Source organism: Cinclus cinclus, chromosome 3 (assembly GCF_963662255.1).
Source record: "Cinclus cinclus chromosome 3, bCinCin1.1, whole genome shotgun sequence".
Taxonomy (NCBI): Eukaryota; Metazoa; Chordata; class Aves; order Passeriformes; family Cinclidae; genus Cinclus; species Cinclus cinclus.
The window spans coordinates 13,800,617-13,872,705 of record NC_085048.1 but is presented as its reverse complement, the minus strand read 5'-3'; the positions used below and the strand labels follow the sequence as shown (position 1 = coordinate 13,872,705).

The window sequence follows — 72,089 nt, the reverse complement described above, 5'->3', positions numbered from 1 at the left end:
GAACAGTGATCTTAATTGCTTGGCAACACCAGTTCATTTTCTGCTTTGTAAATCTTCAGACGAGCATTCCTGAAACCAGGTTGGAGCAGACACACGTCCTGACTATTTGCTGGCCTTGTGGTAGAGGTGCAGCATGATCCTAACCTTGTCATACATGTCAAACAAACTTCAGCTCATCCTAGGCTGCCTACATTAACAATGATTGTTCCTTACTATATTAATAAAGTTGGTGTCAGAGAATGAATGACTGCCCAGACTTTTGAATGCTAAGATTTGGGAAAATTTCACTTAAATTAATGAAGATTTCACAAAAGAGACATCCTGACACAACCTTTTCATTTTGTCCCTGTACAGCATGTGACAAAAGTGAGCCCCAACTAAAACTTCAAAGCACTGCTAAAGGCCAACAAACAGCAGTGTAGAATATGAGTCTTGGTGCATCTTTTTTTTCATTATAAACCCTAGGATAATTTCTTTGTAAACTCTGGGATAATTTAATGCTGCAACAAAGGAAGTTCTTTTGACTGCTAAACTGATTTTCAGTGTGTATTTGCACTTGTTTTCACTTTCCTATTGACTATGAGAGCTTTGGTGAAGAGAAGCTGTCTTTGATGGAAGTAGTATGCTCTAGGAGAGATACAAATGCAGATCTATCCTGTGAGGAAAAATGATGGAATATTTAATGGGAAAAGAATAGAAGGCAGTTATGAAAATGACCTTTCCAAGACAGGTCAGAGGTACATTTAGAGAAACAAAGTTGTATTTAGACACTCTATGTCATGCCATGCTAAGGAATCTTAAATGGATCATGGTCTAACAGTACAACACTCTCTGTGGATTAGAAAGGGATTTCAGGTATAACCACCTTTCTTATGAATATTTAAGGCAAAAGGTGCTGCCCCAGGATCTAATCCCACTTTAAAAAGGTGGCCTTGAAGTTAAGGGGAACTATTCTCTCACCTTAATGCACCAGACAGGTACATCTGGGTTGAATACAGCAGGATTCTTACATTAAATGTCTTTAGATTGGTTATCATGGGGACTCCAAATCCAGCACTACCTCTCTAACACAAGCACTAACAATCCAGAACAGAGAAAGGATATCTTTCTGTTCAACTGATGCCACATAATGAAGACTGTGGCCTGGGTGAAAAAGACTCTGAAAAGGTAAAATCTTGTGTTGGCACCTCAAGTGAAATAAGAACAGCTGGACCTATGTGCTTGTCCTCTGCAGGAATCCCTTCACATAGGAATAATTACATTATGGGCATGGCATAATGAAGTGTAAACAAGGACAGCAGGAGACTGCTACAGTGAACAGATGATTTCTTGCCACCACCCTTCTTTTTGCTGACTACTTGATCTGTGAAGTTAGTTCAAAAATTAATCCCATCAGTCTGTAGTATCAGGAGGTGTTAATTTCTCACAGAACAGTTAACAATCCTTCATCCATTGAAGTCAGGAGTACCTTTAAAGTCCAAAGTAGTCAATAAAAGATTATTCACAAAATGGAGTTTTGAATGTTCCCTTGATTTAACTTCTGGGAAAATCATTCTGGTGTAGGTAACAGAAACAGCACCTGGGATCCTCCACTGACACAGCTAGAACTCTGATGGCCTTGGCTGTGTTGCTGGATGCTGGGGGAGGTTTGGAGGTGGAGGTCTTGTAACCTGCCTCTCTATATTGTTCTTAAACAATAAATGCAAAAAACACAGCCCCAAAGCATTCCTGAAAGAAGCTGGTTGTGCTCTATCAATCCAGCACTGCTTCACCACCAGCTTAGCTGCAGTGGCATCTTCAGGACTGTAAAGTAAACACTTGGGGTTGCTCTACTCTTGAGTCAGCCAGCCTTTTGCAGAGCATCCACTTATGACAAACTTCACTTTCTATAGCCAGGGATCTGTAAAGCTTCACCCATAGTACTGCCCTACCTGGAGAAAAACTATATGACATTTAACAAAGAAACTGATGGCTGCCAGGCCACTGAACCTTGTTTAGGAAAAATACTGAAGAAAGTAGGAGGAAAGGGAGAGAAAAGTGTGACATTGTGACATGGTGAAAGAATTTCAAAGCCAATGCGGTTATTTTAGTGTTAATTAAACCCCAGTTAAGCCTGAGGATTATTAACATTTAAAAAACATTTCTAAATACTTTTCAAACCTTCTGTGTGAACAAATACTAAACGTGCACCACAGAAAAAATGTTCCTGGCCCACTGCATTCTGAGATGCTTCTTTCCAAGAATTTTATTCAAAGGCTTCCTCTTGTTCTGTACATGCTGTTTTTCTTCTAGTCGGCAACGCAACATATATTGATTGGATTTTATGACTACCTTCTTCCTAGAAATAGTCCTGAACAATGTGTAGCATTAGTTAGAAAACAAATCCCTTGCAATGAAGAAGCACACTCCTCTCCTCTTTATTTTCTGCTTTTCTGGACAAGAGCCAGTAGGGAGCTGCTTCCAAAGTCTATTTCTGAGCATGTGTTTATTTTTGCAGGCACACCGTCTTTACTACATGTGAGCCCTGTGTACTGGCCCAATGAAGTCAGAAACTGTGAAAATTGAGAAATTTGCCTTCATAACAGTAGTCTGGGTTGATAATGTTTCTCCATTTTTTATTAAAAACAATCAGAGGGAGACTGAGGTTAGCTGTGTTGTGCAGGAGAGCATGGACAGCCTGCAATAGTGCCAGTTGCAGTGGAAGTTTCCAAACTTCCTGACCTACCCCTCAGACACAGGATTGTTTCTCCTCTTCTGTTTCTCCACTCTAGAAATCTGATCTTGGGACACAAAGTCTCTTCATATTACAAACATACCTATGTTCCACAAAATGACGTAAACTTACTCCCTAAAAAACTGTGGCTAGCAAATCCCTTATAAAAAACCCTATAAAAACTATACACAATACAATTTTTTCTGCTGTTAGTAATGTGCATGTAAGGCTTTAAGATTTGAATGCTTGAAGGGTTTCAAATAACTACAAACCTGCCTGTTTTGTTTTTTTTTTTCCCTAAGTGGACAAAGTGGAGAAAACCCCACGTATATTTTAATACACTCACACTTTAATGGAGGCTTGTTATGTTTCTATCAAGCCTGTCATGAAACCATATATTAAAACCTGTTTTGCTCATCACTGTTGGCCTCCATGATGACTCTGGACAGTGACTTACGTGCAAGTACTTACATATCAGTACTGACTTGATGGAACTTCCTTCTGTGGCAAAATTTAATATTCTTTGAATAAATTACATTCTGATGGAAGGCTTTCCACAAATCAATGGATAGGGGGATGGGAAGCATCACTGCCAGCCTAAAATAGCTATGATACCCATAGGGGAGACCTCTGAGTAAGTCTACAAGCAAACCAAGTAAATAAACAGAGAGAATAAAAAGCTCAGCTAGGTTTTAGAGGGCAGTCCCAGATGCGGCCATTTACCTCCCATTTGCCATGACCTTTATGCCTCTAGGAGGCAGCTGCAAATGGACAAAGGTTTCAATTCATAACATGAAAAGTTCGTGCAGCTTTTCAGTGTACAGCACCCTTTTTTTCCTGTCATCTTCCTAACACTATCCCAATCCTGAAATTCATGCCTAAATTTGCACAGAAAACAAATGGGATCAGGGAAATGCCCTTTTCTGAAGGCTCCCCACAAGTTTGAATGAAGTGTTTGTACAAGGTGTTTGCATGTGACCCATGGCAAAGTTTGCTAGCAAACAAAAACACAGCTTGTGCCCAGTATTATTTGAAGAGTAGGTGCAGCACAGCAGCAGCAGCAGCTTTGCTCTGTGTACTGCTGGGTGCTGGGGAACCTGGAGATCCAGTGTGTGGCACAAACCCAGTTTCTCAAATCTTTAAACAAGCCAGTTCTGCTCTGCTGCTGTACCTGTTTGACCAGCATCTGTCTGAACTAAATCAGGAACTTATTGACAGTTTCTTCCTTTTTCTCTTTGGAGAGTCCTCTGAGAACATATCTTGTGTCTCAGACTGAACATCAGTGGGCCAGATCAGTTTTGTTTGCCCTATATCATGAAAACCCAAAATTTACAGATTCTTTGTGGTTGCAGATCCTACAATCAACTAGATCTAGCTCTGAACTCCTTTGCCTTGTACTTAACAATGAAGGTCTGGATGACCCAAAGCCTCACCAAGCCTAAGATCATGCAAGGCACGAGCAGTGTCAACACCGCAGTCGTGAAGCTCGTGAAGCTCTAATACTCAACAGCTTTCTGTCCCTGTTGCGAGAGGCAGCCATTTTCACCTTTCTCTGGTGAAGGGCATATATTGCCCTCTTCAGTGGTCAGGGAAAGCTGTGGGTAGCAGCTGCCATGTCCAGGGCTGATGGAGAAGTTGCTCAGGGAAGCCTCTGGGTCTGGAAAGGCTGATGCCATGAGGGAGGGTGTGGTGAACATCAGGTGATGTGGATACATGACCTCATGAAACACCTTTTGGTAACCTGGGGTGGCTCCTAAGAGAAACATTCCCAGGTGCTGTGCTAACTGCAGCCCTTAAAACATCTGACAAAAGCAAGTGCTGGTGTGGTGGTGGGGCCACCACTTCTGCCAATGGTAGTGGCAGCCAAACACGCTCTGCCCTGCTGAACGGGCTGTGGGAGATGACTAAACAGCCTTTATCAGCATGTGTTGCAAGATGTTAGATAAACAGCTGATAATTCTCTCTGTGAGACTGGGGTGAGGTTAAGAAAAGGGAGTAGCTCAGCAGGAAGAATACAGTCCTGGCATGAGGCTCTTTCAGGGTGTAATTTAAAGAGCAGAGTCCCCTGTGCTAGCCCAGTCCTGGTGAGTTCTCATGGAGGTTTCTGGGTAAATGAGCAGCTTCACAGTGTATTACCTTCAGTCCTTAAGTTTTTCTTTATTTCAAACTCACTTCAAAACGTGGTGAGAAAGCCACCATGCCTGGACTCTGCTGCAGTTTTCAGAAGCTCCAGAACAGAAATGCCATGGATATTCTCATTTTTTAAATTTATTTATTTATAGGCTGGATTATTACAAATAATTCATCTTATATATGGATTTCAAAAACATTTAGAAACTTGTTGTAATACAGTGTGGGATGAACTCATTGAGAGCAGCCTGCAGAGGACTTGGGGGTTCTGGTGGATGAAGAGCTGGACAGGAACTGACAATGTGCACCCTTAGCCCAGAAAGCCAAAAGTATCCTGAGCTCCATCTAAAGAAGCACTGGTGAGACTCTGCCTGCAGTGCTGCATCCAGATCTGGGGTCCTCAGTGCAGGAAAGACATGGACTTGCTGGAGCAAGTCTATAGGAGGGACACAAAAATGCTGGAATACCTCTCCTATGAAGACAGGCTGAAAGAGTTGAGTCTGTTCAGCCTGGAGGTTCTGAGGAAACCTCAGATTTCCAGTACTTGAAAGGGACTATACAAAAAGAGGGAGAAAAACGTTTTCCATCAGCAGGCAGTGGTCAGATAAAAGGGAACAGTTTTAAACTAAAAGTGGAGAGATTTATATTATATTTTAGGGAAAAAAATCTATACTGTGAGGAGTGAGGTACTGGCACAGGTTCCCAGAGAAGTTATGGATGCTCTATCCTTGGAAGCATACAAGGCCAGGTGGATGGGAATTTGAGCTACCTGGTGTAGTGTATAACATCCCTCCCCATGGTGCTGGGGGGTTAGAACTAGATGGTCTTTAAGGTCCTTTCCAACCTGAGCCATTCTGTGATTTTGAAGCAGGTATCCATGTTTTCAGCAAGGAAGGGGCAGAGAGAACACTGCTCATGCTGCAAGAGCTGTCCTGACACCCATGCTGTCTCCAGAGAAATAGAGGCTGTGAGGGCTGGGTGAGCAAGAAGACTCCAAACTGCTGTGATCTTCTCACCCTACACCGGTTCCACTGTCTCCATGTGATGCTTTGGGTTCCTGGAGCTACCGGAGTGCTTGAGCATAATGGCCCCTTTGACTGTGGGCCAAGTTTGAGTGAGGTGATAAAACAGATCCAGTTTCTTGTTGTGCTTCCTCTGCTTCATATGATAAAACTTGACTCTGGCTTCCATGTTGCAAAATGCTTAAACTGTTCTGTGGTCATCTCCATGGGCAGCAGTTCTCATGTTGCCTCCTACAGACCAACAGCTTTATTTTGGTAGCTTTCTTATAGAAGATAAATAAGGGTTTTTTTTGTTTGTTGTTGTTTTTTTGTTTTTTTTTTTTTTTTTGGCACATTAGAACATCAAGCCATTTAACTGGGAACTCATTACTGAAGTTTCTGACAGAACTCCTGGTAGTAACATTTTTGTTCCACATTATTTACTGATGTCCCAATTTTTAACTGACTAGTAACAACCTCTCCAAGAAAAGTAAAGTTGTCAGTCAAACCTGACTTATTTGAGAAACTAGGAAATTGTTGTCTTTAGGTTACTTAGAAAGGTAACGTGGTCATGGGGCAATTGGACTGTCATCTTACCTTGAAAGAGGGTGCCCTCCTTCCTCTTTGTTGCTTAAAATTACTCTGTAATGGAGGTAGTATGTTCTCACAAAAGGTACCTACTCTGGTTCTCTGTGAAAGAACAGACCAGCTGCTTTGCACCAGGCACCCACACTACAAGGAAAATATAATTCACTCTGGGCATCAGATGCTCCTTAAAGGGAAGTAATAGGATGTTTCTATCTGGTATTAGCAGAAATGAAGCACTCAGTGTGTACTTAACTGCATTTAGAGGCATGATTACTGTAGGAACCTGATTTAGATTACTTGAGTAATTCACAAATGAATAACTTTGTTTACAACACCTGTTTCATCAGTGTGATGAGCTAAACACCAGTCAGGTGATATTGTGAGACTGAGTCAGAAGTTTGAGACAGAAGAGCTGCTTAGATTGCCCTGCCCATCCCTTGGCTACTCTGCTGTACTTCCCTATAACTTGTTTCTGCACTATTTTTTTTTTAATTCAAAGCATTTCATGTAACAGGTTTTCATCACCAGTTCCTGAATTTTTTTCCCTGTGAGATTTTTGTGTTAGGAAAGAACTCCTGAAAATGGACTCTCATTCTGCCGTGTCACTTTATCACAGACTAATAGAATATAAGGTTGGAAGAGACTCAGGGATTATCTGGTCCATCTCTATGCCTAGAGGCAAATTCAACTACATTTAAAAAATTTCTGTCAAATGCATGTTCAGCCTGCTTTGAAAGATCTTAGCCTCTTCCAGCAAGCCATACCAGTGTTTGGGTGTTCCTACTATTATAAAGTTTTCCTAATGCCTAAATATTTCTTCTTTCATTTCATGCTCACTGTATTTCCATATCTCTCCTAAGGGGGCATGGATTACAGTTACTACCACTATTTTTTGCTTGCAGTATCTTTATATATTTTCCCCTCTAAGTGATAGTATGAAATATAGACTAATCTGTTTTTCTGCAGATATCAGGCCATATCTGTTATCTCCGAGTCTTCCATTTTACTTCACCTTCTTTCAGCTAAAAGAAATATCTTAATTCTTAAACACTCCATATTTAGTTGGGAAAAGTACTGTTTGGCTTAATGGTAACAGACTGGGCAATATAGGGTCATAAAGACCCTCTTTAGGGGTCAAAGGGCAAATTTTGCTTTGCACCATGAATGAAAGTTTTCTTATAAATATCATTGAATTTCCCCTGACAGTTTAGGTGTATATTATTTATTTTAGACATCAGAAGATCTGTGCAATAATGCTTGTGATATGCCCACTCTTCTGGAAGTAGAAAAGCTCATGTAGCTCCAGAGGAAATCTGGATCTCTTTGTTACACTGGTGGTAGTAAACTAAACAGTGACAATGCCCATTCTCTGGCTTTGATGCTACCTGGTGTGATCCAGTCACCTCCTGCTATGGAGCTCCATCAGCACTCAAAACCAGTTGGCCTCCTTGAGAGGTGTGCTGGAAATGCTCTGTGCTCACTCCCAAGGTGGGAGCTGCCAGCTGGCTGTGGCAGCATGTGCCAAGTGCTGTTTTTCCAGCATCAGGGCTCAGGCCAGAGCGTCCCAGTGCCTCTGCCTGTGCCTTGACTCCGATTGTCTTGTCCAGGAATAGCACTTGTGTCCTATTTCACTAGCTTAAGTGCAAGGTCATCTTTTCCCCACATTAGCTTGTTCTCTAAGGTCAGCAGGGTGCCTGCTGAGGCTAGCAGAGCTAAGAGAAACATTTAATGCATTTTGGCTGCTTTAAAATAATTTTTGTTTCATGTCTGTTTGCATTTCCAAACCTACTAAATAGGAAAGGCAGACGGTTGGTTTACAACAGTCACTCAAATGGACAAAATATAATTCATTAAATACTAAATTTTTCCATTAATTGAAGGTCTGAATGAAAGCTCCTTAGGGCTGTTTTTCAAATTTGAGCATGAACAGAGATTAGACAACTCAAAAGATCAAATACTTAACTGCAACATTAACTGTACTTTCAAAATTTGGCAGGGATCCTGGAGAGTCGCGTGGTTGTTGCACAAGTACACAAAGAATGTTTTACAGGACTGTCTCTGATCACTGTTTTCAGAGGAACTGAATGCACAGACAGCAGCACTTTTGTAAAATTACCAACTCTGTTGCAGCACACTATTGACTTTTCTGCTAATGAAATATACTGTTTTCCTGTGGCTGTTCCTATTACGATGTTTCTAAGATTTATTTTTTGTATCATGGACTTTTGATTGTTTTGATTTCGATTGCTTGCAGCCCTGAAAGCCAGCTGTGTCCTGGGTTCCATCAAAAGCAATATGGGCAGCGGGGCGAGGGAGGTGATTCTGCCCCTCTTCTCCGCTGTGGTGAGACCTCACATGGAGTGCTCCATCCAGCTCTGGGGCCTTCAGCCCAGGAAAGATGTGGAACTGCTGAAGCAAGTGCAGAGGAAGCTACAAAAGTGATCAGAGGGCTGAAGCCCCCTGTTCTCTGCAGACAGGTGGAGAGAATTTGGGTTGTTCATCTTGGAGAAGGCTCTGGGGAGACTTTACCTTCCAGTAAGGTACCTTCCAGTACCAAAAGGGGCAACAGGAGAGCTGGAGAGGGAATTTTTATGAGGGTTTGTAGGACAAGGGTGGCCATCTTTTGCTGAAAGAAGGTAGGCTTATATTAGACATTAGGAAGAAATTCTTTACTGTGGGAATATTGAGGTACTGGAAGAGGTTGGCCAGAGAAGCTGCAGGTGCTTCATCCCTGGAAGTGTTCAAGGCCAGGTTGGATGGGGCTTTGGGCACATAAGTTTCATTAAAGATGTTCCTGCCCATGGCAGAGGGGTTGGAACCAGATGGTCTTTCAGGTTAATTCCAACACAAACCACTCTATGATACCTCTTAAACACAACCAGGCACATGAAACAGGAAAATGAAATTATATTGAATTCAGTATTTGCATACAACATGCATCTGTATTTCAATTATTAATTTAGCCTGCAAGAGTATTTCTGTCATTTAATTATTGGTGTAACAGTGCCAGTATTTCTATTCTGCTCCTGAGAATAGAAAAGATGTTAAAACAATAGGCCATGTGGAAAGAGGTCTATTCCTAATTCAGATGCTAGAATTCCTTTGTAATGCAGAATAAGTAGTTTAATCAGGATGTATTTAAATTTCTTAATTTTATTAATGGAATTTATAATATCTTCTGGTCCCTAAGGTTGTTAAGAGACTTGGTAAATTCTTTTTGAATGCTGTAGTGCAATCCTTAGTGGAATGTTCCAAGTGCAAGATATTGCCATGAATGGAGAAGGTCTGTGTGTCAAACCTTTCTGTCTTCCTCTGATTGTGTCACCTCAAAATTACTTGTCACATCCCCCACATGAAATGATATTCTAATTATACATGTAGCAGAGTGTGTGAGTGTAATTACAAGTGTAATTAACAGTAATGGAACCCTTAAGAACTGGACCTACCAGAACTAGGTGAATTTATTTCTGTAGTGCTTGTTTTGCTATTTTTGATTGCTCCCTATTTGTAATGGCTTCATGGTCTCTATTCAAATGGAAGAAAGTTCAAAAAAAGAATCATTTCATGCTTTTTGTGTTTGCCCAGAGAAATTCTGCAGAGTATTCTGGGTGTCACATAATTTCAGAATTATAAAGAGCAGAATGTTTTTTTCTTTTTTCCTGGTGAGCATTTGTGTTTGAAAAATATTGAGATTTGAATATGAGGGAATATGGGTGTTTTGAGAACACACCACCAGCAAATCTGGCCATAACTTTTCTAGGCAAGAAAAAGAAATCTTTCAAATTATTTGTTCATATCATCATCAATCATCAATCATCATCATCATCATCATCATCATCATATTTATTGATCCTACAGAGTTAGTCCTTTCCGTATGAAATTTCACCACGGAATAAGTATTATAAAATGCAGTTCAGAATTTCTTTTCAAGAACTTTTCCTTTTATTTATATGTGTCTCTTCATCTCCAGCAACACCGAAAGCTTATCCTACTTAGTGGGTATTAATGTCAATATGTCTTGCAACTGTGGCTTCTTTGAAAATGTAATCACCATTCACTCCTACTTCTGTGTGTTCATAAAGATGTTGTCACACTAATTGTCACCTCAGCTGTGGGATCTGTCTCTGGAAGTACAGTCACTCTGCTGAGGCTTCTGTGCTGCCTGTCTGCAGAGGAACTACTCATGGAATATATTCATTTCTCTGCTATGCAGTCCCTGAGCACCAGGTTGCTTCAAAGGGGCTGAAGTGTGCTCTTGTTCTACAGAACTGCTTTTCCTGTCCTACTGGGTACTGGAGATCTTCCTGTACCATGAACACATCTAGGGATGATGCAATATGAAAAGATCTTTGGCATCCTCCTCCTGCAAAAGGATAAACAGTGGCTCTTGTGGTCTATATTTCTTCAGAGCTCACAGAATTTGCTGGCTTCTAAGTGCTCTCCAGCTGATGATACAAATCCTACTAGGAGAGGACTGAATCCTTCTGCAAAACCCCTGAATACTGAGGTGGTGGAAAGAGAAAATTAAGAACATTTCTCAGTCTAGATAAAACATAAGGATGACACGAAGGCTGTGTGGTTTACAAAGGAATCTTAGGAGAGGTATTCACTGAAGCTGGGTTTCAAGTACCATGATTGAGGCCTGTATATATTAACTTCTGTATATGGTTAATTAACTACATTATTTTTCATTATGTTTTGTTTCTTTCAGATTCCATTGATGAAAGATCCTGGTTGGATTCGAAATGTCTGGACACGTAATCTCAATGTAGGAATTTAATTTTTCATTTGCTTTTTAACTCCAGTGCCTTAGAGCAGGCCCAGCTGGTCTTTGGTAAAGCAGGATGAGGAGTGGTTAATTCTTGCCCACTACCTGGTACCCAGTACAGAGTGCCCAAGTACCACTCTTTGGAAACTCTTGTTACTATGTCACCACTATAATGTGACAATATTCCTGTGAAAGGCTGAGTGGCTCTGTGAAACTGGTGGCCCTCATGTAGCCAGTACTAGCAGGATAAAGATGGAAACATCATAAAAATTTGGAAATTTGGCACTTCACCTGAACAATAAGCACAGAGTGAGCAAACCTGTGGCAAATGTGAGATTGCAAGACGTGTCCCAAGCCAGGGAAAACATGCCCAGACACCTCTGCTGCTGCTCTAATGGAAGGCAGAGAGCAAATCTGTGAGGTGGTGTTGAACACAGCCATGGATTGACAGAAGAACCGCTCAGGAGAAGGAATAAGAGAGGGAGAACAGCACTTCCCACCCCAGTTATAGAACTGCCACTGCTGAATGACTGGTGGGGGAGGCAAAAGAGGCAGATCCAGGGAACAGCCTGATGCTTGTCTGAGTGACTCAGGACTCTATTCCTCAGGGTGACCTACTCTTACAGTGATGGTGGGGCAGAGTATTTAGAGGCTGACTTGATTGAAATCACAGGTAAGTCCACAGCATTTCCACCCAGCACCAAGCAGAGGTGTGCAATCACATCCGCTTAGCTGAGCTGTTGGAGCCACTGTCCAGCTCTGTGTAGGCTTCACAGATATATTAGCCTGGGTGGAGTGTGATGTTAGCACAGCTACACTGCTATCTCAGGTAAATCCCACTCTGGGGGTTCCAGACAACCTACACAGTGCAGTGTAGGATATTCTCTATGGTTTCCAGAGGAACCTTCCAGACCCAGGAGCCTGTGGAGATTTGCTAGTAACTTGCTGGTGTGGGAGCTGGTTGGCAGAGCCAGGCAGCCTCTCAGGTGGGTCTGGCAGATATAGGAAGGTGTGTCAGCTTCAACAAATTGAGGATCCAGCCTTCATGCTGAGCTTGATATTAGCAATGTCATGTAAACTGGACAGCAAAAATAAGCCAAACAGGCAGTCTGAAATGAGGATGGAGTTGGTTGCTGTTGGCAGGGGTTGGGTTTGTTCAGGCCATTCAGTAGCTGTGCTTTGCAGACAGAAAGGTACCTGGGAATTCAAAATGCCAGTAAAATAAACAGGAAAAGGACTCCAATTAGCAAAGGACAGCATAAAATGTGAAAAATAAACACATGTGAAGCAATACTACAGATGTGATCTTTTCATTCCAAAGTTTGGGAACATTTAGATCTGCCTTCAGGTGAGATTCTGAAATTTAAAAGAACATCTGCTGGGTAACCAGAACATGCCATGTGAACTTGCAATGTAACTTTGAAAGAATGGAGAATAATACATACTTGCAGTAAGATTATACTTTAAAAGGTTCAGTTTATGGGTTATTTGGGCAAAATTTTGAATTTTTAAAAATGTATCAGTACTATGGTTTTTGTCCTAAATTTCACATAAGCTAGTACAGAAATACATGAAGAGGAGGAGGAAGATTTTTGTAATTTGGATGTGCTACATTTAAAATCTACTCTACAGAAAGAAGGTTGTAGGAAACTAGCTAACCACTAATGATAAAAAAATCTTAGAGACTATGCAAATAAAAGATATGGTTGCACTAAGCTGTGCCAAAATCTGCAGAGAGAAGTTAGCAGTGTGAAACAGAAAGTGAGGAAAACATATCAGGTTGAATCTGCTACAGGAAGCAGAATTACACACAGCAAATAATAACTGACCCGGACAAGGTAGATAAGCAATAAGCATGTTCCCAACCCCATGCAAGCAACATGAAAAACACACAGGGTGAATGAACTGGGCTGTCATCTGGGGCTGCAGGGGAGTGACATCTGATATCACTGGGATGACTACATAGGGAGGCTTTTTTGTTAGAGCCCAGATTGCAGTGAGGGGTTTGGAATGGGGAAAACAGTGTCGGAGGAGTTCACATCAGAAGCAGACATGTACCTTGACATGACTCTGAACTACCTGTGGGTATGACTTCGTTTTTTATTCTATTAAATAGGATTATTTGCTTTGTTTACTGACCAGTCCTTTGTCTCTTCTTGTACTACAGCAGAGCTTGATACAAAACACTGCTTTCCTGCTCCCAGTCTTGCATTTTTTTAAAAAAATCGTCACCTGTTTGAAACAATGAGCAAACCCTTTGCTTGTGTAACACACAGTTCACTGGCTTGAAAGGGACTATATTGCTCTGTGTTAACTGAACACCAGGCCTGCTACTTTCAGACACTAAACACACTGGGATGGGAATTCTCTTTGTGCAGGATATGACCAACACAATTTGGCTGACGTGTGAGCAATAGTAAAACAAGCTGATGTTGTTTTTGTGGGCAGAAGCTGCTGGCTTTGAGAGACTGTACATGGTATGCAGATTTGTCTGAAGCAGATATGGAATGAGGGTAGCAGGAATGAGGCAAAGTACCTGATGAATTCTCACATTTGCATAATGGAATATGGAAAGCATGCAGGCCGCCAGGATGAAGGCTTTCTGTTCTAGGTTGTGCTCGACCTAATGAAATGGATTTCCCTAATTTCAACAAAGTATATTATTTCCATAGATTTACACATAGCTCTTGTTTTGACACACACTTCTGCTGTGTTTATGGAACAAGGATAAATTATTTTCACTGTGTGTTAATTCTTGAATTCACCTATATTCTCAAAACAACTCCAAAAAATAATGTTTTCAAACAATTCTTATATGTATGCGCAAGTACTGGTAAGCTTTTTTCAAACAGTGTACAGGAATACATGGAAACAGAATTTACCCATTTATGTAAGGGCAGGATCTAAAGAGCTATATGTAGAGGAGGCAGGATTGATAATACATTAATTTATGGTATCTTCATACTGGACTAACTAAAATAGTTTCAACTTTCTCAGTTCAACATTGAATTACATTTCCTTCTGATGGATCATTGCCTCTTGAGAGCCACTGAAACACATCATACTTTGTGACCAGATTACATGGACATAATAAACCCCCCTTTAAGACAGGTGTGTTTGCCTTGCAAAAATTGTTGTACATTTTAGACTTCAAGACTAAAGTTTTCATTACAGTAAAATTTTAATTTTTGCTCAGCTTTCAGCAAAATGGCAGAAATCAGAGGAAAAAAATGCTTTCTTTCAAACCACAGACTACAGTTCCTCCATTGGTTAATATACCCTTTGTCACAGCAAATCTAAATTTAGTTTTCCAAAAAATTATTTTTAGACTGATGGAGATGAAATGCTGTTTAATTATAGTTCTAAAATAACATTCACTACTATGTTCAGAAGTTTTAGTGCTATAACACTTGAGGAGAGACTACACTCATTTTGACACTGAGAGTATTCTGAGGGAACGATTTACTGAATTACCTGAAGCACTTCTGCAACTCATAGAAATTTGAGCATGAAACTGACATAAAGCACCATTTTCATGATTTTGCAAACTCAATCACCTATTAATGTTATTAGCATTCCAGTGGTAGAAATCATAAAACTTAATCTAATTTCTCAGATAATATAATATAGATATGCACGTCCTTACAGAAGATGTAAAGAATGACAGTGGCTAAAAAACAAAATTAAATGACAATATTCCTTCTTTAACACAACTGACTTAGAGGTTCCAGTTGGAGTTTTATACAAATTCCCAGCCTAAATCAGGAGAATGAACTGCTTAGATAAGAGAATGAATGTATTCACTGATAGAAAGAATGTATTTACTGATAAGAGAAAGTATTCACTGATTAATTGCCCAGGCTTGATGAAAATAATTAAAGAGAATTTAGTGTCTTATGATATGCAGGATGTAATTCTGTGCCTTAGCTTGTTCTTAGGATTTTCACACAATTTTGATTATTAACTTTATCTATAAAAATATATTTTTAAGAACAAAAGAGCAGACAACAATAAGATTGTCAGCTTTTACAGCAACCAAGACTAAAAAGATGATTTATTTGCTTAAGCAAAGCATGTTTTTAAACATTGTCATTGTTCCATTTAGCTCAAATTTTGCCTGATAAAAATTTATCACAAGAATTCAAAGGGTGATTGTACTTTTAATTCAAAACAAGCACAGTCCTTGGCTCAAACTGTAATCACTAAAATCCCCAATAATGGAATTAAAAGGAAAACACTTCTAAAATAGATTATTCCAATTCAGTACCTCACCTCTTCCCCTGAATCACGAAATACAGAGCCTTGAGGTTAAAGATCAGAGAGATCTGAAATCTGTGCTGCCAGATTAAGGTGTCTTCAAGTTTGGCACAGAGGAAGGAATGAGAGGACAGTGTCAGAAGATCTTAGGGGGCCAGAGCTCCCCCATGCCTTGCTGTTACAGAAAGCTCTGAGAAGGGAAAGCAGGAGTCCTTCAGGTGGGGGCACAGGACCCACACCTGCTGCAGAGGCTGAACTAGGAAAAGTGCCCTTTTAAATGTTACACACAATTGTTAAAAAAACCCTGCTCTAACCAGTTATATTCTGTCACTTAAAATATTCAAGAAAATTGAGCGTTAGTAAGAGAGGAAAACACTAAGTAGTAAAGGGTTGTATTATCTCACTTTTCTTTTTACAGCAAAAGTAATAAACCATTCTTTACTTTGGAGGAAGGGATGAGGATGTGAACTTTTGGCCAGTACCTGCAGAAGTCTCCCCCATCAGTTCATAGAAGAGGGAGACAACAGCCAGAGTCTGCCTCTCCTCCTGACAGGCTGCTCACAATCCTCCATCTGCTTCTTTCTCAAGGGGAGATTAAAACCCTTTCCATCCAGTTTATATGGCACCCAGAGCTAATTACTTCATCTGGGAGAGTACAGAATTATCTCACTTCAAAGCCAAGCAAACCTGCTTCTTGTAATGCCAAGCCAGGGACAGTGCCCCTGCATTCACCAGGAGCCACACACAGCACAGCCCCCCCCCCTCTACCTTGGTCTGCACAGAAGTGAAGAATTTTTCTGTCACAGAGAGAAGCACCAAATAATGCTACTTGTCTTATAAAACACATTTTAGATACTTCACTCTTTCTGTGGAGATGTAGAATGAACTTCAAGCTGACCTATATTAACACTTAATTCTTAGCCCACCAGAAGGAAATGCTTTACACAGAATATCTATTAATAGTCTTATTATCATAAGTGCAGCTGTTACATCTTTGCTTCCTACAGTTTGCCTGGTAAGCTGGAAACAACACAGTGTACTAATCAAGATGTTCAGTTTAAAAATCCCCAAGCAATAACTTTCAGAACCTATTTGCAAGAATAATTTGATATTGGTAGGCACTCTGATCTGGAAATTTCAGACATGAGGCTGAGAGAAAAGCAACAAACCCTGACAGAAGGAGTTGGTTTCCAAATATCATTTTCCTCTTTGGGATTAAGATTCCCATTTTAGTTTCCAAGCATTGCAGGTATTGTGAAGAAAAGATTATACTCTGGGAAACAGACCAGCTTTGTTTCAAGTTCTCAAAGCATGTTTTGTTCTGAACTATTTTGTTCTGAACAAATAATGCCAATTATTTTGGTTTGCTGTGCTTTGAAAACAGTATTCTGGGCAGAAGCTTTGCTGGTCATGAACAGATGTATTGGACTGATGAAAAACTAGATTTTGGGCTGGAAAGCATTTCTGTCCATGACAGGATGGAAGAGCTGTGTATGATCTCTCATTTCTTGTATGTATGTGCGCTTAGACATCAGTATGTATTTTATCTGACAGGTCTGTGTTTGAACAAGCATATGCAGGAATTGCAGTCTTGGCTGAAGAAAAAACACATTGATGTTCACTGTTATATCCTTAATCTTGCATTGCTTTGCTTTATCAGGGCTCAAGCTTTTCTGAGCTTTTTAGGATTATATTTAGAGAGCTCAACTGTGGCTATTTACAGATTTGTAGCTAAATTGCTTTCTGATGAGATTGGACTGGTACAAGTGTACCTCCAGCAGGGTTGATATATTTAGATTTTCTTGTTCCTAATTTAAATACTACACTCTTCTGCTTTGATGGTATTTGGATCATAGGTGCCAATAGAAGTCTCTGTTTCTCAGTAGCCAAGTATTTTGTAGCAGAGAAATTACTTTTGACTGGGGAAAGAGCTGCTAGGGTATAGAGGAAGCTTTGAGGTTCACATGGGCTTGCATGGTTGGATGTGGATGTAGAGGAAAAACAAAGGCTCTTCTGAGGACCTTCATCATCATGACTTACTATATTCTGAGAAGCAAAAAATACTAATCTAGTGTTTCATTTGCTAGAGATCCCCTTTCCCCCCTTTTTTTCATTGAGGGGGAGGAAAGGGTGTACCTGTCACAGAACAAAGTCCAAAAGTACTTGGTTCAAAATCAAGTTTGTTTATGCAATGCACACACTGATGGCATGAGAGATGTTATCATTAAAGATGAATATTTTGGTACATGATCAGTGCTTCCTGCCATGCCTGTAATTCCAGCTACAGGAGTTCCTGGAAAATTGAAATCCCACATTTGATCATTTGACAAAATAATCCTCTCAGTTTTGCTTTTCACTGGTCACTGATGGGCCTCATTTTTGACTAAAACATCACAGTCCTGAGGATCATGTCATCATCATCTCACCTCCTAACACAGAGGTCAAAGACGAAAGATAAGAAATGATATCAGAAGTGTATTGGCTGGCATGTGCAACCATCAGCAAATGATCACAATGCTCAAGAACTGTGATGATACAGAAAGTAAAATCCCAAAGCTAAAGCTGTCAAACTGCAAGGATCTCAGGGGGACAAATACAAAGCAAAAGCAACAGCACAGTCAAAAGTGGCAACAAGTTAGGGTTTGGGGGAATGGGGGAGGGGTGGAGGGGGGGAGAAGGGGGGGAAGGGAGGGAATGTTTTAGAAATCTCTGCAACTAAATAACATCTACATATACTTTTTAAAAATGGTCTCCAATCAAACACTTACAGGCAGATTGAATATCAGTATTGACATGTTGCAATACCCTGCACTACTGTGCCTTCAAATGAAGGTCAAAATGAAGTACTAGATAATTGTACTTGAAGGAAAAAGGAAGAGAAAAAGAAAGGGGGAGAAAAAAAGGTGAACTAGATAGAGAATTTAGTAGATTAGCAGAGGCAGCTGTAGGTACTGTATAAAAATATCTGCTTATGATAGGAGAGAAATTCCTTTGTTAGGATGGTGGGATGTTTAATCAGTTAATTACAGAATCAGTCAAACTGCTTTTTGATGTTTACACTGGAATAGAACTAGATAAACTCTTAATTTATACTGTGTGAGCTACTCTGAGTTTACTACTTATATAAAAGATACTAGCACAACTCCAGAGCCATCTTTGCTTATGAGTTAATTATAAAATGAAAGTTAAAAGCTCATCCTTTCTATTTACTGAATAATTTTAACTGTGCATTGGGCATGCATTAACAATTGTAGTCATTCATAACCCAGGTCCTTTGTGCCTGAACATCAACCCTAGTTTTAGTGGGGGGAAAAGCCAGACATTACTGCTAATGCACGATGGTTTAAATGGTTATTTTGCTCAATGTCAACATCTTTGTTCAGAAAATCTAGTGTCCTAAGATATAATTGAAGGCTTTTTTTTCCCCCTTGCATGGACTTACGTAATTTTTTCTAGGAATCTCTTCTTGGATTTTATTAAATTTTTCTGTGCTTGTCAATTCTTTTCAAACCCAGTTTTATTAATTTACAAAAGACTACACAACTCAACTTTCTTAAGTGTATTTTCATAGTAACTGTGAGCCCAGATCATAGGCTAGAACTCCACTGTGCCAGAACTTTACAAACACAAAGTGAATACATAACTTATAAGGTCTTTGAAACAAGAATCAGAGTTACATAATAATGAATTAATATAATTGGCCATCAAAGGAGTGGAAAGAAAAACTTTCATGAGCAGGTCCTTCAAAATTTTTGTGGACAGTCTTAGATTAAACCTTGGTAAACCAACATCTGTTGACTAAGACAATGCCTCTGGAAATAAACCTGTTAAAGGAGAAACCTTTCAGGAAGAAAACAATAATACTTCAGAACTTCATAATTTCTGAGTGTGTTTTGGAAATGACGCTGTCATTCTTTCTTTCTTCTTGCTAGGGCCATACTTCCTCTACCAGCTAGTCTGTGGGTAACTCCAGATTATTTTTAGGAACAATTCCTGACTGTACTATCCTCCAAAACTCTGCACTGGATGGAGTCAAATCCACAGCCATGACCATGCTAAGGCTTGGACAATATCAAAGTAAAAGTCATGTACATTGGTCCTGTAGACAGAAATAATTGAGAACAGTTATGAGCTGAAGTACAGCACAAGTAAGGATTTCAGAATGAGTTGGCAGAAGTTGTTCCAGGGAAGTAACCTGAGGAACACCACTCCACACTGGTCACACTGGTCATCAATAAGAATAGAGTGAAAAAGCACAGAAGGATAGTGCCCTACTGTTAGGGGAAGCTCACTGTTATTCTGCAAGCATTTGGCACTTCCCACAGCATCTTGTGTATATTGGTCCTGTACTTGGCTCTGTAGGAAGAGAAAACATGACCTTGCACATGAATCAGTTTAAAATGTAGAGCATTATTCTGTGGACTATTTTACATCAAGCAGCAGATGGTTGGACATGATAAGTAGCTAAACGCAATGTAGTACTTCCGAAAATGAGAACCTAGCTTCTGAATTTTTGAAAGAAACATGGAAGGGTGGGTGTTGTTGAGACTGTAAGACAGTGTTTTTGATTCAGTATGTTGTTATGATCATGTTTTGACTTTAGCACAACAGTAGAAGACCATAGTGGACCAATATGTTAGAGGAGTCCTCCCACCCAACGTGGACGGTGATGGCTGGAGGTTAGCACTCTCTCAGAGGGAGCACAATACGGGATTGTATTCTGCACAAATGTGGTGGGCGGAGCACTGGTAGGATCCACAGACAGCACAGATAAAGCTTCTTGTATCAACAGGCATTGGATTATTTACCAACATTTCTCATTGCCTACTGACTGCCCACTGGCAAGAGATTAGATATGAAATTCCTGGGAAATGAAACTGCAGTTGTGTATTACTTTCTCATTGGGACGAAGTATACACTCTTGTTTGTCATGCCTGGGCAGAAACCGTCTTCACCGACTTTTCTGTTCTAAAACTGAAATGTACTCTTTAATGTAGCTATGTAACCAGGAATGCAGGAGAGAACAAGAGGTAGAGATCAGAGTCTGTGAGTTTGCACCGGGTCCTATCACTCAGTGCCTCTGTCTTGTGAGCTGTACAAAGACTGGCCAACGTGGAGAGACAACTAAGAGAGCTATAGGAGGAAGATGTGTTGCAGAAAAACAATGTGAAGGATTACAATCGGGTGATGACCTAGAGAAGATTCCACTAAGATTGTTTTGGAGTGGAACCAGAAATTTAAGAGAAATGGAAGGCTAAAGCGCTGGTTACTCAGCAAAATACTCTTCCCAGGCTTCAGCTGCATGTACATGCTGGGAACAACAAGGAGATGCATGAAATTCAGCTCTCAAAAACTTGTTTTCAGGCCTACAACTAGCAGAGTGCTTCAATAATGACCTCTGAACCTTTTTTTTTTTTTACAATACAATACAATCTTTGTTATCGTCCTCCCCCGTGTTATTATGTTTCCTCCTGTTCTTTTGTTTTGCACATAGCTCCACCCTCTCCTGAGTTCTGTAAACAAGACTTCAGAAAGGCCTGGGAGATTCCTTCATCAGCTCGTTTTTAACACGGACATCCACTTCCCTTTTTAGCTGTGTAAGGCACTCAGCACAAAGCGAGGTTACAATACGGTTTACATACGAGGAAACCACTATCAGTGCAAACCACTATTTATTTCATCGCATTTATTTAAAGCGATAAAGAGTCTGATGCTGAAAGACGTGTTCTCGAGGGTGATGAATGCTAGGCTCTGGCAGCCCAAGCGACGCCTATCACGGACCTGCCTCTGGTCAGCCTGGGCAGAGCGATTCCCTTTTCCACGCTCCGTTTTTCCCAGCTCGGAACCTGACCGGTCCTCGGCCGCGGGATCACCCCACACCACCGCGCCCGGGCCACGGCCCCGCCCCGGCCCGCGGCGGCTGCTGCAGCTCCGGGCCCGCTCTGTGCCCCCGCCCCGCCGCGCCTTCCCGGGCCCCGCGCCGCTCCTCGGGGCCTCCTCCGGGCCCTCCTCCGGGGCGGCACCGCCGGGCGGCCCCAGCGGCCCCGCAGCGTCCCCGCGGCCGCGGCGTGCACGGAGGCGGCGGCGAGCGGAGCGGCGGGAGCCGGCCCGTGGCAGAGGTGGGTGCCGGGGCTCTGGCGGCCGCTGCGGGAGGAGGGAGGCCCTTCCTCCTCCGGCTGCTCGCGGGCGGGGAAGACAAGGCCAGGAGCCGCTGAAGGCAGCGGATCCGTCGGGCCTGGGCATCCTGGCGGGGCTCCGGGCGGCTGCCCGCATCCCTGTCCTCATCCCTGCCCGCATGCCCTGCCCGCCTTTCCTTGCGGAGCCGCCTGGCTCTGGGCAGTGACAGCTGGGCGCATCGCGGCTGGACACTGCTTTGGGCACGGGATTAGAGGATAGGTGTGATGCTTTCCAGGTGTCCCCTCAGGGGGAGGCACCCTGCGTGGGGATCTCGGTTTGGGGTCCGTCCCCCACGAGCTCTGTGAGCTGCTGGTGGCCACTACGTGCTGCTGCTGCTTCCCCTTTGGCTTTGGGAAATTTGCTTCCCTTTGCCTGGCAGCTGCTGATGCAAATCGCTGCATTATGCCTCTGATTCACTAATGCTTTTTCTGAGCCTGAATAATGACAGCAATAACAGGACAGAGGGATTTAATGACAGAGCAGAGCCTGGCAAGCAGCAATGCAATGGCTACGCAGGAAACGAAACTTTCGGATATTTTGTATTTCTTTTATGTTACCCTTCCCAACAGTAAATTACTTTTCTACCGATTAGAAGTCTCCTATATGTTCAAGAAACAAAACCAAAAGCAAATGTGTCTTGTGGGAAGGAGACCAAACAGTGCAATATTGTTATTCCTGTCGAAGGGAGGAATTGCTAGTGGCAGTATCCCAGCCTTGATGTTGCAGACCATCTAGCCGATCATTTTTCTTTTCACATGTAAAGTCATAAGCCTTGATACATCTTTTGACCTCTATTTTGGCTCCTAGTCTGCCGGGTGTTTTGAAATGGTGTATTTTCTGGATAGCTTTATCTGTGTCCCTACCTCTGCTGTCTCAGGAAGCAAACAATGGTAAATGCTTGGTGTACATACACAAGGTTTTGTTGTCATCAGTGCATAGTTAGAAGTTAGATAAGTGAACTCCTATTACAGTAAAATGAGCCTTCGTCCATGAAGAAAACTGGAGAAAAGCTGGGGAGACAGTGAAGGAAATCAGATGGAAAACACTCAACATAAATATGATTTTAGGCATAAAGCCATGGAAACACTTCTAGTGGTTTTAGATACTTTCTGCTTTTCTTATAGCTCGAGGTCACTAACATAGGTATAGATTACCTGATAATATCTGCTTACCTGATGTAGTGGGGCCTGTTTGTAAGGGAGTTGGACAAGTTTTATTCTTTGACCCTTTTCCATACCTGAGCGTGTGCAGTTGTACAGATTTGTTTATCTGTGAACATATATACACACAGTAGTCATCAAAACCAGTTGAAATACAGTAAAAGCTTACTTTAAAAATGCAGAAAATACAGAGTCTAATAAGCAAATTTGTTTTTCGATCCCTCTGAGAGAAAGCATGCCAAGTCACGTGAGGTGTCTGTATGGAGTGGAACTACTGCTGTTTTTTTCACTCTGATTTATGTTCCCTCACTGACATCAGAACAGTAGCACAGGGCAGCACAGTACATGAGCTACCACAAATTCTTCAGCTACTGCAAAAATTCTTGGTTTCAGGCATCAGTTTGTACTTTTCAATTTGTTGTAAAGTTCAAACTCCTTTATGCAGGGTCTCTCTCCTTCTGTACATTCCCTCAAAATGTCTCCATGAGGAGGGGCGCACTGTACAGTTGGGAAATAAAGGTACAGTGAGACCAAGGGAATTGTGGAAGGTCTCCCAAGAAATCTCTGGGAAAGGAGTAGATAAGTCTTGAGATGTGATTTCAGGACTGTCTGGAATTTCAGCAGACGTGTCCCGTGTACTGTGCACTGTGACTCTTAGTTTCTCTCTTTCTTTGGTAGTAGCAATTGTATGGGTATGTGGTGAGTCAGATCATCCCATTGATCTAGCTGGAAATTATTTTTTCTGGCTTTAGTGTTGTTACTTTTCAGTGCTGACACAAAGACAAGATTTAGGAGAGTGGAGAATGTGCAGCTGGGAGGTTAATATGGGGACTGTGGTTGTACCCTTCAGCTGGCCTTGAAATAATTCTCCTGGACTCTTGGGTACCAGTTTGGTACCCTGACTGTGAGGCTATGGGCCAGTTCTCCCTTTGTTTGAACATGGGGATTCATTGCAGGCAAGTTTTGACTCTTCAGTTTGAAATTTTGATTTTAGCTGCTCTCAAGAAAATATTCTGTCCTTTACAGGGACTTCGTGAAGTATTGCACCAAGTGAAGTTTTAACTATTTGAAATACAATACAATGTCAGAACCAGAGGAATAGTCATCTCATATTCAAAGTCCATGACTGTGAGTGAGCGTGAGTGGGTGGGTGGGCTCTTGGAGGGACAGGCAGCTTGGAAGATGAGTTTGACATTTGATCCATTTGACTCTTGGCTGTTTTGACAGAAGTCACAATTTTTGGCACTGGCCTTGGGTAACTTGGAATAGAAGTCAAATAGTTCCTAATAGAATTAAGCCCAGAATAAACCCAACCCTGAAATATTCCTGGAGGTTTGACTGGCAGGAAGCACAATGCTCTCACTCTGGTATAGAGCTAGCCACAGGCTGAAATTTTCTTTCTGATGGGAGACATACAAGTGAACTGTACCTGTCTCCAAACTGTCCAGACATACTGCCAGATCACCTGCAGGAATGTGGTCTGTTCCATGCAGCTGTGACTATGGGGAAGTCTGGAACAAATGTGAGTATAATCAGACTTGGACAGTGTGCCCTCCTATTTACAGCACAAACAAAGTCACACTGCTCAGCAGAGTGTTCTGGACTTCTCCCTCAGCAACTTGTCCAAATTGGGGTCATGGATGCTTGTGGCTCCCTTTCAGGTCATGTGTCCAGGTTTCATTTCCCAGGAAAAAAGAATATGCAAGGAGAGTGCTTGTCTGTGTCTCACTTGGGTGAGCTTGGTGTGCTGCAATTGGGATATAGCCAGAGTGGTAGACCCTGCTTGAAACCAATGGGAATTACACCCTCTGAGATAAAAGCCTCAGTAACTTGCCCAAAATTATGTGGGGAATCTTATAGGAAAACAGAGCTCTAAACTGAAGTCTCCCAAAGTCCCATGCAGTGTCTTCATGGCTCCTTTAGAGAAAATAAATCCAGGCTCTTATTTTGCTCTGAAAAATGCACAACTTTGGGGTTCTGCCTGGGCTTCTACTCAAAAAATAGGGTGGGAATTTGTGGCAGTGACTTTAGGTTGGATTGATGTAGGAACCCACAAATAATTAAGAAAAAGACTTTTGAGGGTTCTTAATGATTTTCAGTTTCCTACTTGAAATGGCTTAAAATACTAAGGGATTTGAATGTGATGATCAAATAGCATTGGTAACTTTACAGTGTGTTGACAGCTTACTAATAAACAAAAGTAGATATTTTAAAAATAATAGATTGATAGTTATTAAGAGCTTTTATAGTTAAGAAGTCAACATTACTATGGTTGTTGCACAGACATGAAGGACGAAGCTTAATTTTGAAAATACTCATCTAGAGAATCTTCAACTTAAATATTTTCTTATCTCCCCTACATTTTTCTCATGAATCTTTTTTTAGAACATAACCTCTGAAGCTTTTTCATGGTAAAGAATATATCAATAGTAAAATTCCATTAGTTGCAGTAGAGGGGATTAAATGTTCAGTATCGCATACAAAACTGAATTGTTTCAGAGTCAAGAAAGGAAATATTTGATATGCAGTAAAACAGTGAATAAGCACTGACTTTGAAGTATTATAATTTACTTATTATTTTTGTAAATGAGGAATAATGTTCTGTAAGGGGCCACTGTCTGATTCCCAAATATAGTCTGGTCTCTCAAAAGCTTTAAATCTTCAAAACAGAAACCAAGGGCAGGTCAAGAGACCAGACTGACCAGGTTTGTAAAGTTGTCATAGTTTCAGTGTCAGCAGCAGAGCTGCAATGATGTATTTTAACTGAACACTGGCCCATCAATTTCTATCTTCCCCTTACTATTTCACTACTTATATGGAAGTTCTTAGGAGGAAAGTTGATTTGTTTTGTGCTTATGCACATCACTTCAGCCATGGATCAGGGTCTCATCATCATATCAGTTATTAAAACTATAACTGAAATACATGTCTGTGTTTTTGTGGGCTTTTGTTTGTTTGTTTGTTTGTTTGTTTGTTTTTTGTTTGTGTTATGTTTACCATCGCTGCAAATCTTCCTCTCCTGGCCTAAAAAAAACAGTGCACAATCATAATCATAGAGCCTTCTGGGGCTGAAAGAGACCTAAATGTTGCCAAAGCTCATTCTTGGTGACCAGACCAGCTAGTACCATCTATTCTATAAAGCTCTGTAAGGCTTTTAAAGAAGGTGACTGCTTCTAAACTGGCCATGCGAGTAGTGCCCAGTCTATATTTACTCCTTAGCTGTGCCTTGGAATTGCTGGGAGAGTGCTTATTGGCCTGTGCCTAAAAGAAGCGGACTTTGAAATTTAAATGGATTCAGTAGAGATGTCTAGATTGTACTGGTCAGGTCTGTGGTGGGATGTGGGTTGATTTACTGCCTTGGGCATAGGCACAGAAGCAATGTCTTTCCCAAAGGTTGCAGTTGCCTGTTCTTAAACTGTTCCAAACAAATGTTTGTCCCTTTTTCAAGATGTTCTGCATTGGAAATTTCATATCTTCCAGAGGAAATGTGTTTCACTTTTTAATTACCCTTACAACATGCCATCTAAATCAACTGTCTGTTTTCAGAGCATGTTGAATAGCACTTGCATCTGTTAGTAATATGGATGTGTGTGGATATCTAATCTATTATTCATTAATGTGGCTCCTGACAAGACACCAGGTACTGCAAAAGGAAAAAGGTCCTTGGTTCCTATGATTTTCAGTATTTTATTTTGAAAAATGCAGTAAAGAAAGATGAAATGGTAAGGGAAAGAGCTTAGCTGCAAAAAAATCCCCAGAAAAACAAACAACCGAAACCATGCCACAGAGGGTACAATTGCTGGCTTTTCCAGTGGAATTAGGGCATAGCCTGATGTACCTATATGAAAGAATTAGATTATCTAGATGACAGTGTGTTTGATCTTACTGTGGCATCCAGAAGAGTGGGACTTTAAAGAATTAATTTTGTTACATCAGTCTTTGCTAAGTGAATGAATCAGCTAAGTAATAAGGGAGATCACCTAGATATTTATTTTTTACTTATTTTTCCACATGATGATCAATTCTGAAAAACAGCTGCTGTCTTTAACAACCAAGACTTGGAAATTTTCTAGGTTTTCTGGAAGGTGATGCTAGTCAGATTTACATTAAAAATTATCCTAGAAAATACCTTTAATTTTATAATACATGCAAAATCTAGAGCTGTGAATGTTTTCCAACAAAGAAAATTTAAACCATTTGTGAATCGTGACAGAAGCAGTACAGATTGTTCTCACTTGCAAGCTTAGATCAAAGGATTCTGAATCTTCCCAGTACGGAAAAATATTCTGTGCTGTGTCCACTAGCATGGTATGAGAACAAGACTTTTACTAAACTGAGTATAATGAACAGGCAGGCCCTGGGGGTTTAACCCATGATGCAAACTCATGTTTACTGCTGAAGTTGCTGCTGCCTGGTCAGTAAGTGAAAGACTTCTTGGAGTGGCCAGAGTGAAGTGTTGCTCCAAAACTACATCCAATCCCTCTGGGGTTTGAGGAATGTTGGTTTCCTGGAGTGCTGACATGGCATGGACCAACTTTAGGTTCAGAGTATAAACCTCAGACTCCAAACAATTTCAGCTTTGGTTGGCGTGTATAAAAGGTAGGATAGAGGGCCTACAATAACCATCAGAATCTAACTTCTGAACTCTTCCCCATTTTAACTACAGCATTTTTTGTTCCCTACATTTGAAAAATAAGCCCATTTTTGTCAGTTTCTTAGGGAAGCGGAGTTTATGTGATCAGTCTCCCAGTCTGTCTTTTAATTCTGCGTTGACTTTGTTGCACATGCTAGATTCAGCCCAGCTTGAGAGGAGTGTCCATCACCAGCTCAGTTTGACTATGGCACTTTTTAAGGGATAAGAGATTTCCACTGTATGGAAGCAAGCTGTGCTGAGCTGTTTGGCCTCAGAGCTTGAGGATGGTGTCCAACTTTTAAATTTGTGGGTATAAAAATAATATTTTTTTGTCCAAAGACAGGGCAGGCAGAGTAGCTAAGATTTCTTGTTAGCAAGAATAGTTGCAAAATTCTCTGTTTAGGATTTTAGGAGCCCAGCTGGTGTAACTTGTAAAGAGTATGTGAGTCCTCATATTTGGGTTGTCTTTCCAGAACTCTCCCATACAGCGGGGGTTATATCCTGCCCCAGCAGCTCCTTCTCCACCAAGGAAGTCACAGCTGTTTTGCAACTAGAAATTTTGTTATTTCAGCAGACCAAGCATTAACTGGAGTGAACTATACTGTGCAATTTTGACCCTAACTGTAGCTGTCTTTACATTTAATTTAGCTCAATAAGAAATGTGTTTGTTTTTGTGCTTTAGGTTGGAAAAATCCCCAGTAAAAACTGAAGTATTTTTCCACAAAGGGTGGTTTTAAAAGTTTGTTTATATCTTCCACCCTGGAGGCTGATTTCTGAACTTAGATTTGTGCCTGTGTCTTGCCAACTTTTATAGGAGTTTAGATAGTGGTCCCCAAGATAATTAGGGGGCTAAGACTTTATGACTTAGAAGCAGAGGCCAAGAAAAGGAGCTTTATTTGCTCTTCAGAATACTCAGTTACTTTTTGGGAGATGTAGAGGAAACAGCTGGGATAATAGAAGTGCACAGTGGTAGGACAAGAGGCAGTGGCACAAGCTGCAACAAGGGAAACTCAGGTATCATGAATACAATTTCCTCTCTGAGGCCAGGGATACGTAGGATTAGGAGAGCAGAAAGGCTGAGAAAGCTCCATCCTGAAGACACTGAGGACTCTGCAGGACCAACATGGTGGGCAGCCTTGGGCGGATGTTTGGACCCTGTCACCTTTAGAGGTCCCTGTTGTTTGGTGACACAGCATAGGGTGTGGCATGAGTTTCAAGTGCTGTTCCCTATGAAACAGCTTGCCACGAGATTTGCATTCAGGAAGGTGATGTTTCTAGTGTGTAATGGGAGCCCAGAAGTGCTGATACCAGTTTAGTGCTGGAGAAAGGAATATAATTGCCATGAAGTTTTTGTGTGTTGGTTTTTCAGTAGGTGGCACTTTCTGGATGCCTGAATTGAGGGCTGTGCAGAAAGGCTTCTCCAAACACTATTTAGGGATTATTCTTCCATTCGTTAACATCTGGCCTGGTTTTGGCTGAGATAGAAGTTTCTTCCTAGTAGCTGGTATAGTGCTGTGTTTGGGATTTAGGATGAGAATAATGCTGGTAACACACTGCTGGTTTAGGTGTTTCTGAGCATTGCTTACATTATGTCAAGGATTTTTTGGTTTTTTATGCCCTGCCAGTGACAGGGCTGGAGGAGAAGTTGCGAGGACACACAGCCTGGGCAGCTGATCCCAACTGACCAAAATGATATTCCATGCCATAGATTATCATGCCTAGAATATAAACTGGGGGAGAAACTGGCTGGAATTCCTGGGAATTGATCACGGGGTGGTGAGCAATTGCATTGGGCACCACTTGTTTTGTATGTTGAAATTATTTTATTTGTATTATTATAATTTATTATTATAGTTATTATTTCTTTCTCCCCTTTCTGTCTCATTAAACTGTCTTTATTTCAGCCCATGAAGTTTATCACTTTCACTTTTCTGATTCCCTCCCCCATCCTGCTTAGGATGGGGAGTTGGTTGTGAGCGAGTGACTGTGCAGTGCTTTGTTGTTGGCTGGGGTTAAACTATGACAGCGTCTTCTACACTAAAAACTTTGACAATCAAACAGAATTTTTTTTAAGTTAGTGCCTAGTTTTAGTCTTAATCTTGTGATTCTGCTCCCCAGTTGTCAGATAGCGAAACTATGATTGCTTTTCAGTGACAATATAGTGATTAATACCATAAGTAATTCTTCCTTCAGAGCACAGTTTGTGTCCTGACCCATGTATTGCAACAGAAACAGAGAAGAAAGCGAAGCTTCAGTCCACACAATGTGGAGGGACTTTTGAAAAAACCACAGGTGAACATTAGTTAATTAGAACAGCAGTGCATGGACGAAAACTGCCTTCATTATAGCATTTCCTGACTTTCAGATTTTTTGACTCTAGTGCTTTCATGGTATTCTTTAAATAGTCTGTTGTTTATAACTGTAAATCACAGTTAAAATTTGGAGCCATTTTACATCATCTCATACATATTTTTGCTTATGAAAGAACACAGCTGAAAGAGTCTCTATTGTAGCAGATGCTGCTGCTGTGCAGTGACTGTCTCAGGCTCTGAGCTCAGTTCTGTTCTCATCACCATCAATGGGAGTTTCAGCATTGCCTACCCTGCAACTGTCTCTTTCATTGAAGTCCAGGTGGTGTAGTACAGCCTAGCAAAGAACTTGTATGTAGCAAAGAACTTATGCTCAATCCTGCATGTACAAGGACTTTGATGAAACCAATATCTTGGAATCTGCAAGAGGTGCTGGAAAAATAGTGAAAATGATAGACACTGGAAGTCTTTAAAATCTATACTGTTCAGGAAGGTATCTGCTTAAATTCACTTGTATTTTAAGAGCCATTGAAAGACTTTCTTATCTTTTAGGCATGTCTAAATATGCAGCTTAGCAATTTCTGGGGGATTAAATATATTAAACAGGATGTATATTAATAATGTGGAAACAACAAGCTAAATGCTAAATAATAAATGCAGGGGCAAGGGAAATAAAGCAAATCACTTCAACTGTCAACATAAGTGTAATTTGAAATAAAACTGCAAATACTGTTTGAAAAGGTTGTTTGTAACAAGAACAGTAAAGTTGCATTAGGAAACAATGTTTGAATACTCTGGGCTGAAGGTTGCTTGTCCAACTTCAATGCATATCTGTTGTCTGAATGCATTATAATAATCTTTTAGTGGGAGAAATCACTGTATGATGGGGAAACAGTCTCTGCCTTTAGTGAAGTGTAGAATTAGATCTGCTCAAAGCTATTCACTTGCCCTGCCTTTAAAAGCCTGTGAAAATACACAAGAAAAGTATTTCTGGTGTTGAGGGCACAATAAATGATAGGAGGAGGTGTTATTCTGGAAGTAATGCTTTTCTCTTCAGAGATAATGGGAGACATTTATGAGCTTCAGTCTCAAAATCTGACAGTGGTTTTGAATTCAACTCATTTTAGTGACTTTTTGAAAGTTGTTACAATTTTCTGACTTGCAAGGTTCCTTTTGTCTTTTAATAGTTCTCTACAAACATGCTGCAAATAAATTAGGTCAGAAATCATGATTTTGTGCAAAATTGTTAGTTTGTGAAATGGGAAACTACCCCACTGCAGGATTCTCCATGTCTCAAATGTCTCTGAAATACAAAGCAGGGATCAAAATCCAATTTGTTTCACCTTTTGTCTTTCAGGTCCAAACGATGAATTACGTTGGACAGTTAGCAGGGCAAGTGTTTGTAACTGTGAAGGAGCTCTATAAGGGTCTAAACCCAGCCACACTGTCAGGATGTATAGATATAATTGTTGTACGTCAGCCAGATGGAAATCTTCAGTGTTCCCCTTTCCATGTTCGCTTTGGGAAAATGGGAGTTCTGCGTTCCAGGGAGAAAGTGGTAAGAAAATGTGACAATTTTTATATGTCCTATCTGTGAGTCAACCGTAATAGCATGGAAGTTACTCAATGTTATTTGGTCTGCTAGTTGAGGTTTTCTTTAGACACCCTTTATAAAGAGACTGAATTAATACAAGCTTCAGTTAAAATGGCTGTAACTGACTCTTGCAGTTCAGAGCATAATTTGTAAGACATTGACTATAATAAAAAACAAAAATAGCCATGAAATTTGTAACATTTATGTTCAATAAAGCAAAATTTCAAATGTCCTAATTTGAACTATACTAAATATCATTAGTGACTCATTAAAATCCCTCTCTTTGACATGTTCAATGTTAGTTCCAAAAATGGAGATATAATATTGAAGTAATATTTTCAGATAATAGAACTGCGAGGTTAATTGAAGCTAGAAAAAATATTGAGGACCTTGAAATAAATGTAACTAGGCTGAGTGACCTGACAGAGTATCAGATGTGGAGTCACCAGAGTAACAGATTATTTTAGAAAGTAATTTGTAACTCCATATAGTCTAGGTTCTAAAGTAGCTAGAATTTTCAGCAGAAAGATCCTAAAGTCAGCACGGACATTGTTCAATTTTTACTTAGATCAGAAAGAAATTCCAATATTTAGAATCAGTAAAAGTTGAAAAATATTGCTGTTCCAATGGTGTACTGTGTCATTAAATATAACATAAATATAGACTTGTGCAAGTCTCTGAAAAATTCACAGTGGAAATGGAGTTGGTGGCAGGTATGGTTATAGTCAAAGAGAGGGAGTTCCTACTGAGAGAAAATGGAGTAGTTAGGGCTATGCAGTGGTATGATAAATGTGTGGAAGGAACAGACACAGGGATTGAATGCATTTTTTTTTTCTCATTTGTTCTTCTCACAGTGTAAAGAGAGGTCTCTAATGAATTTGAAAGACAACATATTAAGAATTTACATTTGGAAGTACTTCTAGCACAATTAGGAAGTAGGCTATGAGTTAAAGGGGCAAATAGATTTGTGTGGCAAGTGGAGCATTCAGAATTACACTTAGAAAGATTCAGAACTTTATGTAATGACTATAAACCTTTCTGAGTAGAGGAGCAAGGTATCAATGAGCTGAACAAGTTAGAAAAACATTTTTGTAACTGATTGCTTTGTGAAGGGATACTGAAAGAAACAGAGTAGGTCACTATTTCCTGTTTATTGTAAGGTTTCCTACCCTTCCCTGAGAAGCATTTGCCCAGTGCCAGCAGCAGGACTTTCTTTCCATATGAGAATATATTTATTTTCTTCCAGGTTGACATAGAAATTAATGGAGAGGCTGTAGATTTGCACATGAAACTAGGAGACAATGGGGAGGCCTTTTTTGTGCAGGAGATGGATAATGATCAGGTGAGAGTAAAAACTACTTTTAATGTAATTAATTTAAATTTAACTAATTTTATTTTGATTAATAATTAAATGCCTGCTCTTCTGAGTCAGTTTTGAGTTCAGGAATCTTGTTGAAATTATACCATTTATCCATTTTATAGTTTTGAAATTTCTGGACAATTTTCTGCTATGGAAATTTAATGCTGTGCTGTTATTTTGATGTTTTTGTTTTCTTTTGTTTTTTTTTCTTTTTTGAATTGCTGAGATTTGAAAAAGCTGAAGATAATCACATAAATGAAATGTCCATGCCTGTGTATGAACAGAAATGGCAATTACAGAGTTCACATGCTTCAAAGTTATGTGTAAGAGGTTAATGTCCAGGGACCTGTTTTTTTCAGAAATCTTTAATTTGAAGATATGCACCAGACTGCCAGCAAAAGTGCATGTGCTCTGTAAACATCTGCACATACATTAATTCTGGTGCTCCTCATAAACATGATCTCACAACTATTATTCACGTGGGGCTGTATTTAAATGTGAATGTCTGCTGTTCAGCTGTGATTAAATACTGATTCAAATAAATTATAGTCCCAGTAATTTTGAGTAGTCCACACATAATGTAATATAAGAAAATTTTTGCAGGCATTTTTCTTCATATATCCCTAATAAATTTGTCACTGTCCAGAGTAGGATGAGTGATCAAATTCCTTTATTGAGTATGATATTACCTGTTTCAGGTGAGAGCTTCGTGAACGTGCATCTCCATACCTTTATTTTTAAAATTATTGTGTGGTAACAGTTATTTGGTGGCTGAAAACTGCTGGAAATACGTCCATGTATGTCTAGAGATGTATATATAGGATTGAAGAGTGTTTGTGTGACCTAATTATAAACCATTGTCCTGACTGTCATCTGTGTTGTGAAGGGGAATTGTATTTTACAAAATGTTCAGGTTCTAAACTAAGATTTTGTTTCTGCTCTGTATCTTACATGAGGTGGACAGAGACTTATGCTGTAACCTGGCCAATACTAGGTGCTCAGAGGATGCTGTATTAAGAATATTGTCCCTGGTTTGTCTAAGAAGATGAAGCTATAGAAATACTACCATATGCCATAGGAGCATAATGAGCATCCAGCTGTCTAATCCTTGTTATTTTTCTGAGGAGTAAATAACTTAGATTTTGTGTCTTAAAATCAGTTGCATGACTGGTGAAAGAGCTAACGTGTTTTATGGTTTGAACTTTTTCTTTTTCAGGAGGTAATTCCTTATCATCTTTCCACCTCTCCCATTCTGTCTGAGGGGACTGCCTTAATGGAATCCCAGCTGAAGAGGAATTCCATAGACAGGATACGAAACCTGGACACCAGTGCATCCTCACAAGTCCCACCCCAAGCCCATGGATCCCAGCCTTCTACTGAAACATCTCCAGTCTGTGGCTCTGTGAAAAAAAGGAGGAAGAAGAGGAGGAAGTCAACTCATAAAATAGACAGCTTAAAAAGAGAAGACACACACGGAGACACATCAGAAGATGAAGACATGTTTCCCATAGAGATTAGCTCAGAGGAAGAAAAGGAGCCATTGGACAATTCAAGGTATCTTAGTGGGATTGAGATATGTAATGAAAACCAGGGTTAATGGTCCAGTCCATGGCTTCTAGGAGTAATTCTTAAGTCATTACATATGGCTGATGTTGTTACTTTAAAAATAAAGCTTTAGGCTAGAAAACTACTGGGAATGTTAGTAATTAAAGAATTGAAAATGACATTAAAAACATAAGAATCCTCTGTGGTGGTGTGAACTAGATGGCTTGAGTCAGATACCATCTCCTTTTATTTCAGGTTATACTAATTATTCTCTTGGATAGGGTTTGTTAGCTGAGGTATATCAAAATTTATTAATCAAGCATGTTTTTCAAATGTCACTTCTATCCCCCTATTTAGGATCCCTGTTCCAGATGTGTTTGTTGATGATGTACCTGACCTAAAGGCTCCTGCAGTTTCTGTGCTTTCTCAGTCTGCACCTTACCCACATTCAGATGGAAAATGGTCACCTCATCAAAGGTACTTTTTGTGATAGTACAGTTCTAGATAGCACCCTAATTTTATTTTTTCCATTAGTGTCTTCCTAAATGGTAATCCCTTTAAGAATTTCTGAGATAGGAGTTAATATAGAAAAACAAGATTTCTTAAAAACAAATATTAGCTTTTTCATGTCTCTTTTAATATAGATATATTTACTGTGTGAAAAGAACACATACAGTAATTCACTTTTTCCTGTATGTGTATTTGCGTGCATAAAACTAACACACGTGTGTGTACCTTTCATGTGAAAATAGAGCAGTTTGGACCTCCCTTTTTGTGTCTGTCAAAAAGGGACAATTTTTTGCTTAATGCATTGCACTGCAGTTCCATTTAGGTCTGTGTCCTAAGAAGTCTAATCTCAATGTCCTACCTCTGTAGCTGTGGGGCAGAGGAAGGGAACATGAGGAGATTATTTCAGGGCAATGGCTAAATTGAACTGTTTTGAATTGCAGCCTGGAAGAAACATTCTCCAGTGCCTGTAAAGCTTAATGTGATTGGCTTCCCCAGGCTACTGAGAGCATTTGTCAATACCCTGCCCTTTCAATGGCTTTTGGAACTGTTTGTTTCTTGATTGCAGTAGCCTAGATTTTGAAAACTCTCAATGTAAATTCAGTGTTTGTGTAACTAATGCACAAAGAGTTTATGCTAATCAGCACTTGTGAATATAATGATACCCTGTCTCTCTTTCTCCCAACATGCTCTGCTGGCCAGTAAGGCTATAAATTGCACAGGGCAAACCACTCTCCTCAGTGTTCCAGCAGATGGAGGCCTATCTAACTCTTGTCCTCACTTTTCTCTTCCAGACAGGTAGAACAGTTGTCCTCCCTCTTTTCTGGGCTGTTTTTTAATCCCTTTAATACTGTAATACACCTTTAACACATTAAGACTATGTGAACTGCTGTTGAATTTATAACAAATTGCTAACCCAGACACTTTGAAAGTGACATTAGAAACCACTTTCTCTCTTTGCTTCTTTGTATGCATCGAGTAGAAGTAAGTTACCTTGATGAATCATCCATTGAAAGAGGATGGCTGGTATAAAATCCTGCCACTGAAAGTCTGGGTTAAAAATCAAGTTTATTATGATGATAAAAACCCCCAAATGGAAGAACTTAACTGGATTCATTGTTCCGAAGACTGACATTTCCACACAGCTTTTTACAATCAGTGTATATTTTAACAGAATTTTTATCCCATGGTTTTCCCAAGTTGTTTCCTTGTGCATAGATTGCTAAAATAGAACCAAAACACAAACCTCAGAGATGGAGCAATAAAAAAATGCTGATCTTGTAAGGGGAGGAGCCCAGTGCCAAAAGAAAACATCTCTCCTTTGTTCCATGGTTTGGGAGGGGGAAAGACTTTCTGTATGTCAAATTGCAACAAGGAGGAAAACTTTGAAGAGTAAGATGACATGTAGATAAAGCTTCTTGGTTAAGGTTCAGGAGACTGAGGCTAAGCCTTCACAGTAGTGTAGGATTCCTCTTTTCCACAGAGCTTAAAGCAGATACAGACACTTTTTTGTGTGATTCAAGAAGTCTCAAGATTCTGCAGTCAAGCTCTCTCACTCCATTAAGTCAGCAGAGAAAGGTCACAGTAATGTTAAAAAATTTAAAGTAGTAGAGTATGACCTCTACAATTCTCCATTAATGCTGGGAAAGCTTTGAATAATACACCAGGCTATATTACTCATTGTTTATATTAACATAGCTGCCAAAGTAGGTACCTAAAGCCCTATCAAAACTGATAATCTTGATGTTTTCCCAACTTTTAGGTCTTCCCTCTTGAACCTGACCATGTTGTGACACCAAGTCAAAGTGAGATCCTGGGATATTCAAAACTATTCTCCTTAGCATGTTTTCATAGCAAGGAAGGGCAGGAGCACAGGTTGGGATGGAACAGTGATGTGCTCTTGGGAGGCTCCATGAACTTTGCTCTGGAGTTCACCTATTTTACAGGCTAGATAGACATTTAAAGTGCTATAGCACTTTAAATTTTCCACACAAGTCTCTATGTCTGCAGCTGTTAAAATAAGAAATGCTTAGTGGGGCCTTCAGCAATTTTTTTTTTGCTCTGTATGAAATAAGGAATGCTATTATGGCCACCTAAGAGGAGGTCCAGAGGCTCTCAGTCATTGCTGTGACATGTACATGGTGTAGGCCTCTTTCATTTTGATCCTCTTTATCACAGGTGTTTTTCTGTTGCAGTTGTCAAATGGACACAACTAGTAACATCACTAGTCTTTTATTAAAAGCTTTTAATACCTTCTCTCAGGCAACCCCACACTGCACTAGCTCCTTTCCTCCTCTCAGCAAACTTCCTTCTTCATGTCTGGCTAACCTCAACCTGTTTCTTACCCAGCCACCCAACCCTGTCCCTCACACAGCACCTTGCATGACCCTATATCCATCCATCCATCCATCCATCCATCCATCCATCCATCCATCCATCCATCCATCCATCCATCCATCCATCCATCCATCCATCCATCCATCCATCCATCCATCCATCCATCCATCCATCCATCCATCCATCCATCCATCCATCTTCACAATACACCTAGCCTTCATCCCAAACTGTAGCAGACTTCACCTACTTCTCAACCACCTAAACCACTCTTTTATACCCCCCTCATCCTCATTGGGCAGGCAAGGCTGTTTTCACTCCTTGGTAATCAGTACAGCTGTAATTCATTGGGGAAGATTCCCTTTCTTCCTTACAAACCATCCTTCCATATTTTTCATCACACAAGATGGGATTTTTCCTCAGGTCACATTGCTGCTTTTTCAGTGATCTCATTGCTTTCAGTGGAAAACACTGCAAAGATGATTGTAGTCTGTTATTGCAGAGCTGCCAACCACAGGCCAAGTTTCTTGTTCTTTGTCATTAGGTTAGATTAAGTGTGATCATAGCTGTTAAGGAATACATAGGACTGTGACACAAATATTCAGCATCTGTGGGATGTGAATCAGAGATGCTGATCTAGATACCTGAAATTTCCCTTCCTTCTTGGGTACTGTTGACAGGATGGGTGGCTCTGGTTTGATCTGCAGTATCTCAGCAATCTGTGCAGGGCAAGGGAATTTCAGCTGGTCTGAGTCAGTGCATAACTTAAGAACGTAGGAATTGCAAGACATAGTTCAGCCCAAGGCAAACCCAGGTCATTGGGCAGCAATTGCAACAAGAACCTTCACATAGCAGAGCTCTGGCTGTTTGAATATACACACATATGTAAGTGCCATATTTCCAGAACTTTCATTGTGTCTCTCAGAATATAAATCCTGGTGCTGAGTAACAGCTCGGGCTCTTCCCCACTCAGCTGTGTGTACAAGTGTATTTTCAGGGAAAATTATGGAGAACTCCAGGTTGCCCTCCACCCCAAATGTGTTTTCTTACTGCAAAATGCAGAGGTTCTGCCCAAGCTGAAGCAATACCTCTATTCTCTCAGGGTGTCTAAGTGAACTTGGGCTGAACAAAGACAGGCTGGAGATTTTTCTGAATGAACAATAGATATCTTGGAGGTTAAAATGTCTGTAGTGCACAGGATAAGTAAGACATGAAGTGACAAGGTTTCCTTAAATCTAGGTATTTTAGGCTTAAAGCAGCAGGAGGAGCATTATTGCCTACTGAGCTTTTCTGAAGTGCTCAGGCTACTGATTTCCAATGTTTCAATGGCCTCTAGGTATGGAACATACTGCAAATCCTACAAACTTTTCAGTGGAAGATTTAGAAGTTGACGAAAAACCCACTAGGCATTTCTTGAATCCTTAGAGCTTGAAAATACTTTTAAAATTGCACTGTATCGAGTCCTTCATCTGTCAAATTATAGGGTATACCCTAAGGACTGATAAAAATACTGAAATTCTCAGGGCCTAAAAAGATGGCTTATAAATTTTAAAATTTAATTAGGAAACATAAATATCTTTAGCTAAAAGTCCTAGTGTCTGTGCATATTCAAAGTGTATTTTACTGCATAGATGAAAACAGTGAATAATGTAGATAATTAGGTTGCTGTTATTTCAGATGTGAATGTGAACTAATTATTTTGCCATGATCAGTGAATTCCCTATGAGCTGGGTCTACAGAACATTGAAAAGGGGAAACTTCACAACACCTTCCAGCAGCTAAAAGGGAGAGGGACTTTTCACAGGGGCATGTAATGACAGGTCAAGGAGCAATGGCCTTGAACAGAAAGCTTGGGCTTTTGGCAAGAAATTCTTCACTGTGAAGGTGTTGAGGCACTGGAATAGGTTGCCATGAAAATTTGTGGATCCCTGGAAGTGTTCAAGGCCAGGCTGGATGGGGCTTTGAGCAACCTGGTGTCATGGCAGGGTGGTTGGACTAGATAATCAATTCCAACCCAAACCATTCTATAATTCTACCTTTATATAAATTCTTCATATTTGATTTATCCTTTATCTTTTTCTGAAGAAACTGAATATCCACACCAGTTTGTTTCTTTCACAGAATCACAGAATTATTTAGGTTGGAAGGGACCTAAGAGATTCTTTTGTTCCAACCCTCCTGCTATGGGCAGGGCCATCTTCCACTGGGCCAGGTTGTTCAGAGACCCCATTCAGTCTGGTCTTCAGGGATGGGAAGTTCACAGCTTCTCTGGGCAGCCTGTGCCAGTTCTTCACCACCCTCTCAGCTTTTTGTCCACAAACACCCTCAAGTAATTCTTCCCAGGGGTGCTCTGAGTCCGTTCTCTGCCCAGCTTGTATTGGGATTGCCTCGACTCAGGCATAGTACCCTGCACTTGGCCTTGTTGAACCTCATTGCATTAGGCACTTTGTGATAGAAGATAGAAGCCCTTTGTTTTTGAGAATGAAAGTAACTCAGTTTGGACCTTTGATTTAGGAATGTTGTGGATTTTTTGTTGCTTTTAGTTTGTAAATCAGGATTGGATGAGTATACCAAGACATGTTACGGGTCAGATAAAAAAATGCAAGCTTTGTTCATGAGGTCTGGGGGAAATTCTATGACCTGTGTAAAGCAGAAAGTCAGAGCAGATTATCTGAATTTTTCCTTCTGTCCTTGAAATAAGTGATTCATTATTTATAAATGACTGACTTGACATCACGTTCTTGACTTCACCACATTAAAAATATGCTATAAGCTGATAATTTGCTAATTAATTTATAAATATTTATTATCAAGTAATTATCAAAACAGTTAAATATATTTCAACTAAAAGGGCTCAAGTTCTTTGTGTAGCTCTCCTGCTGTTTTCATTATAAACATCCATCCAATGGTCGAACTGAACAAGATAGAAAGGAGTCAACTGGATTTCTTAGATTAAAGTATTACTTAGTCAGGATAAGGTGTTGATGTGAGTAATTTCTGCACTTTGCATACATGATGACCATACTAACATCTATTCATCTGCTGCTCCTAGTACCATCCCTATTCTTTTTTGCACATAGAAAAACAGAAATCCTCCTGAAATGTTCAAGTCCAGTGTTCTTGTTCTATCTCTTTCAGCTTCTCAAATACTACTTCTCTGACAGCACTTACTGAAAAAGGGATGAGACCTCTGAATGCCAGTGTAAGAGGATCCTGAAGTGTTTAAACTATTTTTCTCTGCTTTCATACTTTCAGTGGGCTCTCAGTTATTTCAGTCTTCAATTCCTTGTATTGGTGGACATCAGTTTGGGAAGCACTAAGTGCATTGTGGTTAGTTTTGTAACATTTTTTGTTTGTTTTTCTTTAGCCCATCAGATTCACGTCCTCCTACTCCTCAAAGTGACTCAGAATTAGTCAGTAAACCTACGGACAGAAGTGGACTGAAGGATAACCCCCACATGCACTGGGCATGGGGAGAGCTACCCCAGGCTGCAAAGGTATCCAACATAAGTTCTTTAATTCCTGCTAGCATCTCTTGTGCTTTAATAGGGTACATGTGCTTGGTCTACTGCAGACTGATGAACAGGAATTGGATTCTGGTTTTACATAAAATTACAGTGTTTATTTAAGAGAGTGGAATCTTACTTCATAGGAGGTATAGGAAAGTACTTTATGGCATGGATATTCTCAGTACTAATAATATACAGTAGAAAATGAAGAAGTATGTGAGACCCAGTCTTGTAAAAGTTAGAAGCTTAAAAATCAGAAAAAATCAAACCCAATGTCCTTTGGTAAATCACTGAAGTTCATAAATTATCTTAAATGGAAATGAGGTGCTTGGTATTAGCGGTCTGATTCACAGAAATTAAAATGGGCTGCTTCAGGACAAAAGGATCCAGAGACACCTGCAGTTCTCTATCTGTGGATGTGCAGACGTGCTGTTCTCTTGGCTGACAGGACTGGCTTGATGCCTGTCTCTTCCTGGAGTCATTTGTCCCAGTTAGGTCTGGGATCTGCAGCCTGCAGCATTGTTTCCAGTGCTGCACAGGAGCTGTAGGCAGCTGTCCACACTGCAGGCTGGTCAGGTGCTGGCCGGCTCCTTGTGATAGCTCCTGTGGAGTCACAGCATTCACACAGGAAAGGAGAGCCTTAGGGTTTACATATGCACCAGGGTATGAGGAGTAGAGGTCAGGTTTCAGTGGAATACTGCAACTGTGGGGGCTGGGATAGGGCAGAGTTTGGCACCTCCTGCTGAAGGCTGGCTTCTCTGCAGAAAGAACTGCAGGATAGATGGGCTCAAACACAGTATAAAGAGGAAAAATTGCTGCTTTGCAGGCCAGGGACATGGGCATTGTGTTCAGAAAGACTTCTATGTTCTGGTAATGGCACCAGAATTATAATGGTACTATTATAATTTATTGTAATTAATTCACTGTTGGTAATTAGTTAAAAAAAAGGAGAGGTGGGAATCCAGAATTCTTAATTTCTTTAGAGAAACTCTGGCCTCTTTAATACGCCAGTGGTGAGCTGTCTCATCATCTCTGCACTATTCTTCTCCCTGTATGTGCTACAAGATATTTGGGAGCTATTCTCTGCTCAAAGAGAACTGATTTAAGTGCACAAATCATACAGGATTTGGCATTTGCAGTCTAGAATGGAGGGTTTCCTGCTAGGAAATTTAGGTGTATCTTTTTTATCGCAGCCACACACCCTTGTGTGTATTGCAAATCTTACTCCCAGAAGCTTTTCTTTCTTCAGTCCTTGTCTATGTCTCTAGACAAGCTATTCTGATCTTACATACCTGGACTGGGAGTCATACTTTGACTAGTGTTGAACTTCATGTAAGAGTTGTTTGCTATGACATGAACATTATAGCAGCTATGCAGCTGCTGCTATAGTTCAACTCCATTCTGTCCCTCTGTAAGAACATTTCCTGTCCCACGCTCAGAGAAGATCTGGAATTTTTCCTATAAAGTGATTTAAATTCTAAATATGGGGGTTAGACAGTGTTCTGGTGCCTGAGACCATCTTGATTGTGCAAGGACTCCAATCTGTATCATCTTCTCTGGTTTGTCAGGTTTAGCTTCTGAGAGAAAGTCCAGATTTTCACAGGAAGAGAGGAGTTGGTCATCTTGACAGTCTGATCTCATTGGAGTGAACAGGTTAAACTCTGGCTGTTGTATTTTTTAAGAGCTTTTCTTTTTAGTAATCTGTTTAATTTTCCACACAGGCCAGTTCTCTGCTCAAAGCAAAGGAACCCAGCATGACAGATGTAAATCCTTCTGAAAGCACTCACTTTCGGGTCATCCAAAGTTCTCCTGTAGAGGAGTTTAACACAGTGTCTCCTCTACCTGCCCTTGGACAAGCAGATGCAGCAACTGCTGATGAAAGTGAGCCCTTACCAGCTGAGACAAATAAGCCAGAGACAGAGCTGCCAGGAGCAGCTGAATCCCCATTGCCTGCAAATGAAGAAATAAAGCAAGCTGCATCTTGCTCAGCCCACCTGACTGGCAAGATGGACTCCCCTTCCAGAAAGAAAGGTAAGGCTGTTGGTCCTGTACTTTTATATGTATGATTTTATCTTCAAATTTCATGGTGATAAATAATTTTATTGCCATATATATTAATCCATGCCCTGAAGGTGCTTTCAGATCAGGAAAGAAGTAAGCTTTGGAATGAGACTTCAAAACCTGAGTTGTGTATCAAGTTGTTCACATGAGATATGTATTAGAAGATTCTTCTTGGTCTGAAGTTTTTGGCAATTCTATGCATATGAGCAAGACTACAAAACTTGCTACATTTCACAGATTCAGAGATTTCACTTTTATCTGTAAGCAGAGTGTAGATCTGCTGGTTCACCTGAATGGTGTGTTGCTGGTAATTGTGGAAACTCTGCTCTAGGGCAAAGCTGTAGTATGATTTGCATAATGAATAGATTAACTATAAAATAAGGTGCTTTTGTTCTACATGCTTTTTAGTTCTGTGTGGTACATGTACTGTTCTGAATATGTGAAATATAACTTTGTCTGCTTTTCTTTCCTAATTTCTGGGCTTTTTTTCCATGGTATTTTATGACAAGTGAACAAGTGTTACAGTCTTCGTATGAAATTTATTTGTTTACAAATGTTCTGTTTTAGAGCACTGGTTATTCTATAATTATGCAAGATCTTTATAAACCTAGTTTGTGCAGCTGCTTTTTAATTGTAAACATACAAGTTTCTTGGCCTCTTCCCCATGCACTCCACTGTCTTTGAAAACAAAAAATGACGTGTTTCTCTGCTTACTATTCAGTCTTTGTATAGATTTTATGATTGCTTTTGTGATGCTTATTGTTGGAAATTGGGACAGTGAGACGTTGTGGGCTTGAGAATGAATTCCAAATCAGGTTTTGTCCTTACAGTGGTTACTTATCTAAGTGTACTGGCAACAACAGGACAGTGGTGGCTCTGTGTTGGTCCTAGTGACAGGCATAGAAGGGGTGTGTTGTCCCCTACAGTGGTGCATGTGCACACAGAACACATCAGCTGTATGTGCTTGAAAGTGAGTTGTCTCCATAAAGAGCTAGTTACAGTGTGTTAGTGACTATATTTTACTCTATTATTTCCCTTTTTCAAGGAGGGATGGAAGATTAGTTCTCAAAGATTAAATATTCTGACTGCCATACTGTGATAATAGGCCTATGCAGATACTTAGAAGGTTTTGCTTTTGCTGATTTCCTCTGGTGACCACTGACTTTTGATTCACAGTGGTTTATTCTGGGATAGGGAGTCTTTGGCATGTCTCAAAGCTAGTCCTCTGCTGTCCCATTTTGTTAATTCATAGTTTGAACAATATATATAAACTATTCATTTTGAAATTTTTGGCAGTATCATTTTATACAAATACAGTTCACAAATTGTTACAACTTTCTGGTTTCTCAATCTTAAAATATATAGCTAAGCAGTAATAACAGCTCTGGCTTGTCACTCAGAAAAAATTAATTAATGGGCTTATTTGTACTGTCCCTTACAGACAAACGGAGCCGGCATCTTGGTGCTGATGGTGTCTATTTAGATGACCTCACTGACATGGATCCAGAAGTTGCTGCACTTTATTTCCCCAAAAAGTATAAGTCCTCTTCTTATGTTTTCACTTTTTAAAGAGCTCTTTTCACCTTCCATATTTAGATAAAAGTCTTCATTGCCAACCAGATAAGGCATCTTTCTCAGGATTAAAGCAGAGGTGAAGGCAGAAGGAAAATGAAATTTTGTAGAGAGGAATATTAGAACTTTTGGAAGGTGCTGCATTTGGGCTTGCAGCTCAGAAAAGTGCTTGCAGCTGTTTTTCTGTTTTGGTCAATTAAGCATCATGTATTGATTGTGGATGGTTATGTAATATGCACTGATGTTTGTGGGTGATACTCACGTGTCCTGAGAGAGCAGTTGGCCTTGGGTTATATTTATCCCCATGTCCTGACTTATTACCAAAAAGAAGCTATCTTACTGTTAACAGTATTAGCAGAAAATTATTGCTCTAATTTTTCTTTACTGTGGTTGATTCATCTATAAATAAGAATGTGAGAAAATAATTTTGGAAGATACATGACAGAGTTACATATGAAAATACTGCACCCTAAACATACAATTTCCAACGTGTTCTGATCTTTACTGGAGCCTCTTGCAACACTTAACAGTTCTCTTTCAACATATGCTCTAGTCACTTGATAAAAGTCACTGAGCAACAACTAAAGTAGCTTGTGTACTTTATTTTTTTGCTTGCTTAAACTTAGCTACTGCAATACTAGCATTTCAATAAAACTGAGAAGGATTAGTTATCTGGGGGAAAAGGTTGGATTGAAAATTTATTTCTCTAATGCATTCATATAAATCTGGAGTGGAAAGCATATTTTGAGGAGTTTGCACTTTGTAATAAAGATCTCATCAGATCTTAAGTGCATATAATGATTTATTGTTTCTGAAAATTTTAATCCTAGTAGTTTACGTGTAGAGTGTTTTATTTATACATATATGACACATAAATACACAAACATACACATTACTTGTTTTGGTTTAGCTATCAGTTTATATAGTTAATGTAAATTTAATAATAAACTTATATGATTGTTCTTGTTCTGTGTGGGAATAATTCTACTAGTATAAACTTTGCTTATCGTACCATTCTTTTGTCTACTAAGATTATACAGTTTGTGGTCTTATTTTCCTAGCTCTTATACATGTGTGAAGCTATAATTATAACTGTCTAGTTTAGGCAAATAAGTAGAAGCAATCTAATATTGGAGGGCACACAAGGCCTATATTACTTTGTTTTGTTTTGATGTAAAATTTAAACAAAGGTTTTTCTTTCCTTTTCCCCCTTTTTTTTTTCTAAGCATGTACCCGATATAAACAGTGCTTGTTAAAGTGAGTGAATTTGGGAATGAACACATGGAGACTGAATTCCTGATTTTTCTTTTCCAGTGGGGATAATGCCCAAAGCAAGAACGTGGCTGACATGGGGCTGCGGCCAGCCAGCCACTCCCCGCAGTCTGTCGGGAGCTCAGGTGTGGACAGTGGGGCTGAAAGCACCTCGGATGGCATTCGGGATTTGCCCTCCATTGCCATTTCTCTCTGCGGAGGCCTTACCGAGAACAAAGAGATAACCAAAGGTACAGCATGACTGTATGAATTGCAGACATGCGCTGGCAGCTGGGTTTGAGCTTCCCAGCCTGAGGCTGCAGAGCCCTCCTGTGGCTGTGCTCAGCATTGGGATGAGAAGATGAATACTGGCCTTGTAATGATAAACTTCTTAGAGCTTCTCATGATTTTTAACACATTTAAACAATCTGCTGTATGTGAAAATTTTTGAAAGCATTTTATTGGTATTTTTACTTCCTAATAGTGCTATGTTTTGTATCACAGTATTGTTAATGATACTTTTGCCACTTAGTACAGTATATAGTTAGGAAATTCACAGCTGTTGGAGTTGGGAGTGAAAAAGGTGGTCCATAAATGAGGCTATGAGGAGGAGGAGTTTAAAAGTTTAACGTGATTCCTGCCCTACCTCCAGTTTCTTGTATAACTTTTAGGTAAATCACAGTACTTTGTGCCTTAAACTACCAGTGGCATAATGGGAAAATAAATGTGTTAGGACTTGCACTTTCTGCAGTAATGTGGCATCATAAAATCATATGAGCCTGATGCTACACTGACTACTGCTCACAAGCTAATTATTAAAACATTTCAAATATACTGTGATTTGAGTCATACTGTCATCTGAATCACTTGGAAATTACATAATTTTCCTAAAAGAAGATTTTCCTCCCTTACAGTTCCATCCCTGAGCTTTCACTTTAGGTTTTAGTTTGAAAGGAAACACATCCAGAAGCAAAGAAACTCTGATCTTCTGAGATTGAGAGTCTGAACAACATGCTTCCACATTGCAGTCAAATCTCAGCATCCTCGTAATGAAGGTGAAACCAATGTCTCTGAGGATGCTGAGAAGTTTAGGTTGGCCCATCCCAGGCATTTATAAATGCAAGCTTTACAAATGTAACTTCTTTCCCCCACAGAAGAATTCTTAGAGCATGCAGTAACATATCAGCAGTTTGTGGACAATCCTGCTATCATTGATGACCCTAACCTTGTGGTTAAGATTGGAAATAAGTAAGTATATTTCAGAAAAAAAAAATACTGTTGTAACAAGGACACCTCTTTTTCACTTCAGTGCATAACATCAATATAACTGTAGCTGAAAACCAGGTTTTAAAAGTTTGTAACTTGGATTCATCCAGAAGGAGTCAATTCCCTAGTGAGTTCAGGTCCTTCTAGTTACCTTTCCTCCTTTGAATTAAAAGTGAAGAGCAGTTTCAGATGACCTATTACAGCTAACTGACACAGCTTGAATTTCAAGAAGCTGTTATTAAATGCTAATAGTATTCACATTCAATTTACAGAGTAAAAATGAAATATGATGTGAACTTGCTAAGGCTCGCCCTGAGCCAGTTTGAATAATTAATATTTACAGGGATATGTTGGTCTGCTTGCAGTCACTCAGAACCAAGCTTTTTTTTTATTTTTTTTAATTTTTTTGTATATACCAAATATTTTGTAAATATGCCTCTGTGGAGGCATTGCTTTCCAAGACTTCTCAAGCTTCACCCACTGAGTATGAGACTTCCACTTCTAAGACAAGGCTAAGACATTATTTTGTGTGTTTATATTGCTGGTGGCAGGGCAGTGCTGTGGTCTAAGCCAAATGCAGCTTTTTTGGGGGTTCTTTAATTTGAGAGTTCCTTGCACCTTGCAAACAGTGTTAGAGGAGAGATCATGGCTTTGTGCTGTGCTTAGTGAGGTTTGGCTACCCTTAATTGTAGACATGGCTCATACAAGGCTGATGTACCAGGTGATAGTTTGTACTGTGTATGCTGCAGCCTCATACCTGACCCTCTCTGTGGTCTGAGGTGAGTCACTTACTGCTTCCAACACTGTTCTCTGAATCTGATGGTAGTATTTATCTGCTTACTGAATGTATTGGGAAGAGAGGAGACCTTAGTGCAGATCTTAATGTCGTGTGAGCTTTATCTTTCCTAGACAGTGTAGTTGTCCTACTGTCTGCAACAAGAGTTGTGTCATGTTCAACATATAATAGCAGGAGCTTGATATCCTACAGACTACAGCCCCTAAGCTTTATGTAGTTCCTTGATGGGAGAACAGTTAAAGCTTATAAAAATGTGGCTTATGCTGTGATAAAGAAGAATATAATAAGATAATAAGGACTGTAGCTGGATGGATGTAGCCAGAGAGTTGCGTCAACAGTTCTGTCACAATGGAAGCTGGTGATGAGTGGGTCCCTGAGGGCTCTGTCTTGGGACTGGTGCTTTTCAATCTCTTGGTCAATGACACAGACAGTGGGACTGAGTGCACCCTCAGTGCATTTGCAGATGACACAAAGCTAAGTGGTGCAGTGGAATCAACAGAAGCAAGTGATACTATCCAGAGGGACCTGGACAAACTTGAGAAAAGGGCTCATTAAATTCAACAAGCTAAAATGCAAGGTGATGCAGCTGGTTTGGGGCAATCCCAGATATGAGTACAGGCTGAGTTGAACTCATTGAGAGCAGCCCTGTAGAGAAAGACTTGGGCGCTCTGGTGAATGAGAATCTGAACATGAGCCAAGAGTGTCTGTTTGCAGCCCAGAAAGGAAAACGTGTCCTGGGCTGCATCCAAAGCAACATGGGCAGGTGAGGTGATTCTGTCCCTCTGCTGTGCTCTGGTGAGACCTCACCTGCAGTGTTGCATCCAGCTCTGGGGTCCCCAACAGGAAGGACATGGAGCTGTTGGAGTGGGTCCAGACGAGGAACATAAAAGTGATCAGAGGAATGGAACACCTCTCCTATAAAGATGCTGAGAGACCTGGGGGTCAGCGAGGAAAAGAGAAGTCTCTGGGGAGACTTCATTCAGCTTTTTAGCACTTAAAGGGGTCTTAGAAAAAGAGGGAGAACAACTTTTTATATGATAATAGTGATAAGATACAGGGGAACAGTTTTAGATGGAAAAAAAAGGAGAGGTCTAGATTAGATGTTAGGAGGAATTCTTTATTACTATAAAGATAATGAGTTACTGAAACAGGTTATCCAGAGAAGTGGTGGATGTGCCATCCCTGGAAGTGCTTAGGGCCAGGTTGGATGAGGCCCTGAGCAACCTGATTTAGTGGAAGGTGTCCTTGCCCAAGGCAGGTGAGTTGGAAGCAATTGATCTTTCAGGTCCCTTTCAACCCAACCATTCTGTAATTTTATGATGACTTGAGGAATGTGTGGCAAATACCCTTTCTGCTCAAGGCCTAGCTTCTCTTGCATACCCTGAAAAATAAATATAGTAAATACCTGTAAGCATTCTGTGGAATAAGGTGAGTCTGTTATTACTAGTGCAGGCCGGAGTTTGACCTGTGATTCATGGCTTTAACCTGCCAGGTGGTGAATGCCAGGTGGATTGTGAATTGGGACTTTGGGATTACAAAATGCTGTAATTGCCTCCCTTGCATGCCCAGGTACTACAACTGGACAACAGCTGGTCCCCTTCTGCTGGCAATGCAGGCATTCCAGAAACCTTTGCCAAAGGTGAGATTGAACATGAAGGCTGGTAAGAGGAGGAGTTTTGAAATGATGCCACTGATTAAGGGAGGGGAAATGGGTTGTTGTACAAGAGAATCTGCACATCAGTAAAACCTACCTACACATAACCAGTCATCTCTCTTATGTTATGACCTGAATAAGGACTGAGTTTGGTCTGTGAATAGTGTTTGTTTGCTAGGCTAAAGTTACTACAACTACTTTGAAGTAGGAAAACTTCTCTTTTACTTCATTATTATGGATTGTAAACATAAATTATATTGAGCCATGTTAGTGTTTGCTGTAGCTGAATACTTGGCATTTGCTTTCCCATATGTATACAGCATATATTATTAAATACATAGAAATAACCTCAGTGAATAAACTTTAAATACTGGATGGGGAAGGCCTACAGCTTGCTAGCTTTTTGTTTCTCAGTTGGTTGTTCATAACACAGATAAGTAGTGCTAGATGGCTCTATGACTCTGTGACAACTGTGTGTGTTGTCTTATATAAATGTGCTGAAGAAGTTAGTTCAGTGCCACATGACCTGGTGCCATGTAGGTGCTCGTGACAGAAATATTGTAAATGTATATAAAGAAGTAGTATCACCACTATGACTCTTTTGTGTCCCAGTTAGACATGGATTTAATAAATTTTTGAACCTAAACATTCCTCCTGCCATTTACAGCACTTTCCATATTTTTGGGATTGTTCTGTGTGAATTCAAATGCTAGCTCTGTTGCCGTCAGTGTGGACTAAAAATTTCTTAAAAGCTCAGAATACTCTCTGCCAGTGTTTCTTTCTTAGTGCCATATTACCTCTATATGAAGTCATGTGCAGCTGCATAGTACCATCCTAGTATAAAATAAATTAAACCTAAAATCCCAAGTATCTGGTAAACATGGCTTGAATTTCAAAGATGACACAGAATCAGCTGTTTTGTGCATTAGGGCATGTGTTCTAGTAATCATCAGAGGTGGGATTCATCCCGTGGGGCTCAAATACCCACAGAAGGTACACAGTTATCTTTCTATGTATTTGTTTTGTGCTCACACAATGTGATTCAGACCTTGATAGGTGCCTATTGGGTCTTCAGTGGCAAAAAATAATGTAAAGTAACTGCATTTTAAATTAAACACTTCAAAGCCTAAGCCACATGTCTTTGGTTTGGCTTAGGATGGGTAAATGTAAAAAAGTATTATAAAATATTTTTCCATAATGTTACAGGAAATGACAATTCTTTCAACACCTTTATACTTATGTCATTATTCATATAGGTTATCAGTTGAGAAAAATCTTCTGTGAGTGTATAATTCAATGTGCTTGGGGTTTTTTAATGATTAATTTATATTCTGAATGCTGATAACTTTCTAGAGAGTGCTGTTTTAATTTAGTGGAGAAGCCAGTATTTGTAGTTGGTATGATTGGAAAGGTTTACTTGGTTTACTGTATCTCTGAAATTACATTGATTTATGTTACAAGTCATCCTACTGGTTTTGTTCATGACTTGTTACTTAGAGTTTTGATTTGCTGTAGTAATGAAGCTAAGGAATTGAAATACTAAGATACTTTATTAATAAACAGAGTTTATGAAGTGTTTGAAAATGGAAGCTTTTGCAAAAAAAAATCACTGATGTTGTGTAAAATACACTTAATTGCACATCTAATCATAGGTATGTAAATTCCCTCACTAAAAGTCTATAGGACATCTGCTTGAAGTTGTTGACATGTTTGAGAATCTCCTTAAATTGTAATAATTGCTCTCAATGGTGGCTCCCTGTTCTTCATAGCTCCATCTGCTCCTTGTTTTTCTTATTTTGTAGAGAAAAACTCAACTTTATACCTGTAATTTCTTTTTTTTTCCTCATCTACTTTAGATAATATAGTGAAGAAAACCTATGGAAAAACTGAGAAAAGGGATCTGTTGTGCCACACATCTGAACACAGCCCCTTCTTAATTGCTAAGAGTTCTTAGGGTTTTTTTTTTTTAATTTTTTTAAAAGATCATTAATCAACATCACAGCTTTGTTTTGGTGACCTTACTTGCAGTGGAAGCTATCAGCTGAGAAATGCAGTGGTCAAGCTGTTCTAGGGTGTACCAAACCCTGTGGCCACTTTTACCATACTATTTTCCCATTCCATTTGTTGCTTCTCTCGAGTGAAAGAATTCAGCTCCCCTTGTTACAATGCATAAAGCTCCAGTCATTACGGATATTCAAAGAAACTTTTCTACTGGTGTCTAGTATGTAGAACCAATGAAAAGTAGAAAAGGTTTATAAAAGAAACAATTCTAACATTTTCAGTCAAATTCATAGTGTGATAATTCATAAACTCATAAAAGCTAGTAACTTCTTTGAATTTTTTTCTAAGCTGGTGATTAAATACAAACTTTGTAAATAACTCTATTGCATGTCAGTTTGTTACTGTTTTGCATGATGCCTTCTTCAGGAAATTATTATTTTTTTAATGTATAATTTGTACTAAATAACTTAGAAACAGCAGGTTCTCCATTCTAGACATTATACTAATATCTCTTTATGCTTTTTTTCTTCTTTGATTTCTTTTTCATTTTCCTTTTAAAAATACCATAAGTATTCATGCTTAAGTTACTTCAGAGCAGCTCTGGATACCATTAGATTTTGCTTTAGTAGAATTTATGGTCCACAGACAGTATGTTTACTTTTATTCTATTTATTATCAGTTAAAATTGTGTGTTTGGTACTTTTTCATTTATGTATGTCAGGTTGTCCTTTATTTTGGGTCTTTTTTATGTTACCATCCATTTATCACAGGCAACTGTGGAATCTATAATGAGGGACAAGATGCCCAAGAAAGGTGGAAGGTGGTGGTTTTCATGGCGAGGGAGGAACAGCACTATTAAAGAGGTAAGCAGAGTTTATTAAGAAGCAAGCTGAGTTTCCTACTGGTTGCAGTGGGAGGGCTGGGTATCTGTATATTCATGCGTCAGAACTTTACTTCAGAGGCCAACTTGGTACTCAGTTTGACTGAAGATATACACATTAAACATGGTCTGAAGTCTGGTTTTTTTTGACTTCAGAAAGCTTTGGATCAGACCGTACCTGAAACATTTGCCTGAAGAGTTTTGGTTGTGCATTTATTTTCATTGCACAGATCTGAGGCAGTAGTATCTAATGTATTAAATCTCTGTTTGGAAACGTAGAATCAAAGAGATGTGCCAGTAACTTAAAGTTTTCATGCAGATTACCTGCATTTCTGCATCTTTCTTTTGATGGTCGAAGAGCAGACATATTTATGAGTAGTGTGAGTTACTCATAAAACTCAGCAAAACCTAAGGTGGCAAACTGATTATATATATTGGTTTGAAAGTATTTTTGAGTTTCTTTTCAGAGCATTAGAATTTTATGATAACAATCTTAAAGTCATGGGTGAACATTAGAAAACTGAATAAACCAAAGGTGCATATGAAATATTGTTGTATAGGAAAACCTCCTCATATTAATTTATACTGCTGAAGCATTAGTACTTGAGGGGAAAAAATTACTCCTAATGCAATTGTATAGTTATGCCTCAGTCAAGAACTTATTTAACCTTGCATGAAATAACCATTGTGCTGATCTGTCAGTATGGGTTTCAGAGCATGAGATTTTAGTTTTATAGTTGTTTGAAGTTTTTAGGATTTTCTCTGGAAGTATTGAGCTGTGGCAACTTTAAATGGAACTGTGTAAAGCAGAACTATTCACTATTTAAAAATCTTGTGGAATGACTTTGATAGTGTTCAGCATCTACTCAAGATAAAAGCACTTCAGAAAGTTTTACTGGATTAAAAATCTTAATGATTCTATTAAAGGCAATTCTTGGTTGTTTTTTTTTTCCTTCTCTCAAGTCGTACTTTGGTTTCTCAGGTGAAATCTAGCTATTTGAGGTGCATGAAATGAGTAGCTATGGAGTTGATCCCAGAACTTCAACAGTGAAGTCTAATGTTAAATCTAACATTTCTCTACTTCTTCCCTGCAAAACTAAATCTTAGTAATTCTTCTGACTTTTACAGTTGCAGTTTTTAGTTATTTGTACTGCCTTTATTCGTTAAGGGTTTTATTTTGCCTACAAGCAAAGGAGGCAAACATGCTGTTAATTTTTACCAAGTCTGTACAAGACAGAATATCATTTTCAAATATTTCTCTAAAAACATCTACTTTCTGCTCAACAGGAGATGCACAACTACTCATACTTGTATTTTTACAGGAAACAAAGCCAGAGCAAGAAATGAGTGAGAATGGACTTACAGAAGACTCTTCACAGATGAGCAGGGCAGACAGGTACCCCCAAAATCATCTGTACCTGAGACAAGCAAGAGTTAGCATTTAAAAATCAAAGCAATTTACCTCAACTATTTGAACAAAGAAATACTGTTTCAGTGAAATACTTCTAATTTGTTACTCATTGCACCACGTAAATGCAAATAGGAGGCCCCTACCCCTGGCAGGGCTGCACAGCTTGGGAGTACACTCTGGCATTTCTGTGGTTTGGCTCACAGAGCACTGGGACAAGCTCTGGGACACATATTCCAGCCCCTTGAAAACAAACTAATTGGAGCAGTTCTCCAAAGTTACATGTATTTCTCTAGAGCCTTTATGGGAACATCATAGACAAACCCAAGCTGTTGTCAGATCCCAGTTGCTTAAATTTTTTTTATTTAATTTTGCAGCCTGACAAATTACTTGGTTCCTGCGTATTTTGGAAAGTTATGGGACTTTCCAGAGTGTTTTTCACAGGCAGTAGTCATAGTTTTCTGTTACTTCTTTCCAGGATTGCAGGAGTCTCTTCCTTCTTATGCTTTTAATGAATCTTACTGTACAGCCAGAATTTCACCTTGGAGGATTCCATAAAATGAGTTTTCTTTTGCTTTGGAGGGATGAGTTAGCCAGGGACGGATCTACAGCGTCCCTTTTCTGTGCGTGTAGATCTTATTGTAAAGAACATCTTGTTAGTGCTGGCTGCAGTTACAGCTGAAATGGACCAGATTCAAATATGCTTTATGCTCATTAAGTGAGGTTCAGGGGTCATCCTTCTGAAACAAAAAGCTCTCATCCTTTTTGGTGGTCAGCAGTTGCAGTCCAGGCAGATGTCCTGGAAGGAGGAGTCCTCATTCTGTAGGAGATTAGCTGTTGTCTCTGTTGCCTCTCTGAGACTGAGAACCTGAGTAAATTGGAAAGGCTGATTTTCTTTTTAAGGACGACAAGTGACATATAGGTCTGCTTCTTACATGGTTGTTTAAAGATAAACTTTAAAGTGGTATTAAGAGCTCAAGCAGACTAGATTCTGAAATGGGTGTTCTTTGTTTAAATTTTAACTGGCGTTAGAAATCTCATAAAAATTTTTTGTTTTCAAGCAAAATGTGACAAGTGGGATGTTGAGTAAAGCTTTTGAGATCATATATCACAAAGGATAAGATGGGCTTTTAAATGTTGCTAGTCATGACATGCAGTACCTTGATATTGGGTCAAGACTTCCTAGCATCAAGCTACATCTGGTGTGATTGAAATAAAAGGCCAAATACTGATTGTTTAAAAGATTAGATTTGTAGTATCTGAAAGAATTTTAACTTACACCTACAGTGATAGGTTTTTTTACTGTAGGAAAACTTTCTTTCTGAGGAAGAATATCCTTAACAAGTTTTTTTTCTAGAAAATGGTTGTAGCAGAACAAAAGCAGTTATTCCAATGTGTATTTAAACAAATGAGAGAAAGCTCGGGTTTTATGACTTTTCATCATTGTATCCTGAACAGGGTAGTCCTGCAAATCCTGGAAAAGAATAATCCAGTTATCTGAAGTTTCTCATTGAAAGAAAATGAGTTATTTTTTATAATAAAGCTTCCATAACCTGCATTCTTTTAAAATTAATTTTTAAATTCCTTGGGGGAGGAGAGAAGAGGGAAAGAGAAAGCCGTCAGCATAACAAATGCCTCTGTCTTCTTTTGAGAACAGAGGATTTTTTTGTAGTTATAGTATCTAATGGGTTTAATTTTTTTATCATGTGAGATTTTTTTGAATTAATATAGTACATTAATTTATATTCATTACACTTAAGTAATGAGAACTGTTGTTATAGCCACTCACTTGCCTGTAACAATCCAAGTTTGAATAATGGGGAATGTCTGAATGAAAGTTTGGTCCTTCATTGATGTATTAAAACTCATTATATGAACGACCTCCTGTGAGATAGTACATGTAGCAGAGAATCAATGACTTATTTGGTGACTCACTGTTAATGCATTTTTAATGGATACTGAGATGCATTTACTGACATGAGAACATCATTTTCTGTGTGTGCAATGTTCCAGAATAAAAGATGAATCTTCTTCAAGCGATGAAGACCCCAGAGCTGCCAAACAAAACCTCGGGTCATTACAAACCAACTCCAGTCATCTCTCATTATTGTCTGGAATCAGTTACAAAAAATCACTTCGACTCACTTCTGACCAGCTTGTGAGTTAATTTTACATCCTTGTCCTGAAATGTCATTTCTAATAAGACATGAACCTTTACTGCTATTCAGGCTTCAAAGCTTAATTAGCTCTTATGTTTTGCATGTAATTCTCAATTGTTATATTTTTCAAAAAAACCTTTTCCCTTCTCTTTTCTGTATTAAACATGAATGTTGTTCCTTGCAGCGTGTGCTGGGGTTTGGAAATGGGATCTCATTTAGAAAAATATCAAAACTAAATTCCAGAGTGTGTATTTGTAAGTGTATTGGAACCACATCCTTTCTTGTAGTACGTGAAACATGTATATATTAACAGGCCTCTCTTCTTTCTCCTTTCTCTTTTCCTTTTCTCTCATTTATAGGCAGATAGTCACATTTTGCTTAAATACAGTTTTCTGTTAATAACTTCTGAAAGAGCTGCTTGTGAATTTATAATGGGGCCAAGCTATTGATTTTTTTGGAGCATATTAATTTCTTTGAAGCCAATTCACTTCTTCTGTGATACAGGTGTTTTGGCTAATTATGAGAAAACTTTTGCAGTTTTGTGTCCTGTACATTTCAATTTGATCTGGAAAATGGGATACTGTAGGAATATACTTCTTGTCCTCTTAGGTACAGATAATTAATTTTCTGAAGGAAATCCACAAGAGTTGTATGGCATTTAACAGCCCATCACTCACTGCCTGGATAATTTGTAAGAAGCAGTTTTTCCCAAGAGACAGATGAGATGTGTTGGTTATTTTCTGTGGCAAACAGAAAGCAGGGGATACACAAATAAAATGGGACTTTTCAGTTTCAGAAACCTTGCAGAAATTAGCTGAAGTTAAAGCTGCTCTTAAATTGGTTTCTTGATGAAATGGTGAGATTCATCAGTTACCCAAGTGTTCTGTATTCTCATCCCCTTTTCACTTTTAAACTAATTGAAAAGTTGCAATGAAAGATAATGAAGAAAAATATATACTAAGAGTATTAAATTTCTACAGGACTTGGAAAAACCAACAGCTAGGTTCACAAATAGAATCAAATCAGTAGCCTCTTGTCCCACATGTCACTAAGTGGCGCAGGAGACAGAGAAGGGCATCAAAATGGGAGAGTTAAGCATAGTTAGTGTAGGCTGAAGGATAATATCTCACGTGGTGTAAGAGGTTGATCATTGTACAAAAGAGATGTAACACTGCAGAACACATATACCCCTACAGAAGATCTTAATTAGAGTTTATTAGAGTTTGTTGCTCATATTTCTCTCTGCATATATATCTGTCTTTCAGAATGAGGAATGGCCATAGGTGTTTCCTATTCCATCATTTGTACTGTTTATGTGAACATTTGGGGATTTTTTTTTCTTGTTTACCTGATTGTGAAACAGAGTTTTGTTACTTCTTTGTTTTGTTCTGTTCTATAAATGAATATCTAATATACACCACACAGGGTAAGCCTCTGCCGTTGTTATTTAGAACACCTCTACTGAAAGCAATAAAATTCAGTATGACCAAATTGGGTTGACTGGTTGAATGCCAGGTGCCCAGCCAAGCCACTCTGTCACTCCCTTTCTCAGTAGGACAAGGGAGGGAACATAAGATGAATAAGCAAAGAGAAAAACAAGTATATTCTCTACTTCCTGCCAGTGAGGGATGCTCAGCCACTTCCCAGAAAGCAGGGCTTCAGCTCTGGAAGGCAAACATTGTAAAATAACAAATGCCCTGTTCCTCCTCCTTTCCTTATCTTTTATATGTAAGCTGATGTTGTATGGTATGGAATACCCCTTTGGTTAATTGGGATCTTCCAGCCTGGTTGTGTCCTCTCCCAGGATCCTGCCTGCCCCCAGCACCTTGATGGGGGAGGAATGTTGGAGACAGTGCTGGTGCTGTGCCAGTGCTGCTCAGCAGTACCCAAATCACTGGGGTGTTACCAACACGTTTCCAGCTGCCAATGCAAAGCACAGCACTGTGAGGGCTGCAGTGGGGAAATGAACTCTAGCTCAGCCAGACCTAATAAAATTTCTGTCTCTTATTCCATACCATTTGTATCATATTCAGTTCCCACAAAGTCTTCTAACTGTTTCACTGCAATTATTTCTCATTACTGAAATCCCTCCTTACCCAGGGATACAACTTAACGACATTCTTAAATTATCTCTATACCAAACATACATGTAAATAATTACTCTCCCATCCTTTCATAAATACATATTACTTTCCCATTTCATGGGCTTCTTCTACCCCTTCAGATCCATGACTTGGGCCCCATTGCACTCAGGATGGGTGGTCAGGACAGGAAAGCAGCATACCTGATTTTTGGGCACTAACACTGGTTTGGCTTGGGTCATCATTGCATTCCCCTTTCTCCTTGCAAAATTTATTCTTCATCAGTTCATGCAATTCCTGCTACTTTGCTTCCTGCAGTATGCAATTTATACCACAGCTTATTTTTTCCCCCAAGGTTAAATCTCCTGAGGCACATACTGGGTCTCCCTATTCTTCTGCATTACCCCACAGGTACACGCTGGTCTTTGGGCAGTAACAATCCTCCAAATGGGTTTGCCTTTATGGGAGGAGAAAATCCATACCAGCTTCCCCAGCCAAATACACCAAGGCAATGGTCATGTGCAGCTTTTACACTGTGTCCATTTCACATGCTCAGTTTGTTGATCATCTTGCTGATAATGTCTTGCAGAAAAGCTTAAAACTCAAGAATGGCCCCAATGATGTGACCTTTAGTGTTACAACCCAGTATCAAGGCACTTGCCGCTGTGAAGGCACCATTTACCTATGGAATTGGGATGATAAAGTTGTTATTTCTGATATTGATGGAACAATCACACGGTGAGTTCATTAACAGAGAGACTTTATATGACCCCTTAGTTTAAAGGAAAACATAATTAACAGGGAATGTTAATTACAGAATCTTCATATACTTGTGTTTTGAGAGGTTTTGTTTCTTGGGTTTTTAAAATTTATTTTAAAATTTGGATTTCAAATAATACAACAATCTAGCTGAATTTTTAATTTAATAGACACCTGCCATATGTGCCCATTATTTGTTACCTGTTGGTGTTTCATGAAAGTGTTTACAGCAGTAGTGGAGGACCTTCTGCAAAATCCTAATCTTTTTGTTGCATCACACTTATGAATGAAGTAGTAATTAAATATGAAGGATTAATTAAAAAGAAGAAACATGTGAATTTTGTTTTAAATGGCATTCCTGGGGCTTTCCAGTAATAGGCATTATTGCTTAGAAGACTAGACTCCAAAATTCATGTCAGAACCAGAATCTGATGGAAAGTTTCAGATTAGCACTTTGGGTAAAACTCATAGTTTTGGAGTGACCAGAATGCTTGGCTGACTTGCTGGTGTCTATGTAGTGTATTTAACACTGGGGAAAACAATTGTGTGTGGAACAGGGAAAACACAAAATAAAAATAGAAGTATTGTCTTTTGAAGTGAGATGTTTAATTTGTTTTGAAATCAATTTCTTTCGAAATCAAACGTAGCTATATCTGATTAGGAAAAAGAACAAGGAAAAATAATTTTCAAGAGCAATCTGAGGATAATTAAAATAATTGATTTAGACTGAAACTCTTCTTTCTTATGATTTATCCATTGTGTGTCAAACTTTTCATTTGGTGCCAATGTAAATTAACATCTCTCCCCACTTTGCTTTCTTAAGCTTCAGTAAAGTGAGTGGGACCTATTCTCTCTGCTATTGATCTGCCCAGAGTTACTGAATCACTTCACCTTACAATGCCAATGCAAATCCATCCTAAGCCACTGCCCAATATTTCTTCCTCTAAGATGCAAGTTATTCAGGGTGTGGACTTCTTGTTGTGTGTCTGTGCAACACTTAGTCAAGCAAGATGCTTATTTGCACTATTTGTCATTATAGTGTAAATAATTTTCTCTCATATAATGTGGGAAATACATCGAAGCCAGAATAAATATTTCAAAATAGTTTATACCTGACCAACTCCTGCATTAATGTGGGGAAGTTAGTTGGAAGTAAGCTAGAGTGTGACTTACCTCAGACTTTCAATTTCCCATAAACTTCCTTTATGGGTAGGTTTGGTTTATTTAGAAAATTTATCACAAACCTCAAAAAGCATGCTTAGCACTGGTGGCCTCCCAGAAGTCTGATTGGTGGCCTGTGCTGTGACTTCCATATTACCTTTTGGGGCACAAGCTTACCCATCTTGAGGCACAGGAGTAATTCAAACATGGCCAAGGATGAGCATACTCATCCTATCTCAAAAAGAAGGAGAATAATTATCTTCTGATCATAATCAGTCCCTTACAGAATACCTTCTTTTCCTTTGCAGCAACTCAAGTAGTAAGTTAGTGAGATTTGTATTAGATTTGATTGCTGGTTTTTTTTTGTTTTGTTTTGTTTGGGTTTTTTTTTTTTTTTTTTTTTTTGTTTTTTGGGGGTTTTTTTTGGTTTTTTTTCCAGTTCAGTGATACTGTTTTTCCTTTATTCAGGTCAGATACTTTAGGTCATATTTTGCCAACTCTTGGCAAAGACTGGACACACCAAGGGATTGCAAAGTTGTACCATAAAGTGAGCCAGTGAGTATTCAGTAAATCTGTTCATGCATCTGTGGCTTGTGTTTATTCATTTGCGTGTAAAAAATTAAAATTTCTGTAGGCTTCTCTTAACCTATAATGGTGACAGTTTCATCAGTATCTTGCCACTTCAGTGATGCTTACACAGTGTAAACATCTCCTGCGTGATATCCAGAGCAAAAAGCTGCTTTGTGATAACAAAAGCAAAAGCACCCTATTTGTGAGTGATGATTGCTCTTCCAGCTATCCCAAACAGATATAGACAGTTCCCAAGGCTGCAGTAATTTGAATGAGTTATGCAGTTGCAGCAAGTAGAACTTTCTTGCAAACTGGGAATTACAGCAGTATTAATTAATAAGATGCTAATACACCTTCCTTTCACTCCTTGCTGAGAAGACTGTGAAATGCATAAAGACTCTGGCCCAGGGTGGTCGCTGTAGTTGGAATTCTTCTTGCCGAACTTGACTTACCTGGAGTTGTGCAGGGATTAAACCTAAAATGTATGGAATGAGTCTGTTTGGGGGAGTTCACTTTTTTTCCCAGGGAGTAGAAAGGGAGTTCAATAAAACAGCTTTGATATGAACTGTCTAAACATCAGGCTTCTAGTCAAGTGAGATAAATCTCATCAGTAAAACACAGCAAAATGTCTTATCTTGACTAGAAATCTCTCTGTTTTGGATACTCACTGCTAGTTTTGTTATTGTATTTGTTATATGAATAACAAGCCTCAAAGACACTGATCTGCTGATTGTATAATTTATTTATTTTTTTCTGTAAGTGTTGCTAATCCATTGTAAAATCGCAAGGTTAGGAAGGATCAGTTTTAAAATATTTCCATCATCGGTTAATTTTGAGAGCAGGTGGTAAGTAAAAGTTGCTTAAAATGCAATTTAAAATTATTGAAAGTCAATAAGGACCACACTGTTAAGGGCCTAAGGAAAAGGCTTTAACCTGGCAACATCAGTGCTTTAACTGCTGTATTATAGCCCAGTAGCTGACCTGCACTGATGTGTGCTGGTCCACAGTAGTAAATACCTTCCATGCCACTGGAGCAGGTAAAGGACTTGGATTCATCATGTTTACCTGTGGCTTTTACATTCTATGTACTTCTTTGAGAAAGAGGGGCATCTTCAAAAAGCAGCTCAATATGCCTGGGATCTAACCATGTTAAGAATTTTTTTTTTCCCATTAGCTCTTGAAGAAGTATCAGGAAGCAGTGTGTCAGCTATGCTTTAGGTCAGTTAATGTTGTTAACATCCAGATATAACCTAGAGAAATTTATTCCAAAACAAAGGGGATGTTTAATCTGATGAGTATGAACAGGAGAGAAACAATTAGGCCATACTAGCTCATGTGTGGGAATGCCTCTACATGAGCAAGGCTACTGCAAAAGTACAGGTGTAATGTTGGTTCCCTGGATACATTTTGCAATGTAGTCAAGCCATTGTGTACACTGGAAGATCAAAGACAGAGTATGGGCATTTTTATAATTACCCATTGAGAGAAAAAAAGGAAATGAGGAACAATGAATTGATGTCTGAATGGGTTCAGATGAAGTATCTGATTTTAATTTTTACAAGGAGGATTAGTGACTGTGTTTTCTTTTATTGCAAGCATGTCAGCTTTTCTTATACGTTTAAATTACCGTAAATGTTTGAAGAGACTCTGGTACAGATCACAATTCTCCTCTTAGTTAATCGGATTTGTTCGGTGTACTGGAGTTATGCTAAGTTAGTTTATTGGGTTTTTTTTACACAGATGATGAATTATATATTACGGATGGTGGAGTCTAAATTATGCCAGAGACACTTGTCTGCACATTAGACATACATGTTCACAGAAAAGACAGGGCCGCCTGGGAATTCACATACTGAGTTCTGTGTATAACCTCTGCATTACATTTGGTGAAAATGTTAATTAATTTTTTTAATTGAAGTTGAACACCATATAAATGCTTAATAGTGAGATCTAATGACCACATGTGCACTGCATACAGTATTTCTTTATTTTCTGGAAAGTAATTTTCTAATAGGAATTGGAAAGTAAGTTGCTATTAAGTTGAATTAATATCAGATAGGATTCTGTTCTATTCATGAGCAGAATCAAAAGCAACCTGTAACACCAAAACTTTTATTTCAGTGTCAAGTTAAAGATTACTTCTCATATGGTGCTTTGAAGCTCAAGTTGTTCCACCTTGAGAAAATATGTTACTGCTGCGCATCTTTTTTTGCAGAGACAGGAATGCAACACTGTTAATACAACAAAGACCAGTATACTCCTTTATGCTAAGTGTTTTTGTCTTGGCAGATGTCTTTTCAGTTAATTCTGGGGACAGTGGTTCCACCACACAGGGTTGGAAAGGTAACCATGAGAAGTCATAAGTCCTGAGAGGAGCAGAGATAAAAGAGCCCTCTTTAAGTGTAATCACTAAATGCAGCGGGGTTAAATGGGTTTTAATTATCCAGTTTTCTGACATAACTGCTTTTACTCCTTTTAAATGAAGTCTGGGTTAAGCATAAGACTATTTAACAGCCGTGATTTGATTAATGTAAAAGTAAACTCTCAAAATTATTAATATCTAAACACCTGCTTTATTTTTACAGTAGTTTCTTCTTTTGTATCTGCTCACAGAAATGGATATAAATTTTTGTACTGCTCAGCACGAGCTATTGGAATGGCAGGCATGACCAGAGGATACTTGCACTGGGTCAATGAAAGAGGAACTGTGCTGCCTCAAGGGCCAGTTTTGCTGAGTCCAAGCAGCCTATTCTCAGCTCTTCACAGGTAATGCAATTTTGCTTTTACAGAGAAGGAAACTCTGAGGTTGGTGGATGCTGAATTAACAGCTTTTTTTAAGTGAGAGTACTTGACATAATGATTTTTTTTTTGTAACATATTGGTGCAAAATTTAATTAACAAGAAATTTTGTTAGACCAAAATTCAGTAGTTACTCAGTATCTGATTTTTGCCTAGTTTATATCTTAGATGTATATTAAGGCACATCTGTGTTCACTGTTTACCAGTAGGTACTGCTTGGTGACTTCATATGTTCATATTTAGCTGTGGGAGAAATGTGGACATTTTCATAGCACTCACTCTTGTCTTTACCTGTAAGATGTTCCAAATGGCATAAGTAGATTTTTGTGGATGGTTATTTCTTGGTGGGTTTTGAAGAAATTCATGTGAAAATGAAATGATTTTTTAATATTCCTGACTGCAGTGTGGGATTCTGTGAGGACAATGTTATCTTTTCTAGGTGTTGAACTGTGGTGAGTGAATAGTAACAGCACAGATTATGAATATTGTACCTTCTGCCTAATTCAGCGAAGCATGTCAAGTGATTACTGAAAATATTTTAAAATATGTTAAAAGCTGCTGTGACAGGATATATTTCATTAGAATTTTTAATGGAAGGTTGTTCAGATGTTCTCCTGATTGAGTGATGTGCTACAGGCTGTCTTACCAGTCATGTTCTAAATATAAGAAGCCATGGAGGTATTACAGTGCACTTCTCAGACTGATTAAGTAATAAATGCAGTGGAAGGTAGTTACTGTTATCTTACGCTCTTTGTATCTAGAAATACATTTAAAATTGTAGTCCTTTTGTTATCTTGTTTACACTTAAGGAATGCCTGTCTTTCAGTGTACACTACTGTAACTGCTGAGGTGTGTGGGCAGTAAGTGTCTTCACTGTTTTATCCTTAGATTTAATCCTTATAGGTTTGAGAACAGGTGTATGTAAGACTATGGAAAGGTGGTTTTATTCATCTGTTGCACGTTCTCAGACATTGATTTGTACATGGATCTGCTATTTCAAAGGGCTGCTTTACTCCTATGAAGCTTCTGTACTAGTCACATCTTCCTTTGACATATGTGTTGGTGCTAGGATCTTGGATTCTGAGCTTCTTAAATGCTTTTGTGTCATGCTGGCATCTTCCTATGTTATGGGAACTCCAGACTCTGCCACCTGTTCAGTCCTCTTGCCAAGAGAAGCTGTTGTGAAAGGGCTTTTGCCCAGAGATGAGAACTCCTCTGTTCATTAATGAATTCTCTATTCTGTAAGGAGCAGCTGAAGAGAAATAGAAAATTCCTTTATACCCTAACTTTTGTTAATTAGCAGTGGTGGAGAGCCTGACTGTAATTCTGTCTTAACAGGCTGAGATGCTTCTAGTACATGTGGTGATTGCAATCCTTTTAAAAATAAAATTTAAAGAAAAGCACCATGAACAGTGAGAGCTAATGTAATCTGTGAATCATTCTGCAGTTCTCAGGAGGCAGATTACTTGATAAGAGTTTCTGCCTCTTAAGGATTGGTTTAGCAGCTACTCCCTGTAATCCACTATCCTTGCTCAGTAGCTGTCATTGTAATGTATATTTCAATTGAAGTTACCTTGTTTCAGAGGATTTATTTACTGTGCCCATTATGTAAACTTGGGAATGCTGTTTTGTCTTCATGGGCAATCTGACTTCTAAAAGATGTATTGGAGAAGGGTAGATGCTATTAGTTAGTAGTATCTAACTAGGTAAAAATGTTGAATAAAGAAGATAAAATGGTTTGTGGTGTATTTCATGTGTTTCATGATGTGTGTGTATATATGTACACATATTTCATGTGTATTTCATCTTTTCAGGGAGGTCATAGAAAAGAAGCCAGAAAAATTTAAAGTTCAGTGTTTGACAGACATCAAAAATTTGTTTTATCCTAACACAGAACCCTTTTATGCTGCTTTTGGAAACAGACCTGCTGTAAGTAGTAGCTGAATTTATTTCTATTCTAGAGAACAGAAATGTTGCTGTTACTTCATGGTTCGGTTGTATTAGAACCTAGAAGCTTTAAAGGAAAATTAGGAACATTTTATTAGGCCCTGTACAAAAGAAAATATTAAGGCTCTTCCTCAAAAATACCATGATGTAGGATTCAGAGATGGAAGAGCAGCAAAGTAACTATGTTTTATCTGCATAAATTAGCAGTTAAGCTTGTGTAGAAACAGTGATCTCATCTTAATATTTTAATCCACACAGATACAGTGTCAGTGAGATACCTGTGGGCAGAAGGAAAATATTTCAGATTAATATTGGTGAGACTTACACTTCAAACTCTTAGTACACTCAAAAGACTTGAATGTCCCATTGAAGTCAAAAGGTTCTACTCTGTATGGAAAGTGATAAAATGGACATAGAAAAGGAAAGACAGATCTCTGTCACCCATTGGAAGACTGGATATTTGGGCTGTAGATGGCTCCTGCTCCTGCCCTGGACCAAAGAATGCTGTTATGCACCTGGGAAAGGAAACAGTCTCATGGGCTTGGGCTGAGGGGGTACCCCGGCATGTGATTATCCCTTCTTTAAAAGCATCGTGTCAGAGGTCCTCACTGTCCCATTACTGTATGGAATTGTTATATTACGGGCACCTTAGTTTCCATTATCAAGGCACCTTTAAACATATGATTATGAAATAACATTTTAAAAACTTCTGTGATGTTTTATTATGAATAATAACTACCTCTAGTTCAATTTTTTGAACCGCAGAGAAACATGCATTAAAATAATTATTTTATTAAAAAAAATTTAAGTAAACTATGAAGTTACTCTTTCTAAAGTAATTACTGGTAGCTTACTCTAATGCTTGCTGCCAGATTGAGGCTTCAGGTGTATGATGTGTGGTGGGCTTTGTATAGCTCAGGATCACAGCTTTCTCATTTTTCTGCTCTGGGTTTTCCGATGTTTTTTCTACTTTGGTTGCTTTGGTTTCTTTTTTTTTTTTTTTTTTTTTTTTTTTTTTTTGCTTTGTTTTTCCAAGAGCAAATTTCTGTACACATGGATGTTACGGGTGTGGACAGTGTGTGGACTGCCATGATGCTGAATTCTTGAAGTGGCTGCTCTTCACTTCTGTGCAGTTACTTAATTTTTTTTAACAGTCTTTACAATATAGATGTAAAAATAAACCTTGTGGCTTCATTAATATTCCAGTTTTTCACCATCTTGGCTGTTAAAACCATGTTTTATATTAGCAAAATGGAAATTGGTTTTGCTCTGATCTTCTAGGCGATATTTTCAACTTTGTTTTTGTCAAGCTTTTTCTTCAGAACAGATCAAAGCTTATTTATTGTTTTCCTTAACAATCTGAATTTCTTAGAAGACGTTCTTAATTCTGACTTCTAATTGTACTTCCCATAATTGTATCTGTATTACCTGCTGGGGCTCGCTGCTGTGGTTTTGGCATATATTTCTTGCTTTCCCTTCTTTTCCCCTTGCTCTGACATAGAGTGTGAATATGCCACAAATCTGAACTCAGGAGCTAAGTGATGGCTTTAGTATAGACATATTTGTTGTGAATTTTGTGACCTTGTCCTTAAAAAATAATTCCCATTTTATGTGTCAGTTACATCTTAACCTCTGCACACTGTTGTAACATACTTGGTACAATGCACACAGGACATTAAATATTGTCTGAAAGAAAAATGAAAGTTCTAATGCTCTTATACCAAATGTCATTAGTTCTTTACTGAATTTTATCATTGTGTCAGGGGAAGTTGCTGAAAAAATGAACATGATTTTGATTACAGTTTAAACTGAAGTGGCAAACTTCTTACCTAGCAGCAAATTGTCTGTTTCATGAACGTTTCATTAGATTGATTTCATTTGTAACATAATGGGAGAATTTCAGGCACACAATAAGTAGCTAAATTTAGTACCAGTTCTGTGTAAATGTGTTCTTTTGTGTAATATATTACAGCAAGATTGTGCATGATTTTGCAAAGGGAGAATCACGATTTTTCTTCTTTTATGTTCTGTTTAGGATGTTTATTCATACAAACAAGTGGGGGTTTCTTTGAACAGGATATTTACAGTTAATCCCAAAGGAGAACTTATACAAGAGCATGCAAAGACAAACATCTCATCGTAAGTAGTCTCTTATCCCTAATACTTTATGGACTAAATTTGCTGTGCTAACTTGTGACTCAAGTTGCCCAAAGATCCATTCAATTTTAGTAATTAAAGATTCCTTAGAATACTTCAAACAAAACAAAAAAGATTTAGAATAAAATGCAGATTTTCCACTTCCCTTCAATTAAACTGACAAAAAGAATTTTTTTGCATTTAGTATAATATATTCCATCTACTTTAATAATGTAAAAGATTTAGAAGTGGTTGATTTAGTCTTCATTAAAATGAGACTCACTAGTTTGCTGATGCCATCTGCCTTTTCCTGGCCTTTTCAAAATTTCCTTTTCCTGGATCTCCTATCTAGAAGAGCCAGAAAACAAAATGTGAAGAGAGGGTCAAGTGCTTCTAGCAAGATGCCTAGGCACTGGTAACCCACTGGAATGGCTTTTAGTAGTGTTAGTGTTGGTGTCCTTAATTGAAGGGGAGCCATATGTGTATAAAATATGAATAATCAGTTGAGCAGGGAGCTACTTGAACCAAGCTTGTCAGAAATGGAGAAGCAGAATATTTTAGTGATGCCTGAATATTTTAGCAGATGATCTGGGTATAAAATGGCATGTTTCTCACTAGGTAAGTATCATTTGTTAGAATGAACGGATTAGAATGAATTTCTTATCCTAACTGTGAATCCTTTCTGGAATCTGTGCACAAAAATAAAATTTAGTTTTATTCCTTTGAGGAGGGTGACTTGTCCACCTTGTCTGTTTGTAAATGTAGTCATGCCTTAGTGGTTGGGAACTTAAAAAAAAGTTCAAAACAAGATGATCTGAAATGGTTCAGCATTCTTTTATTTTTTTTCTTTATTATTTTCCAGCTATGTCAGACTCTGTGAAGTGGTAGACCACATTTTCCCTTTGCTGAAAAGAAGTCATTCATCAGACTTCCCTTGTTCTGATACTTACAGCCAGTTCACCTACTGGAGAGAACCTCTGCCACCGTTTGAAACTCAGGATGTACATCCAGCCTCATCTTAACCCCCATCTCCAAACTGCTGGTCTTACCTCAAAGAATGGGTTGGCTTGTGTTGAAAGGGCACCAATTGGCTTTTGCTGTTGACAGTTCAGCTGGAATCAGAAGTTGTGAAGTTCTGAGCATTGTATTAATCTATTTTGAGCAAACATAGGAATGCTTTTCTATACTTAGTCAGGTTTCCAAACGAGAATATTCTTGCTAGGAATATGATTTGCTTTTCTAGGTCCTCTCCTAGCTCCTCAAATTTTGCCATGCACTTTCATTATATAAGAGCAATTAAAAGTGCAGTGATGTTGGCAGTTAAACATGCCATAAGGTTGTAAAGTGATTCCATGTCTGTTCTGCATCACTGAAGCCATCTTCCATCCTGTCAGAACCCCTTGCCAGTATGGGAGCTGAATGTCAGCATTCCTGACATTATCTGGTGACACAGACAGGGATTGCAGTCTATATATCAAAATTCTTCTCTCTGAAGGAGCAAATTATTCTTACCCTCTCCCCTTGCTTGACCAACAACTGTTTGTTTAAGAGTTAATTACTGGTCTAGATCCTCAGCAGATGTAAATCAGTGTAGCTGTCAAAACCAATTGAGCTGTGTTTGATTTATTTCAGCCTGTTTTGACATGGGACATTTCTGAGGAAATTAATTATGTGTAATCTAAATAGAAAGTAAATGAAATAGGATGGCCGGATTCTTCCAGTCTTTCTCAGTTTGAGGACTATCATGCTTCAAGAGTAGCTTTTTGGATCAAGGTGAGTGTGCAAGTGGAAGATACAGGCCACTGTGGAAGTGCCCACCTTACTGAAGTGGGTGATTTTCAGTAAACACATCTTTCCCACACACAGTGTGCTGAGGTTGAAGATTTTTTACTGAGCCAAAAATAGTAAGGATTTTATCAAAATGGAATAGTTCTGACTGAAAAATTATTTTAGTTAAAATGTGAATTTTGATGCTAGTGAATGATGCATCTCAGGTTTTTACTATATGGGTTTTTTGCTTTGTTTTGTATCATAAAGAATGGATACTTTTAGTGCAATTTATTCTCCTTTAAGGTAATGAAATTTCCTACTTTTTCTTTTTTATTATTTATCCAGACACAACCTGTAGATATTGCTTTTGACAGCCTTAAGACTGAACTGTGTGCACTAAAAGCAATACTGTGGATCAGTTGATATCATTTTCCAAATGGTCTGCCTTTACACAATGTGGTACTTAAAATATGGACTCCAAGTGCCCACATGCCAAATGATTTCAAATGTGTTATAGTTAGGAAACTTTATTTTTCCTTTTGAAATATACTGGAAAGTCTAATTGCTTTCTGAGATGCTGAAAATGGCATCATGGACTTCTATGTAAATTGTATTTCAGTATGACTGCTCTGGTGGTTCACGAGCTGTGGTCTCTACCAGCTTGTGATCTGAGGCTGCGTTTTGCAGCTGCTTTGTAGTGTTTTCACTTAAGAGTTTAATAACAGGAAGGCAGAGTGGTCCAGGAGAAATTTTAAGATGTTCATGTGGTTGGTTATCACCCAGAAATTTGGAAATGGCTGCTCTGTATCACATTTGTTCTGTGACAGCAAATTCTGGTTTTGCATGTCAAGAGTGATAGCAATGTAGATAGGATGGTAACTCTCTGGTAGGGGTTTTCTAAGTTTTACTACTGAAGACTTTATCTGTGATATTAGTGGGCCAATTTATGATTTCTCTGTGCCTTCAATAGTAATGAAAATAAGTGCAATGCTTTACATAGCTGCAGTGTGCAGTGGAGAGCCCTCACTAAGTCTTCTTTTCACAGGAACATTGCTATTTCAGGCAAAGTACATGTCCACTTTGAACATACCAGGATTAGACACAAAGAGGAAGAAATGAGTGTTTGACAACCCAGAACTGATTGTGTTTTCTTGAAATTTTAGTGAAAATGCAAATATCTTTTTTACATAAAGGTGTAAGAAATATGAGTTGGATTTTCTGAAAGACAATCAGTGGGGATTGCAGATGACCAAACTGAGATGGTTGCATCTCTAAATACAGCGACACTTTCCTTTAGTTATCTGTTAATACTTGTCATTAATGATTGAATAAATGGATGAATGTGCTAGCTGCATCCTATTTAAATTAAAATTTTGGTAAAGGCCTATTTCAAGCCATTTATTATGTAAAATATAGAAAATAAAACCAACCCTTCTCTTCAGTGGGAGGCTCTTTGTTTTCAGGTTTTTATCCTTTCATCCTTAACAGCATCCTTAAAATCTGTTTTCCCAAGATACTACACACAGCAATTCCCATCAGAAAAGATGGTCCCTGGAAGTTCTCCATAATTAAAACCTGTGATATATTTATTTTTTGATAAATAGGCAATCCAGGGTTGTTTGTTGCCTTTAGTATTTAAAAACAAATTATAGCATGAATAAAGAACTGTTTTAATTTTAATTTTAATGTCAGATTGTGGCCACAGTGCAGTGCTGGTACAGTTAACCCTGAGGTGCTGCAGAATCTGTCCCAGAGTTTTTCAAGATTTTGTTAAACAGGGTTATGGCTGACTTGATCTAGTGTTGGTAACCTGCTTCAAGGCTGAAGTTGGACTGCATCACCTCCAGGGGTCCCTTCTGACCAACTTTTCTGTGATTCTGTGATGTTTAGGACTTCACTTCCGACTTGCTGCATCCCCCTTTCTATGTGAAATTGAAGTAAAGCTGAACAATGTCAGGAATGTGTGTTGCTGTAACTTCTATCAAATTTACTGACAAAAAAGACACAAATCATGGGTTTGACCTGCTAGAAGCATCACCATACTTTTCCAGAAAGTATAAGACATTTTGATTTGGTAGATGAATAATTTAACATAATATTTAAACTGCTTTGTTAATTCATGTAGAAGAAAAAGGTATGGTTTAAAAAATTGCTACTCTTTCTGTGAAAGAAAAATATCAACCTTGCTTGCGGTGTAATACTGGTTTTTGTTACAGAAAGAATATGTTAACATAAGTATGCAGACACATTAAGTCACAGTATATTCTATTAATACAATACACAGAAACTAGAATATGCAGCAGTGAGGAGTGACTAATGTTTATTTTCTTGGTGCTGATGACCACACCACTCTAGTTATGTCATGGGAGGGAAAGAGAGTTGTACTTGTGACATCAGTTATGCTGAAGATAAAATGTTACTGCTGTAATTTGGGGAAGGAGGAGGAAGAGGTATTGGGTATTTTTTATTTGTAGATATGGTTTGTTATTATTTGAAAGCCTATTTATATACAGTGTTTATTCTGTATATGTATGTGCTACTGCAGTGATTAAAATAGTTTTAACACTTCATTTTGATCTGCTGAATGCAACAAGGGTGGAAATATATATTGTAATAAAGGCAAAAATATTTTTTTCCTGACTTTTCTATTTTTCTGTATTCTTTGATAATAACAAAGTGCTTTTGCAGAACTGCTGAACCTGTAAAGCATGGCTTTTGTATCTCCAGTCTCTACTGCCTGTTTCTTACTGAGGCTATCCAGTATAACTTATATTATTTTTGCTGTTCATCTGCAGTGTTTTACCCAGAGTCTGTTAAACATGAAAGAGTTTACTGAGGGAGACAGGGGCCAGGATCTGGGCTCTGGCTGTTTTGGGACATGGGAACAGCACCTTGGAGCCAAGAGCAACCAGACAGGAACTGGAGCAAATTGAAACAGTCAGGAATCCTACCCCACCCCAGAATCTTTTTGAATTTTCCTTTTGTCCAATTCCTAGTGTGACCTAGCAAAAGCTGTCCATTTGTTTTGAATGGGGATGTTGTCATCCATGGCAGCGAGACCAGATAGCCTGTTTTTTGGGGCTTCTCTTCTTTCACATAGGCCATCCTGCTGGGGAAAAGCCAATAACCTTTTTTTCCTCCTGTCCCTGAGAACACAGTGCTGCCTTTTGCTCCCACTGCCAGGTTTGCTGAGCAGACTCACTGCAGTGTAGTGATACTGCCAGGCTCATGCG

At 39.0% G+C, this 72,089-nt stretch overlaps 1 protein-coding gene across 2 annotated transcripts; it reads left to right on the top strand.

Moving 5' to 3' along the window:
- The first annotated feature begins 31,093 nt into the window (after positions 1 to 31,093).
- LPIN1 (lipin 1) lies at positions 31,094 to 68,108 on the top strand. Of its 2 annotated transcripts, XM_062488470.1 has the most exons (20): positions 31,094 to 31,294; positions 32,577 to 32,672; positions 33,907 to 34,244; positions 34,593 to 34,712; positions 35,445 to 35,540; positions 40,444 to 40,573; positions 42,307 to 42,616; positions 44,088 to 44,181; positions 45,533 to 45,720; positions 46,624 to 46,717; positions 49,101 to 49,170; positions 51,957 to 52,049; positions 53,389 to 53,462; positions 55,488 to 55,632; positions 58,304 to 58,452; positions 60,103 to 60,189; positions 62,818 to 62,970; positions 64,818 to 64,932; positions 66,986 to 67,089; positions 67,949 to 68,108. In XM_062488470.1, exons 1-20 carry the CDS (start codon positions 31,103 to 31,105, stop codon positions 68,106 to 68,108), a joined length of 2,808 nt encoding a protein of 935 aa, XP_062344454.1. In that variant the 5' UTR covers positions 31,094 to 31,102. The 2 variants fall into 2 exon arrangements, with proteins under 2 accessions (XP_062344454.1, XP_062344455.1); XM_062488471.1 differs by lacking the exon at positions 35,445 to 35,540 and having other exon boundaries at positions 31,103 to 31,294.
- The last annotated feature ends 3,981 nt before the right edge of the window (positions 68,109 to 72,089 follow it).

Bases quoted from the DNA above. Each gene is read 5' to 3' on its own strand.
- LPIN1 (XM_062488470.1), top strand. From the start codon at position 31,103: ATGAATTACGTTGGACAGTTAGCAGGGCAAGTGTTTGTAACTGTGAAG. The intron at 31,295-32,576 runs GTAAGAAAATGT...ATTTTCTTCCAG, and splicing joins TGCGTTCCAGGGAGAAAGTG to GTTGACATAGAAATTAATGG. The intron at 64,933-66,985 runs GTAAGTAGTAGC...TGTTCTGTTTAG, and splicing joins CTTTTGGAAACAGACCTGCT to GATGTTTATTCATACAAACA.